Below are 70070 nucleotides of genomic sequence, written 5' to 3'. Positions count from 1 at the left end.
TTGAGGTAAACTGTGAACTCTGAGAATGGAAGGAAATTTTGCTAGTAGTGATTGCATTTTTTATTATGATTTGGTTGGCAATAATAAGATTATTGGAAGGCAATAATAAGATTACTGAGAGGCAATAAAATGTTTATTGGGGCAATAATAAGATTATTTATTTTGATAAACCTCCGAAAGCTTTCAAAATTCAAAACATTTTCAGTTTTCACTAAATTATTGATCCCCAATAAACTTGTTATTGGGGAGCAATAATATGTTTATTGGAGGGCAATAATATGATTACTGGGTATTATTGGGGGATAATAAAATCTGACGCCTGAATCTGTTCACCGGTCTGGTAGCCGGATTCAGGATTCTGGTCACCGGTCGCCTGAGTCTGCGGCCGGCCATTGGTCACCGGAGTCCGGCAAGGTCTGCGATCACTTTTCTCTCTAAGTGACAAAGAAGGAGAGGGCAAAATTGTCCCAAAAATAAATAAATAAAATACATAATTGGGTATTAGGGAAATGATCTCTTAGAGTATTTGGGTAAGTGGGCAATCTCTAAGAGTGTTTGGGTAAGTGGGCAATTTTTAAGCTAAAATTGGGTAAATGATCATTTTCCCCATATAAATTATAGACTTAGAGCACACATTTTCTCCTACAAAAGAGACCGAGTGTTATTCTTATTGAACTTCTACCAACTTAGTTCATATATTTTTGGGTAAAATCCTCAAATGGTACCCAAACAATTACGAAATGCACTTTTTGGTACCTACAAATTTTCAGAGAGTCTAGTAGTACCTGTAGTATCTCTCCGTTAACCCTTTTAGTACTTCTGTCAATTATTCCGTTAAAGTAGGGATAAAATTGTAAAAACCCTATTTTTTTTACTATTTTTTTATAAAACTAAATTAAACTTGGTTTAAAAAAAAAAAAAAAAAGAGCTAGAATTGAATTTAATTAGTGAATATCTACATTTACCATTTACTTACTACTTCCATTGGTTAATCCTATTAATTGTTTGAGAAAAAATTATCTCATTAGTTGACCAAATGAATATATATTAATTTTTATAAAAAATAACTAAACACAAACAAAATACTTAAATTAATTACCCCAAGTAACCCGAGAATAGGGAAGAACGGATTGGGTATTATTTTTATTTTTTATGTGTCAAATTACTTTTTAATTATAGACCTTCAATATATTATAATACTATAATTCTATATATGAATGAAAATACTATTTTACCCTTGTTATTTTACTCACATGAGTCTCACATGGCCGCCACGTAGGCATTTTTAACGGAATAATGGACGGAGGTACCATAGGGGCTAACGGAGGAATAGTGTAGGTACCACTAGACTCTCTAAAAATTTATAGGTACTAAAAAGTGCATTTTGTGATAATTCGGGTACCATTTGAGGATTTTACCCTATATTTTTTTAATTGAGGAACTTAGTTCATATCTATCTAGACTCAGTATGTAACTGTTAGGTCACAAACAACAATGGCAGAACTATAGGGGGCCGGAGGTCACAAACAACAATGACAAAACTATAGGGGGCCGGAGTGGGCCTCCCCACAGCCCCCAAAAAAAAAAATGGAAAATGCTATTAAGCTATTGGTTAGCTTGTATTTTTATCCTAATTAAAAGTTAATTAAACTAAAATTTACAATCATTCCCCTCGGAATGTAGCTACGGTCATGACTACTTGGGCTGTACCCCAAGGGAGATTTTGAGCCAAAAGTTGCCAAGTATAGGTATAGCCCTAAATATATATATATATATATATATATATATATATATATATATATATATATATATATATATATTATAGGACTAATTAAAAGTTAATTAAACTAAAATTTACAATCATTCCCCCCGGGATGTAGCTACGATCATGGCTACTTGGGCTGTACCCCAAGGGAGATTTTGGGCCAAAAGTTGCTAAGTATAGGTATAGCCCCAAAAAAAAAAAAAATATATATATATATATATATATATTATAGGACTAAATACTTTTTAGTCATTGAATTTTTACTCACAAAACACTTTAGTCATTGTCCTTCTAATTTCACACGTTTAGTCCTTATACTCAAAAATTTAGAATCAATAGGTCTTTGCCGTTACTCTTCATCCAAAAATTCTGTTAAAACCCTGACGTGACAGTCTTTCCGCGATAAAATAAATTTTATACCCTCATTTCATTTTTTTAATTAATTTTTTTTTTTTTGGAGAAGATTTTTTTCTCTCTGTTTTTTTTTTCCCCCTTTTTCTTTTTTCTGTTTCTCTCTTCATCTATTCAATTCAGATTTCACCTTCCTCAATTAAATCGATTGCCAGAAGAATCACTTCCCTTAATTGACTATGATTTCACCTTTCTCAACTGACCCAAATTCTTCTCAATTCCTTCATCCTTACCCAAATCATTACCACTTTTCTGCAATTCAATCCTTGGTTTCCTACTTCCAACTGGGCTTCTCTCAGCTTTATCAGAAGCAACACCATTTTGCTTCTCTCAGCTTTATCACAAGAACCCTAAACCAAAACCTCAACCATCTTCTCCAAACCCTCTCTTCCACCACCACCATGCCCCCAAAATCAAAACCCAAAAAGAGCAAAACCCCAAAACCAATAATCGAAACATCATACCATTACCCCAAACTCAAATCCCCAAACACCTTTCTTCCAAATGAGAGAGTTTCAGAAACAGAGAATCAAAAACTTATATCAATCTTCTACATCATATCTCCAATCGCACATAGAAGCAAAGAGAGTGTGGCAGACCTGACGTACTCCGATTCTTCTCCCTCGTTCGATGTATGGATAATCCAAGGCCACCGAAGATCGACGATGAAGAGAGGATTCGAACGACACCGATGCGCCGCCGAAAGGAGAAGTTACAGTCGGGTCACCATCGCGGGTTTCCGGGTCGAAGAACCAAGTCTCGCATTCTGGAATTTCTGGAACTATCGGATCGTTTCATTTGATCTCCACCATTTTATACCAACTCTAATTGCAGCGATGTGATGGAAGAAGGTGAAGGTATCGTCGTGCAGCCTAATGACTCTGTCGGCGTCTCATAAGCTAGTAATGTCCGGCTTGGTCACCAGCACCGCCTCATTGGCTTGAGTGATGGCCGTGATGAATCCAGCATCAAGGCTTTAAGGTGTTGACGACCGAGACGATGGCAATTTGGATCTGAGCTTGGAAATGCAGAGCAATTCGAAGTTAAGATCCCGGCGACGGAGGAGTAGGAGTGGAGAAGGGGACTGTGGTGATTGGGTAGAGGAGAGAAGGATTTGGGCACGAGATTCTGGTACTATTAGAAAGCTCGATGTCGACCCTAAAAAAAAAGAAAGAATAAATTAAAACAAAAAAAAAGGAGAAAAGAATTAATTAATTAATTAAAAAATGAAGTGAAGGTATAATTGTCATTTTATCGCGGAAAGACTGCATCAGTGCCTTAACGGAATTTTTGGACGAAGAGTAATGGCAAGGACCTATTGGTTCGAAATTTTGGAGTACAAGGACTAAACGTGTGAAATTAAAAGGACAGAGACTGAAGTGTTTTCTAGGTAAAAGTTCAAAGACTAAATAGTATTTAGTCCTATATTATACTAAGTCCATCAGTGATAGACTCAAGGAGACTAGGTCTCGACACTCAGTCACTGTCTGAGAAGTATGGATGGCAAAAATCCCCATCGGGTAGGGTACCCATAGGGTATTCGACCCTAACGGAGAGAAATTCATGGGAAATCGGGTAACGGGGATGGGGATCCCCAGTATTCGAATTCTGAAATCGGGTACGGGGCGGGGATGGTATTTTGATCCCCATCCTCATACCCACCCAATAAGAATTATCCGAAATATATATCTATATATTTTATTTATTATATATATTTTTGATATTATTTATAAATAAATATTTATGTAAACTTCATTTTTTTGTCAATATTTAAATTCTGTTAATAAATATGTTCAAAAAAAGAAAGATTCTTTTAATAAAATATCTTTATCAACATGTTAATTTTTCTTGATTGAAATAAGAAATTTATTTTATTTTGATATTTTATTTTAACTTCATATTTTACAATCCATAATTATTTGTATAAATTTTTATATAATAAATTAGTAATATTGTTAACGGGGATTGGGGCTTCCGCAGCCGACGCAACTCCCTCTGAGGCTTAGACGTCCCACCACGAATCCCTCAGTCCCTCGCCGCGACTCCCTCTGACTCTCTGAGGTTTAGACGCTCAATCCCGCCACTGAGCCACCTCCACCACTCCACGCAGCCATGCCTCCTGTTTCTAGAGCTCAATGTCCTCTTAAATCATAATCGATTGTTTTTCCTTCTTCGTTATTTGTGGGTTTACATTAATTGAATACCTCCTTAGTCGCTTAGAGGAATTGAATACATTAATTGAACTATAGAATACCTTCGTATGTATCCAATTGATATTATGTGTCATGATCTGTGTTTAATCTTTTTGACTACTGTGAGCCCCGGAAAAATATATCGAGCTTAGCGGAGATCGTACAAGAAATTATTCAACGATCTCGATAAATGTCAAGATGCTCGAGAATATTTGCAGACATTTTGACAAAGTGAAATCCTCAATCTAGGAGTTGGATAATAAAGTACACGACACGACGAGTTCGTGGGAATTTTTGGGGAATTTTTCGGACACCCGAAGTGTTTATAATGAATTTCCGAAGTTTGGAAATTATGGAAAATCCTTTTAAATAAATAGTATTTGTCCTGATGCGATCTGGGCCGTTAATTAACCACCGCTTGATCATGGCCGTCCACCGCTAATTGGATCAATCTATATATATATAAATCTGGATTAGTGGGAACAGCAGAAGGATCGAGAGAGGGAGAGAACCAGAGTTCTCTGACCGAGGCGAACGCGACCCGCGACTGGGTCCGATTGGAAATCGCTTCTCCGGTCACCTCTCCGCGGCGGACCACCGGCAACAGCTTCGTCTCGGTGGGGCCTACGTCCCTGTGGTCTCAGATTGTACATGCAGCGACTGTGAAGGGAGAATCGACGGTGAGAGTGTCTGACTGTTCCGGCGAATTCAAGCGATTTCCGGCCACCTTCTGGGCCGCATTCGGTATGGAAATTCCTCCTCTCGTCTTCCTCTACCCGTCTGTACAATTGGTTTTCAAATTGGATTGAGTTTTAATGGTTTGCGTTTCTGGGTTAGCTCGGGTTCGACACTGCTGCTTACGCCGGCGACATTCCTGACGGTTCTCAGTTCGTTTCTGTTTGGTTTCTGGTACGATTGCTTCTGTAGACGAGGTCTAACCCTGTTTGGAAGTCCAGTTTTCAAGATTCCTGGGTGAAACGTCAAAGCTTTGGTATCAGTTCGTCCTCGGGTTTCCAGAAAGCTGATGCGAGGGAGTTGGAACCCAGACTGCAAATCGGACTTGTTGAAGGTAAACTCGGAAGTTCTGCTCAAATCGTTATCCCTGAAAGCTAAGGGACTAAGTTGGTTATGCGATGTTGACTGCATGAACAGAATGGGTGTTTGTGTCTTGGTTTGGGTAGATGAAGTTGTATGGTTTGGTGATTTGGGATTAATTGTTTCTGGTTTTGCAAGTTAAAGTCTTGTTAGTATGGGTAAGGCAGGTTATTCGAAATGATTGTGAAAAGTTTGAGAAATGGGTAAGTTAGGATCTTGGGTGTCCTTAGTGTTTTGAGTACACCATATTTGAGATTAAAATTGTGAACTGGGTGTCCATAGTAAATTCCATCGAATTACTATGCGACAAAATGTGAATTGGAAGTAAAAGACCAAGTGTCGGATGAATTGAGATAAATCGTTGAAGAAATCGGAAACATGATCTTTGTTTGTGCATATGTTAAATTGATAGTGAGTAAAGAAAAGAAATTAATATATATACTAGACAGCTCGCCCGCGCGATGCTGCGGGTTTGTGTTTTTTCTTTCATTAATTTTATATGCAATATAGTAGTAATCATAAGCTAAGAAATATTAACCGATATGTTATGGTTTTACATAACAAACTCCAAACTTGAGACTATTTCAGCCTACATAAAAGAAGATAATCGATAAGGAAACTAATGAGGTATGTTTATTGGTTTAAAATGGTACTAACTATGGAAATAAGTTGCCCTTTTGCATCTGTGCTAGCCCTACATTTCTCACTGATGAAATTTACAAAATATTCCAAATCTCAGCCTCCACCATACACTTCACCATCCTTGTTGCCCTTTGGAAAAAAATTTCAATGTAGGATACTCACTCCATACCTACATAGGACTTTGCATCAGGCCTGCCAATCCAAACCACATATTTCATATCAAAAAATTCAAGTTAATAATCTTGGGGAGTCAAATGCTATTAGTCAACACCAAGAGGAAAATAACTCTAATTCTAATTCAGGAGCTAGTTCCTCTTTTGCTCGATTCAGTTTCAAGCAAACACATAACCACCATCGGAGAACATGAATTATCTAAAGGCTTGTTTCAACTTATGAAAGCTCTAACATTAGCAAAAGCTTAGAAACTAAGATGTACTATCAGGTCGAACTCAATGCTTCGAAAGTATCTAACAAACGCACCAAATATAACATAGAAGGAAAATTGGAGCTCATAAAATACTTGCAACGTATTCATCAGGGGTCCAACTAATTAATGAAATCCCATTTAATCGTGATATTCTCAAATGGATCAAGCACATCATAAGCTTCTGCACAAACATCCATCAAAACAAACCTTAAAACATCAATCCTCAAGATTTCCTATAACGTTGACTTCATTATATGCAATGATTATCATGTCAAAACAAAGTTTCATCCAAAACCAAAACACTTGTTGATTCAAAGACAACTTCTTTCGGTTCATTATATTAAGGCATTTATACTATTACTAAATATAAATAAATTTGGAACACCAAATACAGATCATGACTATTTGTATTCAAACCCAAAAATTAAACAAACTGTAAAGGAATATTGAGTTTAAATGAGCATAAGAAAGAGAAGAGGTTGTCAGACGCATTTCATCAAACATGTGGTGAGCAACAGTTTCAGTTTGTCTTTCGCATTCATACTCAAATCAAACTGAACTAAATGCAAGACGTTGAATTCATACTCAAATCAAACTGAACTAAATGCAAGACGTTGAATTTTTTATTGGGTTTTTCGATTTCAGATCGCACAACTCAAATCATGCTTGATTGAGTTCAACTGATTGCTCCTAAATCTCAGCTACCAACTACTTCAAAACCCACAAAGCGTTCAACTCAAACAGGAAAGAAAATTTCGAAATCCAATCCTCACCTATTCTCCACAACTTGGTGTATCGAATATTTCTTCCTCTTCCCGTCTTATGTTCTTCATCTCTCTCGGATCAGCCTTCATTCTCTCTCTCTCTCTCTCGCAGAAGACCCAGAAGAACTCTGTTATATTTCTCTCTCGCAATCTTCTTTCTATCTCTCAGCAGATCAGCAGGGCAGGGCAAGTGGGTGTAATTTGATTAGAAAGGAAGGGTAAAATCGTCGGCGGGTATTATAACAGACTGAACGGCAGGGATGTAACTTAAGAAAAAATTGAGGGCAAAAGCGTCATTTACTTCGGGCTCGAATGAACAGTAGCCACGCGAATGAACAGTTGACGCCCTTTAGATTATAGATAATTGGGTGACCTTAGTGAATCGGGTGCACTCAATATATGTTTAGTCGATATTGTAATTTCAAGTAAATGTTCGATAATTCGAGTTAATTATCGAACTTGTCGCGGTTGGTCAAACAATGGTCAAAATGGTTAACTCCTGGTCAAACCAGGAAAAGTTGGTTGGACGATTTATTAATCGTCGATATTTCATATAATTGTTCAATATGATATTAGCGGTCGAAATGTCGGAATCTAGGACTCCAGTTACCCGAGGAACGGAAGGTTCGTGACTCTCGGAGTACGTGAGAGAAAGCGTCGGAATCCAGGTAGGGATTCAAGACTCTCCTCGGTTGGTGATTTTCTTTTATATTTTATTAATGTGATGCATGATAAGTGGTATGGGTTGGTTATGTAAAATGCAATGCATAATAACCAATCCGTGAGAAAATGTGTGATGGCTTGAGAGCGAAGGGTGGCTCTGACTTCCTTGGGTTCGATCCCCTTAACCTCCGGAGGGTTAGTTACGCCGGTCGTCCGGGTATTCCGATTGTAATGACGGGCCCGGTACGTGTGTGTAGCTAGGTAGTGGACGCTCTCGCTACGCTTACCTGGTGATAAATTAATTCGAGGTAAGGTCGTGTAGTGGGTCTATGGGACCGGCCATCAGGTAATACTTGGTTTTGGCGCCGTATTTATTTAAGCATCATGCATCGGTTTTCAAGTTGAAAAACATTAAAGTTTGTCGTTTCTTTAAATATGTGGTTTAAATATGTTTTCATACTGGGCAGCCCAAATATTTGTTTATTGGTTTTAAGTCTAGTTGAGGTAGAGTTCCTGTTGAGCAGCGAGGACAAAAGCTCACCCCCTACAACAGTATGGATGCAGGTACTGTGCACTGGTAACGGGACAATGGCGGACGGAGCTGGGTGTGCAGAACAAGTTTGGTAAACCCCCTTCTGGGCTTTATTCTGATTACTATTTCCCGAACTTTGTGTCCTGAAACTTGTGTGAAACTATTCTTGGGTCAAACCTAGCTAAATTCTTATTCCTTAAATTTTGTATCTCTTGAGTGAGCTTTCATTTCAAGTCTAGACGAACAAATTGAACCTAGCGATTCAAGGATTTTCACCTCAAAAATATTGGTAGCTTCCGCTGTGTTTTGCGAAAAGTTTTTCAAATTAAATGCCTAGCGGTCCTCTAGAATGTGAACTGAGCATTCGGTTTATGTTTTAGAGACTCGTGGCACTGTGACGTGCTTAAGCTGGTGAGGTGCAGCTTGGGGCGTTACAACTACTTTGCTTGAAATTTCTCAAAAATCCCTTCTTTTATCATTATGTAGTCTCCACCCTCTGTTTTCAGTTTTCAATTTCAACACTTTAATTCCCCCAGTCTGATGTTCCGGTGAAACTCTCTTTGCCCTTTCAAGTCCATCTCCAGCAATCACACTTTACATATCTTAAGCGCTAGCTTGCTTGCTTTGCTACAACAAGTACTCTGTTTGGCAAAGTACATCTGTTCTTGTGGTTATGGACCATTATTAAGATAGGAGCCTACCTCTTGATTTCAAGTTTGGCAAACTTTAGTTGGCTAATTGAATACCTTAGGGTAATTAAAATTCGCAAAATTTTTTATGTAGCTAACAACCACCCCCCCCCCCCCCCCCCCCCCCCCAAAAAAAAAAAAACAAAAACTTTGATTCCCACAGTCTGATGTTCCGGTGAAACTCTCTTTGCTCTCTCAAGTCCATCTCCAGCAATCACACTTTACATATCTTAAGCTAGCTTGCTTGAGCCTTCTCTTGATTTCAAGTTTGGCAAACTTTAGTTGGCTAATTGAAATTCACAAAATTTATTGTACAACTCATTTTTAATTTCTGGCTACATCACCCCCCCACCCACAATTGAGAAGTTTCAGGTTTCGCCAGTACTGCTCATACAACTTAGATGCAATATCGATCAAGGCAAGAAAGAGTAATGTTTCACATCAATTCTATTCTTTGGCATGCTTGCAGATACATCGATCAAAACCGAACTAAATCCAATCGGAGTGACGTAGGAATTCAGTTACAGTCAGTGACAAGAGAAAGTCTTGGATAGGGGCTGCCACGTGGTAGGGCATTGTGGCCCACCAATTAAAACTTAAAAAAAAAAAAATTTGTTCCAAAACTGTCCTCAATCTGCAAGATAAAATACCCAAAATGAAAACCTTCTCCACTGACAATTGCTACCATGATCTGAGCTCCAAATGAAAACAAAATAGTCGTATTATTCTTTTTCAGTATAGCAACTTCACCAAATGTACCCTCATAAACTGACAACTATTGGATTGGAACACACTACTTCTACACATGCACCCATGTTGATTGTATCCCAAAATTGCAATTATTCCCATGCATGGGCTTTTCTTCCACCAGACGTCCATAAACAACTAAAATTATTGCCGACCACCGAAGAACATAAGCAAAAGGAAAATGATAAAGTACTAATTTGGAAGGTAATTGGATTAAGAAAATTGAAGGCATACTCAACCAAAGATGCTTATTTGCACATGCATGGGTTCACCACTGACCGAGCATATACAAGATCTGGATGGTTAAGGATTTCCCCAGTCTTTGATTTCGAAATTTTCTGATTGATTCTGATGTTTTTTTGTTTATCCCACGAGCTACAAGATTAAGTATATAATTAAAGAGATTGATTGATTGACTGTGATTAAATCCAAATTATTGGGGGATATGGATGGTTTCGTTTTTCCAATCTTATTTGAAGATCCAAGAAGACATTAATTATTTCCACCGCGGCCATGTGGGTTTGCATGATAAGATTCAGGGTTGGTTTGGGTTAGGTTACATATACACACAATGATCAAGATATCGGATATCCCTGTAATATTATGAGTTAAAATGTTCTAAAACAATAAATGAGAAAGATGCTGCGCATAACATTGTTATTTAAAAATAAAAAAATTCAAAAATAGTCATAGTTTTTTTTGGTCAAAAAAAAAATAGTCATAGTTTAGAGTTTGGACATTATTCAGTATCCCCCTAAATAATGTTATTATTTAAACGAATGGAGGAATTTTGCTAGAAGGAGGAGGGAGGTAGAGGCTTGAAACCGACACCGCATACTCGCATAGGCACTAGGACGAAAACACACGCATTTGGGACTTCTTGCATGTCTAGAGGATAATTACCTCCACTAGATTGATCACAAAAAAAAAAAAATTACCTCCACTAGAAGACAGTTCCTGAAAGTTCCAGTTAAGGATCAGAATTACTACTATTATTAAGAAGTAGCTAGTAATTAAGTAGTTTACTGAAACCAAGAAATTCGTAAATTCTTTGAATTTTGGATTTGACTTCGACATCCCAAAAACTACCAGAGCTCCAGAACAAGGAGAACAAATCTGACTCCTTCTGATCTGAAGACCCACCTCCGCCTTCGTCACCGGAGGTCGTTGTCGTCGTCGTCTCGCTCCTGTTGTTGGTAGGCTCTCACAAGGTTTCATTTCCATGGCTTCTGAAATCGTTTTCAGGCCCAAAGTCTGAAACTAATATATGGTTTTAAACGTGTTTCGAATTTTACAGTAAGATTCAGAGGGTTTCACGATCTGAATCCGATTCGTTTCTGGTTCTGGGCTTTTTGTGAAGTTTGTTGGAGATATTAGTAAAGCTTTTGCCAATTCTTCTGTGTTTCTTGTTCTATTTTTAAGAAGATATGTCCCATAAGTTCTTAAAGCTTGCTTTCCATTTCAGAAGAGCGTCTGCTTAAGTATCTGAACTAGCAGAAGCAAAATTAAGAAGATGATGAAACACGAAAGGCAGAGTTAAACAGCTCATGATCATGGCTTTTGTTTTGTTTTTGTGTATACAATAAAGGTTTCTGCTGCTATACTATCGATCTATTTCATCATCAAATCTAGCATTTTCATACATATATTTGTGTAATTCTTCATGGTTCTACTTGAAAATCTTCCTTGATCAATTTTCTTCTCAGCTTTGTTTTAACTGGAGACTTGGAATCAATGCCATGCACATGTCAAACCAAAAGAAAAAATGATTAAGATAACTGGCGCGTCACACACGCACCTCAGTGCTAATACTATTATATTCATATATAGTATATATCTGGTTTTCCAGGAAGCTAGCTAGCTTTACGGATATAGGGTTCGCATAGTGGCATTAGTGTAGTTCCATCGAAACTCAGTGGCTTTCTCAGGCACGAACCAGTATATAAACCACAGCTCACTCTCTCCGATCTCATCGATTCCTACCTCTCTCTCTCTCTCTCTCTCTCATCAGTTCTTCTCCATCGATTGAAGTCTGTGTCCGTGAGCCACCATGTACAAACTCACTGCGCTGTTGGTGCTACTATGCGCTGCTTGCCACACAAGTTTATCTGCTCCTACTGATGGTAATTAACCTCCTCTCTCGCTCATGCTTTTGCAAACTCCATTTTGTTCCTACTGTTCCATGCATATGGACAGCGTAGAATCTCGCATCAGAAATTTTAGGTCTCACGTGCATGATCAATTAACAATATTTCAAGTTTCTCTCCCGCTAATTGATTTTATGTTGGATGTTTTCGGTACAATTCGATATCATCTTTATCTCTTAAATCCTTGGAAAATTGGTCTTGTAGTTAGTATAGTACAGCTAGCTAGTTCCTAACACCTGGAAAATCAGATATAGCTAGATATCAAGCTGGAAATTGTCCTTGGTCTTTAACTGATCTTGCTTCATTACTTTCTGAATGGTAATTAAACAGTATATTTATGCTCCTCTTTGAATTTTAAGTCCACGAAGATATCGATCGACTTCCTTCATATTAATTTCTATATAAAATTCTAAGTAAGTTTCCAGCGAAGGCAATCTTTTCTTTCTGCACATGGAAACGGAGTCGGTGCATGAGCTGTTCTCTAGCTTTTGCATGCGCTCGATTTGTTAATGATTAAAATATCCTTTTTGTTGGCACTAATCATATGTACAAAAGAATGGCACATATGTCACTTTCTCGCCTGTTATGAGAGATTTGCCCATAGCTGGCATTAAAAGTTCATTTTAGCTCATGTGCTTGGTTGTTGAATGACTTGAATCCAAACAATATAAAAATGGGATTGCAGATTTTTGCTAGCGTACTGTAGACAAAATCAATCAAGCTATCCAATTTTCGGTATTAGATAATTTTCTTAGTAAGGATTTGTCAACCTGTAGCCGGAATGTTGAATGATTTTTACATAAGGATTTATTTGTCGGCTAGATTATTTTTTCTAACGATTATGAACTATTAACAAGTTTTAATTTCTTTTACATTGTATTCAAAGACGTTTACAATGTTGAATGTGGTAGAAATTTCAATGTCAAAACCCATTATGGGTGATAGAAGAAAGCAGACAAAAAATGACCCGATAAAATGCATGTAATGTTGTCGTTGGCAATTGCAAGAGTCCAAAAACCAAGTAACATGCAAATTTCTGTCACCTAACTCGAATTAGTCGGGGTTCTTTGTCAGCCATGTTAATGATGTTATTAAAAGTATCATCTTAAACAAAATCAGTCATCACCATCACATGGTATAGGTCGACACCACATGTGATCCTCTCGTGCCATTAACAAATGCAAAGACAATATACTACACGTACCCATTTACATATTCATTATAAAGTTGTTTTATTTATTTATTCATCTCATTCTCTTTTACTGCTAGCCAAATATTTATCGAGTTTCACTTTAGGTTTCTTATTTTAATTTCCCATCATGATTTTAATGTGTATTTTGGCTAGTGGTAAGATAAATTGTGCAAAAGTTTAATCACTAGTCCGATTCATTTCAGGTCTATTACCGAATGGCAACTTCGAGTATGGCCCTAAACCGTCACAAATGAAAGGTACGGTGGTAACAGCTCACAATGCCATTCCCAACTGGGAAACCTCAGGCTACGTTGAGTACATAAAATCCGGCCACAAGCAAGGCGACATGCTGCTGGTGGTTCCCCAGGGTGGCTTCGCCATCAGGCTAGGGAACGACGCCTCAATCAAGCAGAAGATCAAGGTGACCAAAGGCGGCTTCTACTCCATAACGTTCAGTGCGGCTCGTACATGTGCGCAGGAGGAGACATTGAACATTTCAGTCAATCCCAACCTTGAGAAACAGGACTTTGGCATATTTCCGGTTCAGACCATGTACAGCAGCAACGGGTGGGATTCATATGCTTGGGGCTTTAATGTTGATGCTGCTGAAATTGAGCTAACCATCCATAACCCGGGGGTGGAGGAGGATCCGGCTTGTGGCCCGCTTATCGATTCGGTTGCTTTGAAGGTCTTGGAGATTCCTAAACGTACTAGAGGTAATATTTAAGGATAACATATGCACAACGCCTTAAAAGATCCAAATTTTCTTTTTCATTTCTCACATGGATCATCCTATATCCTATGTTGGAGAGTCGGAAATAGAAAGTTTGAAAAATTTTGAACGATCTTGACCCACGATCAAAAAACTTAAATTTGTGATTATTAGAAATATGATCGAATATGGTATAAGTATTTTTATGATACTACTATACCATATTCATAGAACTCAATTCTAATGAATTACATAAACAACAACTAGCCAGGTCAGTCACATTATTTTTGTTTTCTATGATTCAACATTGATTTGGTATTTTACATTTTGCAGCCAACTTGTTGAAGAATGGCAACTTCGAAGAAGGACCTTATGTGTTTCCCAACACATCATGGGGTGTCCTCATCCCACCCCACATCGAAGATGACCACAGTCCACTACCAGGCTGGATCATCGAATCCCTCAAGGCCGTTAAATACATCGACTCCAAGCACTACACCGTCCCCGAAGGCCGAAGAGCCATTGAGCTCGTCGCCGGAAAAGAGAGCGCATTGGCCCAAGTGGTCCTCACCAAGCCCGGCAGGCGCTACGCCCTCACATTCTCTGTCGGCGACGGCAACAACGGCTGCGAAGGCTCCCTCGTTATCGAGGCATTTGCCGGCAAGGAGACAGTGAAGGTTCCCTACGAGTCCAAAGGCAAAGGAGGGTTCAAGAAGGCCAGGCTGCTATTCACCGCCGCGTCGCCGCGCACACGTATCATGTTTCTGAGCACGTTCTATACCATGACGAGCGATCACTCCGGCTCTCTGTGTGGTCCGGTTATCGATGATGTCAAGTTGCTCAGCATTCGCGGACGACGTGTTTGATTGATGCTTATGGAAGTTAGTTTTGTGAGATCCAGATGATAAAGACGATGAAAATGTGCTTGCTTTGCTTGAGCTAGCCTTTTCAATTAGCTGTTAATTAATATAATACTTATATTATATAGGGGTTTATTTACGTACGTTCTTGTAATAGGAGAAATTAAGATGTGTAGTTTGAGTTTGGATTATGATTGTTGGCCTCAATTAGGTCTAAAATTTGTGGCATCAATTTTAAGTGTCATGTCATGTCACCTATACACATTACATATTTGTCAAATCATGTCATGTAATACTTAAAAGAAAAATGTCATCTTATCATTTCAAAATTTAATAACTCTAAATTATTTTGGTTTTCTTTTAAAAAAAAAAAATTTTGACTGTTTTTTTTCTTTTTTTTCTTTTCAATACACTCATGCTTAGATTTAAACAACATTTTTTTTTTCTTCAATCTAGAATAGAAAATAGGGAGCTTCTATTCATACCTCAAAATTTGGCATTTGGACCTCCAACTTACTTTACAAATAACCAATTTGCTATCTACACCTCTCTAATTTTCCTATAATGCCCATCGTCCAATAAAATCAATAAAAGACTTTTTTTTTAGATTCTATTCATACTTTCAAAAATCAGTAGTTGGATCTCCTTCAGTTTTTGAAGATTTGGAATTGTAGCAATTTTTTTTTTTTTAAAGTTCATCCTCCATATACGAGTAACAGAGGTGCTAGCACTTTTTCAATGAATTGTCGACTCTTGGTTAGCGTAGGCAACAATACCATGTTTGCTCATCATCTCGTACAAATATGTTTTCCAAGTATTATTTTCATTGCATTTAGGTGTCATTGTCCCTAAACTGATTTTCTCCTACTTGTTTCCATAGCAACTTGAAATGAACATGCATGGTCCTTTTATTTTAGATATGTATGGGATAATCAACCATGAGTACTCTAGTGCATTCTCCATATATTTATATCAGATGGTCGAATTTTTCATCATATCTATAGAATAGTTCCACATAAAAATTGCTCTGCACTGATGATGTGCGAGAAGATCTTGTGGACAACTACCCATTGCTGTGTTTGTCATATAAATGTGCTGGAGTACTGCTTTTTGTTGCCGCTCGTTCACATGTTTGATTGCATTCAGAATGAGTAGGGCTTCATCAACTGAGGTGTTTGTATTTCCCATTTTCTCTCCTTTTATTTTTTTATAGCGCAATGATAGATCTTGTAAATTGTCAGCTATGTGAGCAAAGAAGTCTATCACTTTACGAAGACAAAGTCAAATTCAGAAAATTTTTGACTTCAACGTTAAATAACATTTGGCGATATATATTTTAAGGTTTACATTAAAGGAGAAAATTTTTCCCAAGTTGAAGACTATTACTGTTCGTAGAGATAAGAAGAGATTTTTTTTTTCTTTATTTGTGTCTTTATTGGTAATTTGACATGAGTTGACAAAGTCAACTATTACTTGGAAAAAGTGAGAGGTCCAAATACCAATTTTGGAGGTATCAATAGAAGCTCCCTAGAAAATATTGTATATAATTTGATCAATAGATATGCACATACATTTGATTAATTTTTTTTTTTTTTGAATGAAGCCATAGCCAATATATTGATCAAAAGCCAGAATGGCTCATACATACTTTTTCGTTGTCATCTAGACAAACAGGAAGATGTGTTAGTACCCACAGTGGTACATAGAACTAGGTCACTCATTTGACATTAAATATATCGAAATAGCAGGATTCCTCCATTGGTACTACTCCGGAAGATTCGCTAGAGGTACAAAAATGCATAGCTCCCTAAAACACTTAGGAAATTATTGAAAGTAAACTAAATTACAAACCTAGCTAGAGTTCCCTAAACAAAGGGGAATAAAAGAAAGAAAAACTAATTGTTACTATAGGCCTAAGGCAAAAACCCCAACCCAAATTACCAAGCCAAAAGATAGATAAGCCCTAGGCCCAATAGGCAAGGCCCAAATTCACCTCGATCCCACATCCTGCATTGCATACCCACAAAACAGCCACCACAATCCGCCGTGCGCTACCGTCCCGCTTCAGGAAAGACCACCCTCACGCTGCCATCAGAGGACAAAGAAACGTCCTGGAACCAGGCATATCCAAACCCAAAAGGTGGGATTCTTTGCTTCCAAGTCGCCGCAATCCCCATCAATGGTGCCCTCCCAACTGCCAGTCTCGTCTAGGCCAAAACCCAGTCCGCTGCCAGCGTGCTTTCCTTGAAAGGATGCACAAAGAATGCAAGCTGCTTCGACCTGAATAAAGATCAAACCTCCATTAATGTCAAAACCTCAAGCCAAAGCCATCTCAGGGGTCAAAAGACCATAGTCCAAGCATCACCCATCCGGCGGCAGCGTCTACGTCAGAACACCACCAGACGAGAAGAGAATCGGAGAAGACAACCTTGGTTTGGTGGTGGCGGCGTCCTTGGGCTCTTTCGAAGAAAAGGTTTTTCTCTTTTTTACTTACATACATTCAATAGATTTGCATAACACGTGTATATGAATTCGAAGTTTGTTGGGATATATATATATATATATATAGATCCTATCCAGAGCGAGGCCTCACTCTGAAATTAAAGTGCGAGGTTGGAGTTTAGGGTCACTTTTCGGTCTCATATCCACATCTCGACCGTTCAGCTTTTAGGTACTAATGTATAGATCGTCTCTGCAAAATTTTAGCCAAATTGATGGTCGTTAAGGCATTGATAACTGCTTTAAAGCTAATCATCCTTACACTAGTAACTAATGTATATATTGTTAGTGTTGTGGTGTAAAAAGTTGTTTGTAAATAAACTTAATAAAATTAATGGATAGTAACTAATCATCCTTACACTAGCAAGTTAATCAGAAGAGTCAAAAATTAAATTGGAAACAGAATATACTGAAATTGTAAATTTAACCCATAAAACCTGGTAATTGAATTAATATTAAACTCTCCTAATAAATTATGGAAAAACATGGTAAGAAAGATATTAAACTCCTTGTTCAAGTAAATTCTAATTTGTGTTTGGCCCAAACTCTAGGTTACTTGACCTAGTGGTAATATGGTTAAATTAGAAGGATCTAGATTCCTATTCAATGTAAGATTACTTTCCTTGTATGATTGAGATTCTATACATTGTAATCCTCTATATAAAGAGGCCCCTATTATCAATGAGAAGACACTGCGAATTTCTCTCAATTTCAGTTTCTATACAACACGTTATCAGCACGAAGCCCTAACCCTGAAAACTAATATTCGTAGCCTTCAAATCCCAGAAACCTCCGCCGCCCACCTTGAAGGTCTCACCTCCAGAAGCCCAGAATCGGCGGCGCTGCCCCTAGAACCGGCCGGCAAATACCCGAACCGGCCCCCGGAAATACCGAAAACCTCTTTGCCCGGTTTGAAGCTCTCCTCCCTGCCTACTGCTGCCATACTCCACCAGAAGCTGAAGCCTGATCCCAGATTCCGGGAACCGGAAAACTCACCACCGGAACCGGCCTAGAATCACCCGAATCGGCCGCCTGAAGAGACTGCACCACCGAACCGCCGCCTGCATCCTCAAACTGCTCCAGTCAACGCAGCCCAGCAGACGAAGCCCATAAGCACAGAAACCCTAAGCCCTGTGAAGCCCAGCCCAGAAGGAAGCAGATCGGCCCAGTTCCAGAAGGAGAAGACCCGACCCAGAAAAGCAGCCCACTGACGTCAGCGCCCACGCAAGTGTCCAGTCAGCAGCCCACGTCAGCGTCAGAGTGCCACGTCAGCAACCGACTGCCACGTCAGCACCTCCGGTCAACGGCAGTCAACCCTTCGGTCAACGACCGGTCAACCTTTTTCCGGCCACTTTTCCTGTGACTTTTCCGGTCAAGATTTCCGACAACTTTTCAAGGTAAACTTTTCTAAAAGTTCCCGTTTTTGAAGTTTTTATTACTTTTCTCTTCTTTTTCTCGGGGACTTCCAACATCCCTTCTTCTACCCCCCCTTTCTTCTTTATAGGGGAGACCAATAGCCGAACTGTGGGGGTTCGTGCTCACTCCAAGCTTGGAGCTTGTAAAGTCCTCCAAACTTAGAGTTTGTTGAGAAGAAAACGATCGACCACATACATCGTTGTTTCGATCTAATCCAAAACCCCTCTTGGAATCGGATTTTCTTGGAAGCGACTACGCTCAGAAAATCCCTAATTTCTTGGAAGCGACTACGCTCAGAAATTTTATAGTTTTTCGTGGTAGCCTTCTTCGCTCCGAAACTAACCCTATTTTCTTGTTGTTTTTCAGGATGAGTAACCTGAACAAGTTGAGCTTCGCTCCACTAGAGACAACAAGCGCAGGATACCACAAGTGGGTCCGTGATGTGCGCCAGCATCTTAAGGCTGATGGGATCCTGAGTACGATCCAAGAGCCAAGTCAGGACGTGCTTACTCCTCAACAAGCTGCTGCTTTTGAAGCAAATAGAGCTACGAGAGAGGCGAATGAAGCTAAAGCCATCATTCTCATGACAAGGCACATGAATGACGCGCTCCAAAATGAGTACCTCAATGAGGAAGACCCAAGAAAACTATGGGTAGAACTCAAGCAGCGTTTTGGCAACGTCTGTGATTCCCTGCTTCCAGACTTAGAAGTGAGATGGCATAGCCTCCGCTTCTGTGATTGCAAGTCTGTAATTGACTACAATTCAGAAGCACTTCGTATCAAGTCTATGATGGAATTCTGTGGACAAAACATCACTGATACGATGTTGATCGAGAAGACTCTCTCCACCTTCCCCGTCTCTGCATTGATGATAGCCAAAAACTATCGGATTGATGTCAATGCTAGACGCATCACAAGATTTCATGAGCTAATTGGTGCTTTGAACGTAGCTGAAAAGCACGACAACATACTTGTGAAGAACTATAACTCTAGACCCGTGGGAACCAAGTCAAATCCGGAGTCTAATTATAGTCGCGCCTCCAAGGGAGGACGCAAGGAGCGAAACCCTAAGAGTAGGGATAATTTTGGACGTTCTGGTTCATATTCTCGCCCTAAAGAGGAAGGAAATCGCCAAGATAGGCGTGCACGGAACCGTAGAGGTAAACATGTGAAGAGAGAGAGATGCCAAACCTTCGGTTATGGTGGTAACGCCACCAAAGGCAATAACCGTCTTCAAAACGCTCCGAGAGCGCCTCGATCAAGGGTACCTGACCATAATGATGCTTGTCTCAGATGTGGATCAAGTGGACATTGGGCAAAGAAGTGTATTGCATCCCAGAACGTTGCAAACGCATACAAGATGTATCGTGAAGCAAGGGAGGAAAATTACATGGAACAAGAAGATCAAGATGGAGATCTCGATCTAAGGGTAGAAGACTACAAGGATCAAGACCCAGAAACTGGCGATTTTGATTAAGTCTTTTTATTTTCCAAGAGATGTAGGCAATTGCCATAATATTTTTGTAGTAGATGCCAATGATATTAGTCTTTCTTCAAAGTAGGCGTATTCAATGAAAGTGTGATGTCTAGGAAGGTTTTGAGATAAGTGGTACTTAAGCGAGCCTTGCTCCACCGACATCTGTCTACTCACCTGGTCACATTTGCATTGGAATTACCGAAAGGAGTTAGACGACTACCATTGTTTTGCATTAGCTAGTTTATTGGATTAGATTTTCTTTGGTTAAAGAAACGATGATGTAATTCTGTTTGGCTTATTAATAAAAGTTGAGTTCTTTTCTTTATGACTCATTTTTAATTACGCACTTTTCTTTTAGGAATGGATGAACTTCAATGTCTTGCGGATAGTGCGACTACGCACACCATTCTACGACATAGGCAATTATTCTTGGAGATGTTGCCTACATATTCATCTGTGACTACGATGGCTGGGCCATCAGGTTTAGTTCAAGGACATGGAATGACCCAATTCCTTTTGCCCAATGGCACCTTGATTAAAGTCACTGAAGCTCTCTACGCTCCTAAGGCAAATCGAACCTTATTGAGCTTTAAAGATATTAGAGCCAACGTATTCCATGCGGAAACGCATAGTGAGAACGTAATAGAATTCCTTTGCATTACCTCTAATGATTGCGGAAGAAAGCACATCTTAGAGAAGCTTATGTGTCAATCTAGTGGACTTTATGTCACTACAATTCGACCTATTGAATCCAACAATGTCATAAGAGAAGATCTCTTGGATTCAGACACATTTTGGCTTTGGCATGACCGACTAGGACATCCTGGTCGTGATATGATGCTCCGTATACTAAAGAATTCACACGGACATCCATTCTTCAGAGTGAGAAGAAGCAAGAATGAAAAATTAATTCCTGGACTCAGCAAGACCGCAACAATTGCAACATCTGGCGCTGCAGCCGTCTTGGGGCGCCATAGGGCAGCCCAAGTCCCATGTGATAACGCCATCAATGGCGCCAACCATGAGCATGACGCCATGGTTGTTCCTCCCAATGGCCATGACACCATAAACGGCAATTCCCATGGCTCCAACGCCATGATGGGAGATGTAGTCACACATTTTGCTTCTAATAGGGCTACAAACGCTCAGGCCCAACCAAAATCCTCATTGGTTGCTTCTAAGGCCCCTCGCTCTTTCTGCAAAGCCTGTTCATTCGGAAAATTAGGACCGAGACCGTCCTACGCAAAGGATCCCAAAATACTCATTCCGTTCTTACAGAGAATCCAAGGGGATATTTGTGGACCAATTCAACCATCATGCGGACCTTTTAAATACTTTATGATATTGGTTGATGCGTCGACACGCTGGTCACATGTCGCGCTGTTGTCCACTCGAAATGCTGGTTATGCTAAACTCCTCGCCCAGATTATCCGTCTACGGGCTCACTACCCTGACCATCATATTCAGTCAATTCGACTTGATAATGCTGGGGAGTTTACATCGAAAACATTCGATTACTATTGCATGTCACTGGGGATTGATGTAGAGCATCCAGTTCCCCATGTCCATACCCAAAATGGTCTCACAGAAGCCGCTATCAAACGACTACAAATGATAGCACAGACATTGGTTATGCTCACCAATCTCCTTGTTTCTGCTTGGGGATATGCAATACTGCATGCAGCGACGCTAATTCGTCTACGACCCACTGCAACCCAATCTTACTCTGCGTTACAGCTAGTGACTGGGTACGAGCCTGATATCTCGCACTTACGCATTTTTGGGTGTGCCATTTATGTGCCTATTACGCCGCCACAGCGTACTAAGATGGGTCCACAACGACAAATGGGCATTTATGTTGGATATGAATCTCCAACGATCGTCCGCTACCTTGAACCCTTGACATGCGATCTCTTTACCGCTAGATTTGCGGATTGTCACTTTGATGAGACAGTCTTCCCATCGTTAGGGGGAGATAAGAACACAGATGTTCAACAGGAACGACAGGAATTGTCGTGGTCTGTCCCCACTATGTCTCATCTCGATCCCCATACCGCACAGTCCGAACTTGAAGTGCGAAGAATAATCGAGCTCCAGAACGTAGCAGACACTCTGCCTGATGTGTTTTCTGATGTTGCCAAAGTGACGAGATCACACATACATGCTGCAAACGTGCCTGCAAGGATCGATGTCCCGAATACTGGACATCACGCCACTCCTGTGACACCAGGAGATGGCGCCATTGCCCAGCATGGCAATGATGTGGCATCTATGGCCGCAGGTCCCGCAAGAAAGCGCGGTAGACCGATTGGTTCGAAGGATACTCGCCCTAGAAAGAGAGCGAATGAGGTACAAACAAATCCTTTGATCATCGATACTCAAAATCCGTCCCATAAGAATGTTCCGGATTATGGTTATGTCCAAGAGACATCATTGGGGGACGCCCCAATGTCAGAACCTATCCCTGAGAACGTAGAGATCTTTGTAAATTACACTAGTGTACATGGGATGTGGCAAAGAAACTCCATCATCATTGATGATGTGTTCGCGTATTCAGTGGCGCGTGAGATTATTGAGACCGATGACATCGAACCACGCTCCGTTGATGAATGCCAACGTAGAGCTGATTGGCCAAAATGGAAAGATGCGATCCAGGCAGAACTTGATTCTCTAGCGAAAAGAAAGGAATTCGAACCAGTTGTGCCAATACCGCCCAACACCAAACCAGTTGGTCACAAATGGGTATTCGTTAGAAAGCGTAATGAAAAAAACGAGATTGTAAGGTACAAATCTCGCCTTGTGGCGCAAGGTTTCTCACAACGCCCTGGAATCGACTACGAGGAGACCTATTCTCCCGTAATGAACGTCATAACGTTCCGCTACCTTGTCAGTTTGGTAGTTTCTGAAAAACTGAACATGCAGCTTATGGATGTGGTTACTGCGTATCTATATGGGGATCTAGATACAGAGATATACATGAAGATTCCAGACGGAATTCAGTTACCCAAATCAAGTGGCTCTAAACCACGGAGCGCGTTTGCGATTAGATTGAAACGCTCACTATATGGATTGAAACAATCCGGACGGATGTGGTATAACCGTCTGAGTGACTACTTGATTGGAAAGGGATATGTCAACAATGAACTATGCCCATGTGTGTTCATAAAAAAGACAAGTTCCGGATTTGCAATAGTAGCGGTTTATGTTGATGACATGAACATAATTGTCACCCTTAAAGAGTTAAGGGAAACCACTGAACACTTGAAATTCGAGTTTGAGATGAAAGATCTTGGGAAAACACTGTTTTGCCTCGGTTTAGAACTTGAGCACCGTAGAGATGGTATCCTGATTCATCAATCAGCTTATACCCAAAAGATGCTTAGGCGTTTCAACACTGACAAGATTAAGCCTTCAAACACCCCAATGGTCGTCCGTAGTCATGATCCAAAGAATGATCCATTTCGTCCAAAAGATGATGATGAAGAAGTGCTAGAGGCAAAAGTGCCCTACCTAAGTGCAATAGGCGCATTATTGTACTTAGCACAATGCACAAGACTGGATATCTCATTCGCTGTGAACTTGTTAGCTAGATATAGCTCTACGCCTACACGACGCCATTGGACTGGTGTTAAAGATATATTTCGATACCTAAGTAGTATGATCGATATGGGTTTGTTCTATCCCTACAGAGAGAAGATGGATTCGGACCCATCAAGTGCCAGGGACGCCACACATGGTGGACTGCGTTCCCTCTCCCCATCCCAAAACGATATAAGTGTTTTGGAAGGTTTTGCTGATGCTGGGTACCTCTCTGACCCACACAAAGGTCGCTCCCAAACTGATTATGTTTTCACCATGGGAAAGACCGCGATATCTTGGAGGTCTACAAAGCAGACCTTAGTCGCTACCTCTTCGAATCATGTAGAGATTATTGCTCTTCACGAAACAGTTCGTGAATGTATATGACTTCGATCCATAGTTACGCATGTTCGAAGCAATTGTGGCTTGAAGTCTACCACAGATGAGCCAACAAGCATTTATGAGGATAATGCTGCTTGCATTGAACAAATGGAACAAGACTACATCAAAGGCGACAACACCAAGCACATATCGCCTAAATTCTTCTACAATCAGCAACAACAGAAGCTCCTCAAGATCAAAGTGAACCAGGTTCGATCTGAGGACAATGTGGCAGACTTGTTTACTAAGTCATTACCCAAATCCACGTTCGAGAAACATGTGGCAAGAATTGGCTTGCGGAAATTATCTGAACTCCCATGATCGTAGTCATCAGGGGGAGGCGCAGACATCAGGGGGAGATGTCTACATGTTCGTCTCGAAGCGTGAAGGCTGTGTTGTGCTATTTTTTCCCTTCGACCGAGGTTATTTTTGTCCCACTGGGTTTTTTTTACTCGGCAAGGTTTTTAACGAGGCAACGAGAGAAGCACCGCGTTTGGGCAACACAAGGGGGAGTGTTCAAGTAAACCCTAATTTGTGTTTGGCCCAAACTCTAGGTTACTTGACCTAGTGGTAATAGAGTTAAATTAGAAGGATCTAGATTCCTATTCAATGTAAGATTACTTTCCTTGTATGATTGAGATTCTATGCATTGTAATCCTCTATATAAAGAGGCCCCTATTATCAATGAGAAGACACAGCGAATTTCTCTCAATTTCAGTTTCTCTACAACACTCCTAAATAAATTCATTAATATCATTGATTCACCTCCTAAAATCTAAAAGGAAATATAAAAGAGTAAAATTGGTATTGCAAGATTATAATTTGACAAGATATATTATGTGGAAAGCTGTGCGTATGGTAATTATGCTACGTTGTAATCGGGTTACATATCGAGTTATCTTTCTGTTATGTCACCGCTATGTCAAAGCAAATAGAGCCGTCAGTAGTGTGCTCTTTGCTAGTTGGTGCGTAGTTGAATACAGTTATTCAGTAGAGACGCATGATATTATTTCAGGACGTTCTCTAGATGCTTATTGTAATAAGAGGTTTAGGCTCAATGTCCCCCCATTGTATTTGACAGTTTCATTAATCAAGGCTTGAGGGCAGCTGCACCAGCCCTTTATTAAAAAAAAAAAAAAAGATATATTATGTGGAATTGAAAATAGAAATTTGTATTTACTTACATGGCATGACAACTAACATTAAGGCCACAAATCTTAGTCCTCATTGAAGCCTCCTATCATTGCCCTTCATCTTATACGTTACATATCTCATAGCTAGGTATTACTAATGGTGGTTCTAGTTGGACCTCCAAATTTGATATTTGGACCTCCAACTTTTTTCAATTATTAATAGACTTTGTCAAATTATATGAAAAGACAAATAAAGACAGAGAGAAAAATGAAAAAAAAAAAAAAAAAAAACAACAACAACAAATACTCTTCTTACCTCCCCAAATATAACATTCAATTAATTTTTTTTCCCGGAATTTCCTTATATTGCCTCTGTAGTTTTATAATTTACCAAAAATAATTAAGTAAAAATAATAATTATCATTTAATACAAAAGTAAATTCAAAACAATCTGATATGAAATTTCCTTAAACTAAATTCATTCAATATTATGATATAGTTATTACTTGATCTTCCAACCCAAAACCTTGAAATCCTTCTTTTAACAAATTCAAAGGGATTCCAGCAACATATCAAGATCGAGAACCAACCATCTGATTAATTTTGGTGGAGGAGAGACCTATTCATAAGAGAGCAATATCATATGATTTTGATTCATTCTTCTTCTCGTGGTTGAAGATACAGATAAAAAGTAGAGTAATAAATTGTTGTATCTCATGTTCAAGGGTGTTTTGGTAAAGATAAGGAGGTCTACTTAGCGTTTCAAGTATTCTAAAAAGCAAATTAGAGGTGTAATAAGTATGAGAAGTCCAAATAACAAATTTGGAGGTCAAACTAGAATTACCACCCTATTACTAATCACTGTATACATTATACAAATAAATTAGTAGAAGTATTTGATTTTTGCATATCACGATTTTATCCACGAGCTACAAGATTAAATATATAACAAATTACATTTAAGTTATTGACAAAAGATGACTTTACAAATAAATCATCTAAAGATTGAATTAAACATATAAGGACTAAATCTTACAAATAAGGACAATGTGCTCTCCACTTGCCACATGTCATGAGTTAATTTACTTTTTTATCCTTAACTACTTCTTTTAACTTCTAATCATTTTATAAAGATCAAATCTTACAAGTAAGGACAATCTACTCTCCACATGCCTCATGCCATGAGTTAATTTACTTTTTTACCCTTAACTACTTCTTTTGACTTCTAATTCCCTTATATTACTTTTTTTTTTTTCTGAGAATAATTCTTTATGTTACTTTTATTTCCTTGATAATAATCCATTTATGTTACTTCACAAAATCTCACTCTCTTACTACTCTCATCTCATCATCTAATCCTGCTACTGCACTCATACTCGTCCAGTTCTGCTACTTGTTTTCTGCTACTGCACTCGTCATCGCCCAATCCTGCTACTGTATTCGTCCAATCCTGCTACTGCACTCATACTCGTCCAGTTCTGCTACTGCACTCGTCATCGCCCAATCTTGCTACTGTACTCGTCCAGTTCTGCTACTTGTTTTCTGCTACTGCACTCGTCATCGCCCAATCCTGCTACTGTACTCGTCCAATCCTGCTACTGCACTCATACTCGTCCAGTTCTGCTACTTGTTTTCTGCTACTGCACTCATACTCGTCCAGTTCTGCTACTGCACTTGTCCAATCCTGCTACTGCCCTCGCTGCACTCATACTCGTTCAGTTCTACTACTACACAGTAGCACATAATAACAATAAACTGCAGAAAGAAACTTCAATTAAACACAGTAGCAGGTACATAACAATAATAAACTACACAAATAAACTTCAAATAAAATGCACACAAATAAACATCAAATAAACTGCACACAGTAGCACATAACAAAAATAAACTGCAGAAAGAAACTTCAAATAAACTGCACACAGTAGCACATAACAATAATAAACTGCACAAATAAACATCAAATAAACTGCACACAGAAGCACATAACAATAATAAACTGCAGAAAGAAACTTCAAATAAACTGCACACAGTAGCACATAACAATAATAAACTGCACACAGTAGCACATAACAACAATAAACTGAACACAGTAGCACATAACAACAATAAACTGCAGAAAGAAATTTCAATTGAACACAGTAGCACATAACAACAATAACACAGTAGCACAGTAGCACAAATGCAAGAATAACACAGTAGCACATAACAACAATAAACTGAACACAGTAGCACAACTACTGCACTACTTTTGTCTGAGAACAACAAGTCTTTCAAAAAAAATCTGAAATGCAACTATAATACCACCATCACAAGCAAAAGCACAACTACTCCAAACCAACAGCTATTATCTGAAGTCCCAACAAGTGACACCACATTTTAAGTATAACCCCACCACAAGCAAAAGCAAACTCAAGTAAGCATCAGAAAAAAACCGACTTATCTACAAACCAAACAAACCCAAATATCATTTCCAGCTTCTCTGCACAAACGAGATGCTGAAGACTATAATTTATGCTGCTACTGTATGTGCCAAAGTTAGTGTGTCAAAGTCTCAAATTACAAGACTCAGTAAACATATAACAAGACCTTTGATCAACCACAGCTGACTCCAATAATTACTCCTAAAACTTGAACATGAGATCACACCACAGACTCGAGTTCAACCCATATTTAGCAGATTACGTGCTTAACCGAAATTAAAAAAAAAAAAAAAACACAAGCAGCTAAACTATTTAGGACAAACTATCATCCAAAACTAAATTGATGCAGCAAACTAAACTGCTTTCAGAAATCATATTCCTTCATCTACAAATCTAAACTACAGTTCGTTTTGTAACAAAAAAAAACTACAGTTCATTCAACTTTTCTTTTTCTTATTAAAAACAGAACTCTTTGAATCCCAGAAAATAGCCAAACTAACAATTAAACTCTCATTCTCATAAATCCCATATCCCATCTCATAAAACCTCTCAATTCATCCTTAACAACAAGTTGCAACCACAAACTAAACATTAGTGATAGCCCAAAATCAACAGCAACTGACCAATTCCTCATCGGATTTCAGAAATTTGATGTTCCTGGCCGTCGATTCAGTTGATCTTCACTGATCGAAACCAATCAGAGCTTCTCGCAGATCACAACCAAGTCGGAATCATCCGAAACGAGGCGATCATCATCAGCAGCGACGCCGCCATCCCTCTGTTCCTGTCGCCGGCGTAAGAGCGCTTGGACGAGGCGGACTTCTTTGATGCCTTGAGGAGACGATGCGGGAGCTCATCGCCAGCTTACGGTACTTTGCACATCAGACCTCTGTTTTGGGGTTATTCTATCCTACAGTGGCGTCATTGTAATATTAACAAAAAATTGTTCAAATTTGTAATTGCGGATGAAACACCAGGAATTAAGCCTGCTTTATTTTCTTTGGGCCCGGGCTCCTTGTCCTTATTTGTATAAAACTTACAAAAGGTGGGTTTTCTGTTTTTCAATCTTTGGTCTGTTACTTATATGTAATTTTCTATTAAATATATAATTAAAGAGATTGATTGATTGAATGTGATTAAATTCAAATTATTGGGGGATGGGTGGTTTCGTTTTTCCAATCTTATTTGAAGATCCAAGAAGACATTAATTATGTCCACCGCAGCCATGTGGGTTTGCATGATAAGATTTAGGGTTGGTTTATATATATACACAATGATCAAGATATTGGATATTGCTGTAATAATAAAAATATTATGAGTTAAAAAGTTTTAAAATATTATATCGAAAAGATGTTGCGTCGTTTCTTAAAAGATTAAAAAAAAAAAAAACAAATTCATATAGTATCATAGTTTACAGTTTAGACATTATTTTAGTATCCTCTAAATAATGTTATTAACTTATTATTTAAACGAATGGAGGACTTTTGCTAGAAGGAGGAGGGAGGTAGAAGTAGAACGACCAAAATAGGAGGGAGGTAGAGGCTTGAAACCGACACCGCATAAGCATACCCGACCTTATATTGGACGAAAACACATGCAATTGGAACTTCTTGTCTAGAGGATAATTACCTCCACTAGAAGACAGTTCCTAAAAGTTCAAGTTAAGGATCAGAATTAGTACTATTATTAAGAACTAGCTAGTAATTAAGTGTCAGTTGTTTACTGAAACCAAGAAATTCCTAAATACTTTGAATTTTGGAAAAATTCCTTTATATGAGAATTATTACGTAGAGCAAACGTACCACGTGGTGGTGGGGCAGTCCAATCAAAATTCAGAAAATTTTAAGTGTGTTATGAATTTATCCTTATTTATTAAAATAAAATACTCAAAACACCCCATTGCATGTTCACTGATTGAACAGTTTTACTAGCCATGTGGTACGTTTGCCCTACCTAAGAATCTGTGTGTGTGTGTGGGGGTTGTCTCCGCATGGAATTGTTAATCTGTTTGGACAAAAAGTATTAATTCTTGAGACTTCAAAATTAATTTTCACAACTAATCATCCTATGTTTTAGACAGTGAAGCAAAACTTAATCTAATATGAAGATGCTGTTTTAATGATAATGTAAGTTTTTTTTTTGACGAAATGATAATGTAAGTTTGAACAATCAATTAACCAAAGTTGTTAACCTAAATGGTACGTAATAGATGGTGAGAGACGGTAGAGAATTAAATCTGAATTTAGACTATATCCCAGATTTGATCATTTCAATAATTTAACCATTTAATCATAGATGATATTGAAAATATAGTCAACTTAATTGCTTTCAATTTGCAGCAACCGTTTCTTAATAATATGCACATATATAGTATATATGTATCTGATTTTCCAGGAAGCTGGCTTTAAGGATATAGGGTTCCAATGGTGGCATTATTGTAGTTCCTTGAAACTCAGTGGCTTTCTCAGGGCATGAACCAGCATATAAACCACAGCTCACTCTTTGCGACCTCATCGATTCCTACTTCTCTCTCTCTCTTTCATCAGTTCTTCTCCATCGAATTGAAGTCTTTGTGTCTGTCTGAGCCACCATGTACAAACTCACTGCGCTATTGGTGCTACTATGCGCTGGTTGCCACACAAGTTTATCTGCTCCTACTGATGGTAATTAATTAACCTCCTCGCTCGCTCATGCTTTTGCAAACTCCATTTTGTTCCTAGTATTCCATATTGATAACGTAGAATCTCGCATAAGAAATTTCAAGTCTCACGTGCATGATCAGTTAACCATATTTCTAGTCTCTCCACACTAATTGATTTTGTGTTGGATGCTTTCGGTACAATTCGATATCATCTCTTAGCTCTTTAATTCTTGTAAAATTGGTCTTGTACGTAATTAGTATAGTAAAGCTAGCCAGTTCCTAACACGGTAATACCTACAAAATTAGAGATAGAAATCAAGCTGGACATTGTCTTTGGTCTTTAACTGATCTTGCTTTCATTACTTTCTGAATGATAATTAAACAGTATATTTCTGCTCCTCTTTATATTTTAAGTCCACGAAGATATCGACCGACTTCTTTCATAATAATTCCCATATATTAAGTTAGTTTCCAGCGAGGGCGATCTTTTCTTTCTGCACATGGAAACGGCTCATGCTTTTGCATGCGCTAGATTTGTTAATGACTAAAATATCCTTTTTGTTGGCATTAATCATAAATATCATATGTACAAAGGAATGGCATATATGTCACTTTCTCGCCTGTTATGAGATTTGCTTATAGCTGGCATTAAAAGTTCATTTTAGCTCATGTGCTTGGTTGTTCAATCCAAACAGTATAAAAATGGGATTGCATGCGCAGATTTTTCCTAGAGTAAACTGCAGACAAAATCAATCAAGCTATCCAATTTTCGATACTAAATAATTTTTAAATAAAGATCTGTTAGCATGTAGCTGGAATATTGCAGTCAGATCGAACGAGTATGAATCATCGATTACTTTTAATTTCTTTTACATTGTATTCAAATACGTCTACAATGTTAAATGTTGTAAAATTTTCGACGTCAAAACCCATTATGGGTGATAGAAGAAAGCAAACAAAAAATGTCCCGATAAAATGCCTGTAATGTTATCTTTTTTTTTTTTTTCGTTAACTGTAATGTTATCTTTTTGATGGTATAATAAGTTGGCAATTCCAATTTCCAAGAGTCCAAAAACCAAGTAACCTTCCAATTTCTGTCACCAAACTCGAATTAGTCGGGGTTCTTTGTCAGCCATGTTATGAAAAGTATGTTCTTAAACAAAATCAGTCATCACCATCACTGCATCCCCACATGTGATCTTCGCGTGGCATTAACAAAGGCAAAGACAATAATACACCCATTTATATATTCATTATAAAGTTTTTTTTTTTTTTTTAAATTTATTTATCACATTTTCTTTTACTGCTAGCCAAATATTTATTGAGTTTCAGTTTAGGTATCTTATTTTAATTTCCCATCATCATTTTAATGTGTATGTTGGCTAGGGTAAGAGAAATTGTGCATGAGGTTAATTGTTAGCCCGATCGATTTCAGGTCTATTACCGAATGGCAACTTCGAGTATGGCCCTAAACCGTCACAAATATTGAAAGGCACGGTGGTAACAGCCCACAATGCCATTCCCAACTGGGAAACCTCAGGCCATATTGAATACATAAAATCCGGCCACAAGCAAGGCGACATGTTGCTGGTGGTTCCCGAGGGTGGCTTCGCCATCAGGCTTGGAAACGACGCCTCGATCAAGCAGAAGATCAAGGTGACCAATGGCGGCTTCTACTCCATAACGTTCAGTGCGGCCCATACGTGTGCACAAGAGGAGACAGTGAACATTTCAGTCAATCCCAACATTGAGAAACAAGACTTTGGCATAATTCCGGTTCAGACCACGTACAGCAACACTGGGTGGGATTCATATTCTTGGGGCTTTAACGCTTTTGCTGATGAGATTGAGGTAACCATCCATAACCCGGTGGTGGAGGAGGATCCGGCTTGTGGCCCGCTAATCGATTCGGTTGCTTTGAAGGTCATGGAGATTCCTCAACCTACTAGAGGTAATACCTAAGGTTAACTATAAAATATGCAAGTTGCCATAAAAAATCTAAATTTTCTTTTTCATTTCTCACGTGGATTGTCTAATACTATGTTGGAGAGTCAGAAATAAAAAGTTTGAAAAATTTTGAACGATCTTGATCCACGATGAAAAAACTTAAATTTGCGATATAATCAGAATTATGATTGTATATGATATAAATAGTTTCATCACATTATCATACCATATCAATAGAACTCAATTCTAATGAATTACATAAACAACGACTAGCTAGATCCGTCACATTATTTTTGTTTTTCTATGATTAAACATTGATTTGGTAATTTACATTTTGCAGCCAACTTGTTGAAGAATGGCGACTTCGAAGAAGGACCTTATTTGTTTCCCAACACATCATGGGGTGTCCTCATCCCACCCCACATCGAAGATGACCACAGTCCACTACCAGGCTGGATCATCGAATCCCTCAAGGCCGTTAAATACATCGACTCCAATCACTACACCGTCCCCGAAGGTCGAAGGGCCATAGAGCTCGTCGCCGGAAAAGAGAGCGAATTGACCCAAGTGGTCTTCACCAAGCCCGGCAGGCGCTACGCCCTCACATTCTTAGTTGGCGACAGCAACAACGGCTGCCAAGGCTCCCTAGTTGTCGAGGCATTTGCCGGCAAGGACACGGTGAAGGTTCCTTACGAGTCCAAAGGTAAAGGAGGGTTCAAGAAGGCCAGGCTCCTCTTCACCGCCGTGTCGCCGCGCACACGTATCATGTTTCTGAGCACGTTCTATACCATGTCGAGCGATCACTCCGGCTCTCTGTGTGGTCCGGTGATCGATGATATCAAGTTGCTCGGCATTCGCGGACGACGTGTTTGATTGATGCTTATGGAAGTTAGTTGTGTGAGACCGAGATGATGAAGATGATGAAATTGTGCTTGCTTTGCTTGAGCCTTTTTAAGTAGCTGTTAATTAATTAATCATATAATATAATACTTATATTATATAGGGGTTTATTTAATTATTTACGTACGTTTTTGTAATAGGAGAAATTAAGATGTGTAATATGAGTTTACAAGAGTTTTTATCTATATATCTATGCATCCTTTACTATCAAATGAAACGAGGTTCACCAATTAGCAAAAACTTGTTGTTTTTGTAGACATTAATGTCTAGTTGCTTGTTTCATCTTATACGTTACATATCTCATAGTATCACTAATCACTGTATACATTACACAAATAAACTAGGGGCCTAGTATAGAACAACGTTTATGAGAGTATAATGTCTTATTACTTCCAAGATTTGTTTCGGGAAGAAAAAGTTGAATCGAAATTTAATCAACATATACAATGACTTTAGTCTTATTTGACAAATGATTTTTTAATCTCGATGTACACATAATGAATAAAGGAATCACATGCATACGTACTTTGTTACACTAGCATTCCCAAACATTGATAGGGAAACTAGTGAAAAATTTATTTCTCATGCTCATGAAAAAGGCCAAGAAACTAATTTCATTTCTGCGAACCAAATAAGGTCTTAGCTAGGTGGCCGGAAAGAATAATCTTACTCAGGTGGTTAGTTGATTATGAACTTAGTTATATTTCTAGAAAAATAACAGTATAATCGAAATGCTCTATCATTCTCCATAATTAAATTTTAAATCCAACGACAGTCATGTACAAGGCACAAATGAATTAACTACCACAATCCACAAAAAAAAAAAAAAAAAAAAAAAAAATATATATATATATATATATATATATATATATATATATCTATACTATTATTAAGAGAAGAGGTTTTGTTAGCCAAAATCAAAATTTTTGACCGAAATGACCCTAAAACATTAAAATACTTTGAGAATTAATTAAATCACAAGGGCCATTATGACAATTGCAAATTATATTTTTATTAATAAAAATAAACAAAATAAATCCCACAAATTCCACTTTTCTCTCCCTCTATCCTCTCTATGCAATAACTGTTTTCATCCATTATTTTTTTTCTTTTTTTTTTGAAAAGAAAAATACTTACACATGCAGAGCATGTGTAGAGAAATGTTAGTATATCTATACTATTATCTATACTATTATTAAGAGAAGATGTTTTGTTAGCCAAAATCAAAATTTTGGACCGAAATGACCCTAAAACATTAAAATACTTTGAGAATTAATTAAATCACAAGGGCCATTATGACAATTGCAAATTATATTTTTATTAATAAAAATAAACAAAATAAATCCCACAAATTCCACTTTTCTCTCCCTCTATCCTCTCTATGCAATAACTGTTTTCATCCATTATTTTTTTTCTTTTTTTTTGAAAAGAAAAATACTTACACATGCAGAGCATGTGTAGAGAAATGTTAGTATATCTATACTATTATTAAGAGAAGAGGGTTTGTTAGCCAAAATTGAAAATTTTGACAGATTTAACCCTGAAAGATTTAAAAACTTTGAGAATAAATTAAATCACAAGGATAAATAGGACAATTATAAAATAGATTTTTATTAAGAAAATTATAAAAAAAAAATAATTCCACAACCCCCATTTTTCTCTCCCACTATTTTCTCTCTGCGATAACTACCAGTGAATCTGTTTCTTCTCAATAACTACCCACATTTTTTTTTCAACGAAAATTTTTTGTACACATGCAGAGCATGTGATTGCAGACTAGTATATATATATATCAGAGATGTCCCCCTGGTCAGCAGCTGACCAGGGATTTTATGGTCAATCACCGTCCGATTTCAATCGGACGGTTGACAACTCTCTAACTTTTTAAAAGATGAAAGCTGTCAACCGTCCGATTTCAATCGGACGGTGATTGATCATGAAATCCCTGGTCAGCTGCTGACCAGGGGAACATGACTCATATATATATAGGCGTAAAAATTGAAATGCTAACACTAATCACGTGGCGCTATATAACACGAACAACGTGGCGCCCTCATCACCGGTTCTAACATTTGCCCTGGAGCAAAACACCCATTAATAAAGCGCGCGAACAGAGCAAACGGTTCAAACTCTCTCTTCCTTTTCAGAAGCGCTCTCCGTCCCAACCCGATAATGTCATCCGGGTCGGGTTCTCTGATGTGGTTCCGCAAGGGCCTGAGGATCCACGACAACCCTGCTCTCGAGCACGCCTCCAAGGCCTCCAATTTCCTCTACCCGGTCTTCGTCATCGACCCGCACTACATGAAGCCCGACCTGACCGCACCCTCCTCCGGGTCCTCCAAGGCCGGCCTGAACCGGATCCGGTTCCTGCTCCAGAGTCTGGTCGATTTGGATTTGAGCCTCAAGAAGCTCGGGTCCAGATTGTTGGTGCTTAAAGGCGACCCCAGCGAGGTCATCGTTCGTTGCCTTAAGGAGGTTAATTAACTTTCTCTTTTTTTATTTTTTTATTTATTTATTATTCACTATATAATTTTAATTATCAAGAATTTAATTGAAATTTAGAGTTTGGGGTTTTGGTTTGTTGTTTGTTTGAGCAGTGGGATGTGAAAAAGCTTTGCTTTGAGTATGATACTGAACCATATTACCAAGCTCTAGATGTTAAAGTCAAGGTATGCAGCTTTATGTTTTTCATTTCTGTGATTACAAGTGATATCATGTAAAATGTTATATTATTGATTATCAAATCGATATATGTACTTAGTTTCAACGTAACACTAATACTTAAATCTTGAATGGGTTGTATAGGGTACTATTTAGGATGTGCTTAGATATTGGGTAACAGCAAGAGGGTTTTGTTTGTTTTGGCAGGGTTTCGCATCCGCGGCTGGGATTGAGGTTTTCAGTCCTGTAAGTCATACGCTGTTCAATCCTGCGGAGATTATACAGAAGGTGAGGTTTTTGAAGTAATATGTTAATTGTCAGTGATTTTGTGATGGAGGGTTTTGTTATATGCTTGTTTGATTGATGGATGAATTTATTTGATGGCATAAAAGAATGGGGGAAGGCCACCTTTGAGTTATCAATCATTTGTAAAGCTTGCTGGGGAACCCTCGTGGATATCCACGCCTCTTGCTATGACGCTTTCTTCACTTCCTCCGGTTGGGAATGTTGCGAATTGTGAGGTTTCAGAAGTTCCGACTGTTGAAGAACTTGGTTATGAAGAGGCTCAACAGGTTTGGTCGAACGCTTTTTTCATGGCCCGTATGGTTCAAGTTTGTTATTATAACAAAAGACATTGTGCAGGATGAATTTTCTCCTTTTAGAGGTGGTGAGTCAGAAGCCTTGAAGAGGTTAAGACAATCAATCGAAAAAAAGGTGCAATGCAGCATTTCATTGTGAAGCTTTATTTCGCTTTTGCTCCAATGGCTAGTAGTCTGTGATTTTTTCTTTGTCATTAACAATGGAAGCTTGCACATTTATGATTCAACAAACAATGTACTCAAATGTGTCGCAGAAGACACTTATGTATTGCAGAAGATGTACTTCATGGTTCTTATTCATTATGATTTTGGCTGAACCATTTTTACCCTCTTCTACTAGAAATACACTGAATAGCCCCTGGTTAATGAAACTGAGGTAGTTGGTTGGTGAATCAAGTGTTTTAGAGTAAGAATTGCAATGTGAAATTTGTGTTTCGACTGTGGGAATTTGTTTTCAAGTATTTAGTTTGTTTGACTTGAACTTTTTCATTTTGAATGCCAGTTTATTTAGCCAATTCAAGGATATGTGCATGTATGGCATTGTGCTGTCTCTTTCTATTATAAATTAGCACTGTTCCATCTGGTTTTGATTCTTGTTACCTGGTTCCAATGATACGTATCTATTTGTGTCTTTTTATTGTTAATTACCATGGTTTGTGCTTTACTTCAAATGTAGTAGGATGTCGTCTTGGCTTTTACATCAACCTGTTCTTTCATTGGTGGTGCAGGAGTGGGTGGCAAACTTCGAGAAACCTAAGGGTGATCCATCTGCATTTCTAAAGCCAGCAACAACTGTTTTATCACCTTATTTGAAAGTGAGTTGTAAATAAAGAAGAGCTTAATTATTTAACATAAATCATCTTCTTTGAAATAACCACACTTTATGGCATGCATTTCTTTAATGTTTGTTACTTTGTTTTCGCCATCTTTTTGTAGTTTGGTTGTCTCTCTTCTAGATACTTTTACACATGCCTTCGAGATGTACAGAAAAATGTCAAAAGGCATACATTACCCCCAGTATCTCTTGCTGGACAGGTTAGTCAGCCTAAACTAGTTCTATCATATCTTGAATTTCTTACTCTAAATTTAGAAATATAAAAGATCATCTCAATCTTCAGTTATTATGGCGAGAGTTTTTCTACACAGTGGCATTTGGCACTCCTAATTTTGACCAGATGCGGGGAAACAAAATATGCAAGCAGGTAAAACTTATGGCTGAAGTTAAGTTGGCGTTCTATTAGCTTCTATGACTTTACTTCTATATTTTGATATTTCTGAGAACTTGTTCTTACCATAGGATGCTTTTTTTAGACAATTGAAAGTTGTACACTAAAGTGCATGATACATTTTGTTGAGTGAGACTGCAACTTTAAAAGATAGGGTGCCTGTTAGCAGTACTCTAGTTTATTCCTGTGTGGCAAAACTTTAAAATTCTGATTACCTGTGGGAAGCACTGTAGTTTTCAGCAATAAGTTAAATTAAATATCCTTGAATGTTAATTAATAAAGATAATCTCTATTTCTACCGTGACATACTGTCAGGTTCCATATCTGTAATAAATCTTTGGTAACTGCACATTGTTGTAGATACCTTGGAATGATGATGATAAATTGCTGGCAGCATGGAGGGAGGCTAGAACAGGATACCCTTGGATCGATGCTATCATGACCCAGGTAGGTCCGTGGCATTACCGCATCCTTCTTCTACATGGATATGATTATATTGGATGTTATTCAAACTAATCTGCATCTTTATATTAATATCTTCTTATTTCGGCACTCTATTTGAAGCTCATACTGTACATGTTTGCTGTTTTAGCTCCGCAAGTGGGGATGGATGCATCATCTAGCACGACATTCTGTTGCATGTTTTTTAACTCGTGGTGATTTGGTAAGGATTTCAAATTTTCAATACTCTTCTGAGCTGGTAATATTTTCCTTTAGTTCCCCAACTCTTTTCTTACGCTAATTGTTTTTGTTGATAGTTTGTTCACTGGGAAAAAGGGCGTGATGTTTTTGAGAGGCTGCTGATTGATTCAGATTGGGCAATCAATAATGGAAACTGGCTATGGCTATCATGCTCATCATTTTTCTACCAGGTGTGAAGATTTACCACCCATTCTTAAAGTTATAAATTAGTTGTTTAGATTTAGCACTAGATTGATAGGTGATTGTCTTTGATCTGAAGATTCTGAACATTGGGCTTTTTCCATAGGCTATAATACCAAGTCATGATTAGGTTTCAGATATCTCATCTAGGACATTATGGTAAACTTTCATAGTTTGGAATTGTGTGATAGATGTTTCTAATCCTGGTGACTTGGCGTAGATTACAGTTTACAATTTGTTTCTTCTTAAAGCATAATGAAGTAGGCTTCTCTGTGATTTGAGAATTTTTAATCTTGACTATTGATGCTTTCATGGTTAATTTTACTGATTACTTTGATGCAATACTTTACATATGAATGACTTTCATTATGGCCAGTATAACCGTATCTATTCCCCAATCTCGTTTGGAAAGAAGTATGACCCAAATGGTGATTACATTAGACAGTTTCTCCCTGTACTTAAAGGTATGCTTTACTTTCTTCCATTTCCATCATATTCTTTCTGCTGAATCGATGTTCTTGTATGAAATGTATAACCAAATTTCATTGGCCAGATATGCCAAAGGAGTACATTTATGAGCCATGGACAGCTCCTCTGAGCATTCAGAACAAAGCAAAGTGCATAATTGGAAGAGATTATCCAAAGCCAGGTCAGTTCTGTCAGTATTTATTAAATCAGCTTAAACTGGAGGGCAGCGTTTGTGTGCCTAATACTCTATTGCAGTATAAATAACTCTGTCATCTTCATTCTCGGGATAATACAAAGTATTATAGATTTTGGGGATGAAAGGTGAAATTTTGGTCTTGTGGGAAATCAACCAAAGATGCAATGCTATGGTGTTACTTTTACTGTGATTTTTGTTCTTTTAGTTGTGGGGACTGGGGAAATGGCATTTTATAGGGCTAACACAGCGTGTCTGCCTGACTTCACTGATTATGTCATTTTAGTACTTTGCTTACTTTCTTCCTATAATATTTCAGTGGTTTATCATGATTCTGCAAGCAAAGAGTGCAAGAAGAAAATGGCTGAAGCATATGCATTGAACAAGAAGTTGACTGGCTTGGTGAGCGAAGCAGATCTAATAAACTTGCGAAGAAAACTGGAGGAAGACCAAAAGCCAGAGGTAAAGAACAAACGGCAAAGAAAGCTGACGGGCTAATGGTATTGCATAGTGACAAACTAGCTAGTTGCAGAAATAGATGAACTAGTTGTAGCTGCCTGCCCTCCTCTCATTTCGGAAAGATTTAGTAGTATTATCTTCTGATGACCTGGTCTTGATAGTGTCCATAACTCACTATGCGCAGATCTAACAGCCGCTGCCTGACCTAACCTTTGAACTCAGCTTGGTCACCCAATGCTAGGAAAACCTTCTAACCCTTCTCTCTTCGCTTCATTTAGTTATGCTCTGTAATTGTGCATTCCAGTCTTTCATTATTCATGTACGGTATAACATTGCTTTGCAGCTTGTGCACCATAATTACTGCAAACTCAGGATGCAGGATATGTAAAATGGTGCTCTACTATTAATTGTAGTTGATTGCATACTAAATTTGTTCATCTTTCAGCTGGATCAATTTCAATGTCTCCTTTTGGTTAGTATTATGATTCTTGTTCAACATCAAGAGTCGTTAGATTAGTAATCTACTCAAAATTAAAGGATAAAATTCTAAATTGCACAGTTTAGTCATTTAACTTGAGTATGGTTCAACATTTCAACATAAATAGTGTAATTTTACTTGACAAAATTTTTACTAAATTGCACAGTTTCTCCAAAATCAGAAAATCTCCTATTTCTTTTCTTTGTGCATTATCAAATAATTCTTTTTCCCAATATCATAATTTTTTTTTTCTTTCCCTTAATGGGTAATATTCCCAAATCCCAACACTTCATTGGCCTCCTGGAGTCCTGGTCCTCCTTTACGCCAGTAAGTGGGACCTGAGATAGCGAATCATCATTGGAAATTTAACCACTTACCACAAAATGATTGTTCATCGGAATATATGCTCCTCAATGGGTAATTCCAGAAAAGAAAATGTCCGTAACTCCATTCTAATAGGACCAAAAAAAAAAAAAAACAGATAATTAGTAGGAAAATCAACTATGCACTAATAAAAATAGAAGATTGGATAGCATTAATATATTTTTTGTTATTAAAAAAAATTATCTATAAATATTAACGGCTGAGATCTGTTGATTTGCACTGTAAAAGAATTTTCCAATGTATGATTCTATTTTTCCATCTAAATTTGACAAATCAGGACACGTGCGACCCCCCTACATGTCACGTGCGAGGTGAAACCCCTAGCTCGCCACCATCCCCAAGACCCTGAGACACTCTTGACTCTCCCATACCCATTTCCTCCCACATTTTGTCGAGATCAAGATATCGACCATCAATCTCTCTCTCTATATATCTCCATCAACAACCGGAGGTGACCTGAAATCACAAGGAGAGAGAATCATCACCATCACCACCACCACCACCACCAAACCATGTGGCGGAGAATCCTCTCTTCGGCTCAGCTCAGAACCCTAACCCTAGCCGCCGCCGCCCCATGCCGATCCGCCGCCGCATCCTCTCCCGCACGCTTCTTCATCCCCAAGCCCCTTCCTCGCTACTTCAGCACCACTCCTTCTGGTACAATCCCCCCCCCCCCCCCAAATCCCTGATTCCGTCTCTGTTCTTGAAAATTTCCTGATTTGAGTTTTCTCTGTGTGTGTTTGTTGTAGCGGACACTTCTGTGAAGAAGAAGGTTGAGGAGATAATGCCCATTGCCACCGGCCACGAGCTAGAGGAGCTTGCAGCTGAAGTTCAGGTGACATTTCCGTTTTCCCCAACTTCATTTTTCGTGTTCTTCCAACTTTTTGTCTATGTTTGTTTAGAAATTGATTTGATATCCTGTGTTTGTTGGAATCGAAAATGTTGGGTAAGAAATTGATATTGTGAGTGAATGTGGAATCTTGCTTTATTTTGTTAGTTGTTAATGTAGCTCAGTTGAATCCTAAATCACTGTTTATATTTCATTTCCGATGCCGGTTTAGAAGCTAAAGGAGTATTCAATAATATGCTGGTTTTAATGGTTGAATGCCTTTTTTTATTTATTTACATTTTTCAACTTTCTCAGGGAAAGGATATCCTGGAAATCGACCATCCCGAAGGTCCTTTCGGCACAAAGGTCAGTCTGATATGAAATTTTAGTAAAAATAGACTCTAGTTTATTATTGCAGAATGGTTTAAAAGTCAGTTTATCTAGCTTTTTGCTATGCAATCTGAGGGTGAGTTAGGATTGTGATCATTGTATAATGTGAAGAGCTGATCAATTTTGGTAATGAATTTTTCTCAGATATTAAGGGGTATTGTTCTTCTTAAGTTTATGGTGTTATAATTTGCACATTTGTTGTACAGTGTACTTGATACTCGCTTAAAACAAATGATGTTCTGAAAAATGGGACAGAAAAATCATGGTAGCAATTCATCAAAATTTAAGATAAAGAGGGTGAAGGCATGATCTAGTCAATCAATTGTGCCATTATATTGAGCAAGCTGTAGGACCTTTTTCATAGTGCTGGGTGATCAAACTGCCATTCACTTTGATTCTGGTTTCATGGTTGAACCAGACCCACCGGCTGCCAGGTGTTCTGGTTAATAGGGGTGGACTGGCTGGTCCATTGTGGTTTTAAATTTTCTTTTCAAATGAGTAGACAATTGGGTTGCCCTGATATAGGTTGATTTTAGTTATATACTAGTGTTTCTTTGCAAGTAAATGTTGTGATTATAAGTTGATAGTATAGGGACACTGTTGTATTATGTAATAGTTGGTTAGAAAGGAAAATCTGAGCAAGGAATAGGTTTTGGGTGTTAGGTTTCATTTTTGGACATCTGTAGCCTTCGGTTTCTTCAGAATACTGAGAAATTCTTTTCTTTTCTATTTATTTCAGCTGGGACTGCCTCTAGTTAGGTGAGCTGGTTTCATTTTTTCTGTCGCTCTCTTTTTGATAAGTGTTAAGCGCAGCTGTCTGAGTGGACAATGGACTCCTTGTCCTCTTCGTAATTTAGGTTGTTTTCATATATTACCTTTAATAAAATCTGTTTCTTTCTGGAATGGATGGAACCATTTCAAATTTGTATTGGAATGTACAAAATCCACACCACCCCTTGCAGTTTGATGTGCTACTTAAATGGTTGCAAGGTTGTTGAATTAGTATATGGTCGATTTTAATGTTCTATTGATTTCCTAATTTAATGCGTAGAATCAGACGTCTTTCCATCAAACTGTTTTCTTTGTGGGACTTTTTCAAGAACTGTTTGAAAAATATGAGTCATATTATTTCTCATCAAATACTATCAAGTTTAAGACTCCATATGAGTTTCATGGCTGATCCTTTGGTTATATTTCTATACAATCATAACATGAGTAATATTGGTAGTTAATAACTCTGACAATTATTGTAAATCTCCCAGTAATTCATCCCACTCTGGCTCTTTATATCACTTAGCAGCTATTGGCACCCATTATACAAAAAGTATATTTTCTGTCTCCACAAAAGTACAGTCATCTGTTATGCATCCAAGGAGACAGGAATTAAAATACTGTTGAGTTTGTTGCATGGCCGTTCTGTTCTCTAAGTTGACATTTGTGTTACTATTAATCTGATGCAACTTCACCATTTGCGGATCATTTCTCCACTGCTCTGATTCTTTATCGTGGTAGTAGTTGTTAAGGAAGATTGGAGCATGTTGGTTTATTCCAAAGGGTTGTTCTGAGCTCTTAAAGTACTTGGTTCCAGGGTTGAGGAAAAGTAAAGAAAGTAAAACCCTATGGGGCTACTTGATTTGTAGTTTTTGCCTTTTTGGGTTCTATAGATGGAATGTAACATAATCATCTTCTAGGGTTATAAATGGGTGGGCGTGGGAGAGATTTGGGATGTTTGCGATTGTGTTCTGCTTTATGGACATCGGTTACTGTTGTGAACTGATGCTTAACCTGGTTGCCACTGTCTATGAGTTTTGTAGAGTCTCTCTTATCTCTGAGGACTTCGTAAGCAAACCTTTTAATGTAACTCTTTCATCATAATCAAACCTTTGTTTCTTCTAAAAAATCAACATGTTTTTAGTCTACTTGGTGGGAGGAAGAAGTTATTTTCTTTTGGTTTTCTGAAAGTCCATAATCATTTTATACGTCTACCTTTTCCTTTAATGTTGTTATTAAGAGATAAAAGATGTGAAATTCTTATTATATATGTGATTTGGCCTATAGGAAGCACCTGCAGTTGTGAAGTCCTATTACGACAAGAGAATAGTTGGATGCCCTGGTGGTGAAGGCGGTGGGTATTTCTTGTCTTTATAGTTTCTCTTCATGTATGCTTGTTCACTAATTTATATGATACGGAAAAAAAATTCTTGTAATTTGATGTCCATATGATTTGTTACCCCCGATATTTTATTGCAGAGGATGAACATGATGTTGTGTGGTTTTGGCTGGAGAAGGGCAAGCCACATGAATGCCCGGTCTGTTCACAGTATTTTGCGGTAAGTGCGGTCTAACTCGATGCCATGATTTATTACAGTTCCCTGATGGAGTTGGATGTTATTGAATCCCTCCCTCCGGAATGAAATTTTTTGTCATTTTGTGTCTTAAATTTGGTTTAGATTCAATTAGATGTGGTTTTTCATGAAGCACATACATGGATGTGTGAGACTGGTCAGAGGACTGTGATTTCAATTAACTGCTCACCACATTGATATGGCAGCCATAGTTATAGAAGAGTTATTGAGCCCACCGGTATTCATAACCTGAGCCCCATATGCCCATGGTTGACACTAAATTAGCTGTTCCAGTACTTTGGTTCATAACCTTCATTATCTAAATTCTAAAGATGGTAGGGGTCATGCAATAGGTTATTTACACATGCTTTTAGTCATACCTTGTAGGGTAGATTCAGACAACATCCATTTGGCCTTTGTATACTACCATGTTAAAATCACAGTGTTTGATCAGTTTGATCATTTGGTGGTTTACATGCTATGCTTGTTCCACCTAATGTATTTCATTTGATACCTCACAGCTTGAAGTGGTTGGACCCGGCGGATCTCCAGACCACTCTGATGATCATCACTAATTGCAGCCTGATATTATTCGGATGGAATAAAGTCAGGGGAGGAGACAATATCCAGTATACGCTGCAACATTGACGTTCAAAAATGAAAAAGCCTTTTATTTTGTTTTGTTGGTTTGTCCTAGTTTTTTGTGGCTGTTGCTTTTGCAACATTTGAGATAGAACCTCTGTGATAATTTAGACACAGGGTGGTTACCTTTCGGAACTATGGATCTTGTAAGGACATCCTTCTATGCTTGCCAAATAATCGATAGGTACTACTTGATTCTTTTCCTTAAATGGAATGGTGGAACCCTTGTGTATTTCACTTGCTTAATCTCAGGAAAGTACTACTTTCACCATCATCAAATAAAAGAGTTTTGGTTGTACAAACAGCTGCGTTGGTGCTATTAAACGTAGTAAAGTGCTGTTTTTTATGGCCGTATGACCTTATTGTCTCAACTAGTTAGTCCCATAATACTAATCAGTGCTTATAGGAGCTGAATAATACGCTTATAGTAGATGTTGCTGTCGCTCTTTACATGTAGGCCATTGCTGTCACACTTCGACCTCGCTCAAGGGAAGCCCCAATTGCCAACGTGCAATCCCCACGCCTGGCGACCTCCGCTGACTAACTGATGTTCACCCCGGATGCAACTCCATCACTGCTCCAATTGCGACTCCCACAGCCAACCAACCACTCGCACTGCCTGAGCTTGACCAACAACACCCATTAGACAATTGTTAACCAACAATCTTAATGATTGATGACTGCCAGCAACTCAACATGCCGGTCGATTTTGCCCCCTCTTATTCTTACCGTCATCTCGATCACTAGCGACTCTACCAAGTTACCAGCAGCCTACATTAATTAGATAAGGTAAGCCAGTTAGAATTCTCTTCACTAATAGTCTAATACCATCTCCCTATAGGAGCCCTTGCCACCTAACAATAACATGTTGTCTAGTGACGGACAATTAGGAATAACAAAAATCCCAATCGAGAATCCCAACCTGATGAAAGATAAATTCGAGGGAAACTGAGTGATAGAGAAGTTTATTTTTGATATTTGATTTCTCATATCTGGCCCTTCATGAGTCTGAATTCTACTTCAAGTGGGGCCTTTCACATAATCGCATTGTTTTTCATCATAGAGAATAGAGAGAAATAATGTGTTTCTATTTTGGTAGACATTTTCTTTTGGAATATTTATTCAAATTATAGAAGATTTAGCCATTTGTTTTAGGGAAACGATATTTGAGAGAGAATTAAATCGTGCTTTCATTGATAATAGGGGTCTCTTTATATAGAGGATTACAAGCATAGAGATAGAGTTGTACATGGAAACATAATCGTACATTGATTGGATATCTCCTAAGATTCTCCGAGAATATCTCTAATATAAACCCTATTTCAACTAAAGCAAGTAATCTCGAGTTTGGGCCAGATACATATTCTGGATTTACTTGAACACTCCCTCTTGTGTCGCCCAAACGTGGTGCTCATCTCGTTGCCTCATTAAAAACCTTGCCGAGTAACAAAAACCCTGTGGGACAAAAATAACCTCGATCGAAGGGGAAAAAGAGCACAACACACCCTTCATGTTTCGAGACCATACATGTAGACATCTCTCCATGATGTCTGCATCTCCCCCTGATGACAACGGTCATGGGAGTTCGGATAACTTCCGCAAACGATGCTACCAACATGTTTCTCGAAAGTGGAATTTAGGCAATGACTTAGAGAGCAAGTCTGCCACACTGTCCTCAGATTGAACCTAGTTCACTTTGATCTTAAGGAGAGTCTGTTGTTGCTGATTATGCTTGGCATTGTCGCTTTTGATGTAGCCTTGCTTCATTTGTTCAAAAAAGGCAGCATTATCCTAAATGCTCGTAGGCTCATCTGTGGTAAACTTCAAACCACAATTGTTCGAACATGCGTAATTATGGGTCCAATCCATATACATTCACGAACCACTTCGTGAAGAGCAATGATCTCTGCATTGTTCGAAGATATAGCGACTAGGGTTTGTTCTATAGACCTCTAAGATATCACGGTCTTTTACCCATGGTGAACACTTAACCAGTTTGGGAATGACCTTTGTGTGGGTCAGAGAGATACCCAACATCAGCAAAACCTTCCAAAACACATGTCGTTTTGGGATGGGGATAGTGGACGCAGGCCAGTGTTGGCGGCGTTTCTGGTGTGTGGTGGGTCCGAATCTATCATCTCTCTATAGGGATAAAACATGCCCATATCAATCGTACATCTCAAGTACCGAAAGATATCTTTTACACCAATTCAATGGCGTTGCGTTGGCCCAAAGCTATACCTTAGCTAACAAGTTCACTACAAATGAGATGTCCGGTCTTGTGCATTGAGCTAAGTATAATAATGCGCCTATTGTACTCAAGTAAGGCACTCTTGCCTCTAGCACATCTTCGTCATCATCCTTTGGACGAAGAGGATCATTTTCAGGATCAATACTACGAACGATCATGGGGGTGCTTGAAGGCTTGACCTTGTCAAAATTCCTAAGCATCTATCAACACGGTGCTCAAGTTCCAAACCGAGGCATAATCGTGTTCTCCCAAAATCCTTCATCTCAAACTCGGATTTCAAGTGTTCAGCGGTTTCCCTTAACTCTTTAAGGGCTTCCAATGAAGATCATGTCCAACAAGATCCGCAATAGAATCCGAAACTTGTTAAGGAAACGAGCGGGCATATCCCTTCCCAATCAAGTAATCACTTTAGTGTGCGTTTCAACCTCTTTGTAAACGTGCTCCGTGGTCTAGAGCCACTTGACTTGGGTAAATGGAGTCCACCATGAACCTTCATGTATATTCCGTATCTAGATCCCCATAAAGATACGTAGCGACCACATTTGTAAGCTGCATGTTCAGTTATTCGGAAACTACGTACCAAACTGACAGGGTAGTGGAGTGCAATGACATCCATTAGGAGAGAATATGTCTCATCGTAGTCGATTCCAGGGTGTTTTGTGAGAAGCCTTGCGCCATAAGGCGAGATTGCCATCTCTTTTTCTCGTCACGCTTTCTAACGAAGACCCATTAGTCAATAGGTTTTATGTGAGGAGGTGTTGGCTTCCCTGGCTCGAAAACCTTCCTCTTTGTTAGAGAATCCAACTTAACCCGGATCGCATATTTCCATTTAGGCCAAATTTCTCTACGTTGACATTCATTCATCAATGGAGCGTGGTTCGATATCATCGGACTCAACAAACTCATGCGCATGCGCAACTACATCATCATTATGATGGAGTTTCTATCCCACGTTTCATGCACACTAGTGTAATTTTCATTGTTAACGTTAGTGACCGAGGGGGTCTCTAGTTAGCTTTAGAGAGAGAGAGAGAGTGACACGAGATGTATAGTGGTTCGCCTCCGCCTGAGCGGGAGACTACGTCCACTTGAATGTTTAACTATGTGTGTTTGGGCCTTGCGGCCCAAGTGGATTACAAAGTGTGTAATGGAATGAATGTTTAAGTGGGAGGAGGCATTCCTTTTATAGGTGAAGGAAGCCATCTCCTTTACATTTTCTTAGATGTGGGACAAGAACCCACTATTCTAGTCTAGGAATGCCTATTATGGAGGCAACTTGGCAAGGCCGGAAAGGTGGCTTCCCGGTGACGGATTTGTGACTTCCGGATACCGTAGCGTAGCTTGGACATAGGGCTACAAGATGCAAGTAGCGGTTGGGCCTCCCCATGGCTTGTGGGTGTCCCAAAGAGGGTGTTAATGATGCTTGGTGAGATAGCAAACTAGCCTTGCTAGTAGAGGATTTCCAACCAAAAAGAATGTTAGTTACACATTGTTTTGAAAACCAAAATAAAACAAATAGAGAAAAAGAAGAAAAAGATGATGGCGGATGAATAAGAAAGAGAGATAGAAGAGAAGGTGAAAGGCGTGGTTGTCCTCTGCAGCATGTGCAGAAGCTCAATATATATAGGAGCTAGAAGTGCAGCCCTAGTTTCCTTCTTCAACAATGATTTGAAAACCTTTCCTAGTTGCTTGAGGATTCCTTTAATTGGTGCTCAATTAAATGATTTTCAAACCTTGGTAATCTTGTAGAATTATTCTAGGACTCTCCTTAATATTTGCAGCAGCAATAACCTTCCAAAAATGCACCCAAAATCCGTCCAAAGAAGATTTCTTCCAAACGGTCCTGTTTTGACTAGGATTCAATTTCTGTCTCTGAAGCTTCCTTCTTGAACAAGGAACGACTTTGTCTTGGCAAGTTTCTGGATGGTTCTAGACTTCCACGTGTTCTATGACATCATATATTCTAGAATGATCAATAACCTTCTGGAGAAACGCCAAGAAAGTTGCCGGAAAAAATCTCCCAAAAAGCTTCGTGAAAAGTTGACAGTTTCTGCCTTATCAGGAAGCCTTCTTTGAGCTTGATTTCCTACTGCCTCATTGACAATTCTGACCAGTTCTTTGGTTCTTGTTGAATTATAACATCATGTATTTAAGGTTCACTGGTCCTTTATGCAAATTTACAGTTGGAAGAATGCAATAATTGCTCCTCAAAACCGTTCCCAGAAAGCTGATTCTGAAGCTGCAGTTTTCTGCTTTGCAGCAACTGTTTTGCACAATGATTTCCGTGGACTTCCCTTGTAATTTCCAACCAAAAGGTTGATCAATCTTGGTCCTTTGCATCAGTACTTCATGATCCATGGCTTCGTTACTCTCTTTAAGCTCTTATTTCTCTTGAACTGCTTCACGAACTATCTACAAAGAAAATAGAGTTAAAACTGACTTTATAAAGGAAATAGCTAAGAAAAGTGTAAAGGATTGCACACTATATTTGTCGCATTTTATGCTCCTATCATTACCTTCCCAAGTAGAGCGATTATATGGACCAAAACGTCCAGAAGTATCCCTAAGATTAGGGTTTCGCTCTTGGCGTCCTCTCTTAGGGCGCGCAACTATAATTGGATTCCGGAATATACTCTGTTTCCACGGATCTCGAATTATAGTTTTTCACAAGGATTCATGCTTTTCAGCGACATTCATGCTCCAATGAGCTCATGAAACCTTGTGATTCGTCCTGCAGCAACATCGATTCGATAGTTCTTAGTAACCATCAATGCAGAGACGGGGAAGGTAGAGAGAGTCTTCTCAATCAACATCGCATCTGTGATCTCTTTACCACAGAATTGCATTAAGGATTTAATGCGAAGTGCTTCCAAGTTGTAGTCAAGAACTGACTTGAAATCACAGAAGCGGAGGCTATGCCATCTCACTTCTAGGTCAGGAAGCAGGGAGTCACGGAAGTTGCCAAATCTTTCTTCGAGTGAGACCCACAGTCTTCTAGGGTCTTCTTCATTCATACACTCGTACTGGAGCGAATCATCCATATGACGAGTTATTAGGATGATGGCTTTCGCCTTATTTGCCTCTAAGGCTGCTCTATTTGCTTCCAAAGCTTGAGCTTGCTCAACAGTTAGCACGTCCTGGCTAGGCTCAAGAATCATATCTAAGATTTCATTAGCCTTGAGATGCTGGTGGACATCACGAAACCACCTGTGATATCCAGAGCCAGTTATTCCCAATGGAGCAAAGTTCAATTTGTTCAGGTTACTCATCTTGAAAGAGAACAAGAAAAAGGGTTAGTTTCGGAGCGGAAAAAGCTACCATGAAAACATATAAAATTCCTGAGCGTAATCGCTTCCAAGGAATTAAGAATTTCTGAGCGTAATCGCTTCCAAGAATTTAAATTCCAAAAGGTATTGGATTAGATCGAAACAATGACGTAAGTTGTCGATCATAAATTCTCTACAAACTCTAAGTTTGGAGATCTCAACAAGCTCTAAGCTTGGAGTAAGCACGAACCCCCACAGTTCGGCTTAATTTGGTCTCCCCTATGATGAAGAAAGGGGGGTAGAAGAAGGGAGTTTGCAAGTCCCCGATAAAAACAAGAGAAATTGAATTAAAAAACTCTAAAAAAACGGGAACTTTTAGAAAAAAAAACCTTGAAATAGGTGGCCGGGAAAAGCTGCCGGAAAGTCGTTGATCGGAGGTTGACCGATGTTGACCGTGCTGACGTGGCGCTGGGTCCGCTGCTGACGTGACAGTGGGGTCTGTTGTTGACGTGGCTGTGGGGTCCGATTGTTGACGTGGCTGTGGGACCTTGTGCTGATGTGGCCGTGCTGACGTGGATGATGATGTGTCGGGTTCTGCTGGGCTAACGTCAACGGGCTTCTGGGCTTGGGTTAGTGGGCCTCTGGGCCGAGAGCTTTCTTCTTTTGGGCCGAATGCTTTCTTCTTCTGGGCTCTGATGTTGGGCTCAGTGGATGGGCTGCGTCAGTCTCTGGCCTTTTTTTTTTTTTTTCCTCTCTTTTCTTCTCTTTTCTGCAGAATTTTCAGTCGGCCGGTTCACTCACTTTTAGGCCGGATTTTGTGCTTTTTCTTCTGGTTCCTGAATCGTCAGATTGAGAGGTGTCTGCTGACAAAATTTGGTTGAAATTGGATGCCCGGAAGATGGTGAACCGGTGTAATATTTGCTGCGGGTTGTATGGAGCTTTCAGTGGCAGGTTCGGTAGGTTTCCGGCCGGTTCTTGGGGTGGCGCCGCCGGTTCTGGACTACTGGGATCGAGTGCTTCAAGGTGTGAGGTGGAGGCAGAAAAGGCTTCAAGGTTTTGTATTCGGATTCAAGGTTTTTAGCTTCTTGAATCAGGGTTTGGCTATTTGTTTCAGGGTTAGAACTTCGTGTTGATAACGTGTTTTAGGGAAACGATATTTGACAGAGAATTGAATCGTGCTTTCATTGATAATAGGGGCATCTTTATATAGAGGATTACAAGCATAGAAATAGAGTTGTACATGGAAACATAATCGTACATTGATTGGATATCTCCTAAGATTCTCCGAGAATATCTCTAATATAAACCCTATTTCAACTAGAGCAAGTAACCTCGAGTTTGGGCCAGACACATATTCTGGATTTACTTGAACACCCTTAAAATAAGGAATAGCTTTCAAGAAGGAAATTAAACTAACTAATTTATGATAGATTATTAATTTTTCCTTTTAAGTTCATGGAGAAAATTAAAGAAATTGTTGTAAATATTATTATTTATGTGGCTGTCCACGTAAATACTTATTAGTTATGTACTTTGATGTAAACTCTATCTCTATATACTTGAACACCCTTAAAATAAGGAATAGCTTTCAAGAAGGAAATTAAACTAACTAAATTATGATAGATTATTAATTTTTCCATTTAAGTTCATGGAGAAAATTAAAGAAATTGTTGTAAATATTATTATTTATGTGGCTGTCCACGTAAATACTTATTAGTTATGTATTTTGATGTAAACTCTATCTCTATATAAAGAAGACTAATGAGATTGTAACAAAAAAAAAAGAAAAAAAAAGAAGGCTAATGAGATTGAAGGAGAACACTTCCTCCCAACGATTCTCTCTCTATCTTCTCCATACTTTATAACATGTTATCAGCACGCTTACTCTATTTTTTTAGACTCCATGATGATCTTAAAGTTTTGGTGCAACCTTGTTGCTTTTGACCTTAACTTTGATTTATGAGTTTATTATCTTCATTCATTGTGCGATGTGGAAGTTAATCCCCCAATTTTGTTCTTGACATGATTGCGTATTTTCTACTGCCCATACCGCCTGCATCGTCTCTTTATTGAATCTGTTTTCACATCGGTGCGCATTTTTCAAATTTGTAGGCTTCATCTTCTTCTTTTGTTAGCTATAGTGTACTGGGTTCATTATAGTAGACAAGATGTCTATGCCTATTAACTAGTAAATTGATCAGTATCGTTGAGAGACCAATATTAATTGGGCTTCATCAGTATGTTAAAGATTCATGGTGGTCTTTGGTTTCGTACTGGTGGACGGAATGGGTGGTCTCCATTTATTAAATTACTTTGACTATTTTGTTGCTTCTTAATCTTATACTAGGTAGAAAGGCCGCGCGATGCTGCGGGTCTTTTAGTAGCAGTAATAATTGGTGCATTGTTGCAAAAAAAGGGAATGAGAAAACAAAGAAGAATAGCCAAAAAGCTTTTATGTACATTGATTGTTAGATGTACAAAATGTATGCTATTTTGGTTGATTGGTTTTCAGGCATTACAGAAAACATAGAGAATGGTCCTGACAACCAGTGCTTATATGTACATAGCATGACATTGTTTTTTAAGCACCGTTAGCATGACCAAAAAACCATAGAGATTGGTCCTTATCACAAAGAGTTACACAGCATAACAAAAAGCATAACATTGCAGAGCAGAAGTGGCTAGGTAAGGTCTTTTGTGTCAGATTGAATCGATGTATTTGTTCTGGTCTGATCTGATGGTTCAAAGTTGTCACTGAAATATACAGAGCACATAAAGGTTATATATAAAAGATTGGGCCATTAATTAAGGGATGTCTAAATTGAAAGGACAGAGTAGATAAAATGCTAAAAATAAGTGGAAAGGGAATTACAGAGTAAAAAAGAAAATTAACAGAACAATTCATGAACTCCATTTACAACTCAGTGAAATCTGCAACAAAATTCAAAAAAAAAAAAAAAAAGGTGCAGAATCAAACTATGCTCATTCCCTTATTTCCTTCTCTTGGTCTCAGTATCTTAAGAAAAAACAGGCAGTTCTAGTATGTACAGAATGGCACAGATTAATTATGTGTTTATGAACTTATTTTAGTTCAATCTGTAATTCTGTGTATAACCCTGGAATGAAGTAGACTGTAGAATAGGGAAAGCAGATATGATGGAAAAGGCTTCAACTTCAACTTTACCTGAATCGGTTCTTTCTCAGAAGGCTCTATGGTTCAAAGAGTGTCCAAATTGTAGGAAGCTCTAGCATTTTCTTCAAGAGCACGAACTGTCACTTTCCATGAAAAAGTGAAGATGACTACTACAAACGCAAAAACCTACAAAAAGAAAATGTATCCTCCCACATCAATGAGGGGCTTTTCATAATTGTTCACACACTGTGAACATTGTAATATATCAAAGATTTGAAAGTAGTTTCAAAAATTTACAACAGGAAGTACAAAAATAGAATTCATTATCTCTGCCCCCTCAGATACCATGGATTCCTCCCCCTCTGGTGAATTTATATTGTTATCGCTTTCTCATTTGTTTAATTATAATATGCAATCATATAACAAAAACAGAAGAAGAGAAATCTTAATTAAATTTGGAAACAAAAAGAAAACAATCCAAACACTGCAATAATTAACTTAAGTCCTTATATGTTAAGGACAATGAGTCCTTAATCCAGACTAAGAGAAAAGAAGGGGTGTGACCTCATTGCATTCTGTATATAAAACTCTCTCCTTTATCTCATACTGCAATTGCACTAATCTGAAAACAGCTTAGGAAATTTGGGGATTTTTCTTGAAGTTGAGGAGCTCTTCAAATGACCATTAATAGAGGATGCAAATTCTTTAAGGCAAACATGAAAATTTTGGTTACTGGAGAAGCTGGGTTCATTGGCTCTCACCTAACTCTTAATTTTAAAATACCCTAAACATTGGCTGAGATACTTTATACAGAGAGAGACAATACAATGTAATTGATCAAGACACTTGAGATATATATACATATGGAGGAAATATGGATGTAGATCATTTACCTTTGCAGCTATCAGATACATTAAAGGACCAAGCTTTTACTCTATCACACAATTACCTGCAAACAAAAATGGAAGGAAATAGTGAACTTAAGTGTGAGCCAGGTATGTAAATGGGGGATGATATATTCCTCTGGTTTCTTTTTTTTTTATGCAAGTGGTAGTTAAAGTTGCACTCCAACGGGTGGTATTTGTGAAGCAACAATGTTGGGAACAATTCTTCAATTTATTCAAAGTTCAACGTCTACCTTCAGGGTTCAGAAGAAAAAAAATTGAAAAACAAAAAAATATGCAATTCCAGACTAATAGTCAAAATAGTGGAGAGCAATTATAACTCTCACATATGGATCAACTGATAATTTAATTGGAAAACCTATATATAAGGACCACTTTTATTCACTTGAACTTACAAATACAAATACAAAAACATATACAACTTCCACCAAATCGTTTCTTGAAAAGCAAACAAAAACAAAAGAAATCATAAATTGCACCACACAGGCACACATGACATGCATATTAACCCCAAAAAACAGGCTCTTGCCTATGACTTGATCCATGCCATGCAACACAAAGTTAAACTAAGATCAATGCATCTAACTATAAGTCCCGCCAGTCCATACCCAGGGGCTTAAATCACACTACACTGTATCTGTTCAAAGTAAAGCCCCAAACAACCTATAACACCCCAAAGCTAGAAAGTAAAATTTGCAGAATCGAAATATCGATAAAAGCATTAGGCACACAACAATATCAAAAGAAAATAAGTTTAAGTGAATTCAATGCTAATCCCAAGTCTATGTGACAACAATGTCATTTACAAAGGAGTTGTGATAATCTGAAATGTGAGTGTCATTATTTCCATTCATTCATAATGAAATGTGCGAGCTAGGCATTTCATCGTACACCTAATGTGCAATTGTTAAGCTCATGGATGAACCTCTAGCTTGTCTAACCCTTTCAGTGGGGACAATCATTAAGTTCAAATTCTAACATAACGCTGTACCTAAAACCAATTTGCTATGAGAACTACAAAACCAATTTGCTATGACAACTGTACAGTGTTCAGTGATCATACCAATATTTCCCAGAGATTAACAATTAAAACAGAAACACTTACTTGTTTCTTGTTATAAACTTCCATGTTGTTCTATTCAACCTTTCTCTTCTCTGCCTTGGCCGGGTAGGGAGCTCTCTCCTGTATAATTTTTATCCAAAAAGCGACAATCAAAAAACTATTGGAGAATATTCCAGCAATTAACAAATTATTAACAAAAAGAAAAGCCTAAAAACCCATCACCAGTTTTACCAACCTGGTCAATACCGTAAAAGAAGATATATATAACAATTAAAATCATTCAAAATTTGACTAAAATAATCACAGCAAGGAGAAGTCGAGAGAATTGAGCATGTAGATCTGGGAAATGAGATTCACTTATAGTACTGACCGATTTGTTGCTGGTATGTTCCTTCTTGTACTTCTCTCTAAACTCCACCTATTCATAATCGAAATAAAAGTGAGCGAAATAAATTCACACCAAAAAAAAAACAAAAATTTTCACAGATCCAAAAAATTCATGAACATGCTCAAAGGTCACTTTTTCCTCTACTCAATCAAATGAATCCCACAACCCCAGCTGAAATGTAAATAAATAAAGGGAGACAGGACCTTGAACATGGCATCAAATCTGACTTGAAAAAATTGTTGGGGGACTAACGATCAAAATGGAGGAGCTGTAGTTTACCAAAAATAAATAAAAAAGACAAAATAAAACAGTGTAAAAGCTACAAAAAATAAAGAGAACTGCATAGACTAAAAGTGACAGAGCTAAAAGTGAGTGGAAGGCCTTCAAACAATCAGTCCAATTTCCTTGTCTAGAAAGGCTTGGAAACTGGACCTGTAAGAGGTCCAGCAGCGTTTTCGGCCCAACCACTATATGAAAAGGTCTGAAAATTTATTTGGGTGATCTACACTCATAGTGGAACATTTCTTATGAAGAAGTCATGGTCAGAAAATGAGTTCTTGATGGAGATAATATTGAAGGAATTTCCTTGTCTAGAAAGGCTTGGAAACTGGACCTGTAAGAGGTACAGCAGTGTTTTTGGCCCAACCACTATATGAAAAGCTCTGAAAATTTATCTGGGTGATCTACACTCATAGTGGAAAATTTCATATGAAGAAGTCACAGTCAACAATTGAGTGCTTGATGGAGATAAAATTGAAGGAATAAAGGAGCAGAAAGTGGTTCCTTATCTCCAAAATTCATCATTCCTTATCTTCAATTATGCCTTCTTATCTCCTTATCTCCAAAATTCATCATTTCTTATCTCCAATTAATGCTCCACTATCATTTGTTTAATGCTAAACACCTTGGCATGGTAGCCTATAAATAGAGGTTACAATTCACTCTTCAAAATACACAATTCACAACAACAATCTCTAAGATTATCAAAGCCTCTCTAGAGCAGCCCTCTCCTTCTCTTACCGGTAGTCATACTTCAGTCCTAGTCTACTCATGAGCCGATTGTTAGTGCTACCAAACCTTCCAGCCAAGCTAAAGTCACGCTTTAGCAAGTTCTCCTCACTTCCTAGTAGTTCTCGCTCTGCTCGATCTACAAACATTTAGTATCGATTGTGATTTTGAAAAAGCTCAGCAAAAGTCCTCGCCACGAGGCACAAAGAATCCCACGACGAGGTTGGTGCTCTCCTCGTCCACAATCGCTTGAAAGAAGTCAGGTCAAAGGACACCCCCGACGACCGCACCCGAACGGTGCTGGCACGCCCGCGCAGAAAAGAGACTGTTGACCAGCTGCAGCAAAATTGGAGCCAAACATTTTGGCACGCCCAGTGGGACCTTCTGTGAGCTGTAAATCACACCACTATTAAGAAGTTGAGGTTAGTAAGGGGTTGTGAATCATAACGGAATAGGTGAAGTCTCTTTTGTTAATATTGACCTAAACTCCTTATTGGTGCCTAGTTCAGGTCCCTTAAGGTTAAGGGCGGTTTTTATTAACACTTGTTGAACTGTCTTCACACTTATGATCTTTCTCATCTTAGTAAGTATAGCCTATGTGAAATGGTGTCTAGAAAGGGGACAACGTTCATAACAGGTTATTGAATCCAGAAGTGCGTACAAATGGACCTAAACCACTATGTGGGAGTAGTTCATGCCAAAATGGATTCTGCCTCTTTTGTTCGCCCTCCCCTACCTGGCCATTTCAGTAAGGTTGCCCAAAGGATTTGAAAGAAAGTTTGTGTCTAGGCGATTATACTTGAGCCGCACGTCTAAACATTGATTCACAGTGTCTTATTGAATTTAGCTACTTTCAATTCAGACTTCCAGAAGCCATTGGGAAGTCAAGCGCAAACCCTTATCAAAAGGTTTACGTTAACTGCCCGAAACATAAGACCTCCAGTTACAGACCGTACTCGCGTGCAGACTGTCGTGGTCTTTCCAAAGAACAAGTAATCCAAAGATTTTCTCCCCACCCTCCATCGACAGAGATGTCAACTGAACGAGGAGGAAATCAACTTCCTACTGCTGAAGGCGAGAAAGTTTCCGCCGCCCAGCCTAATCAGGCTGGCGATACGTCTAGCATCACCCAGGTAGCCGCGAGCGCAGTTACAGCTATTGACTTTGTGCCTATTCTCGTTCCAGAAAATGCGACCATAGAAGAGCGGCTTAATATCCTTCAACAGAATTCTGCTGCATACCATGAGAAGATGGAAAAAGCCCTTGCGCAGGATCGTCGACGGCTTGATGAGTTCACGATCTCGGTCAAGAGGCTTGAGCTAGGGGCATGACAAACACAAGGTCAATTGGATGGCATGAACCAAAAAATGCAGAAGAACCACGAAGAGCTGTTGGTCGCAAGCAAACAAATCGTTTCAGAAGTCGCGACGATTCGCAAAGAAGGATCCAACGTCGCGACCCAGATGGCCATGCAGAAGACTGACCTCGATCAGGCCAGAGAGGTTCTACATAAAACACTGGGAGATCCTAGCGCCATTCTGGGCTCTCTAGGTCAGTCCCCCATATCTGGCAAGTACATACCACCAAATGCTCGAGAAAAAGCAAGCGGCGGCAGTACGACCACATCCGCTGCTGCCTTATCAGTCAAAGGTAAAGAGACTACTCTGGCAACGGGTGGGAAGAACAATGCCGCGTCATCAGTCACACAAGGGGCCAGGACTTTGAAAATCAATGAAGGGGCCCTTTCATATAATAACCTGTTTCCCCAATACGATAGCGACGGAGTTGAATACGTGCACCACGATCAACCTCCAGCAAGCCATTATGGTATCGACCAGGTTGAAAGTCCAGCGAAGGTCACAAAGGGTCGGCCAGCAGTGGGTTTTACGTCACAGATGTCAACCCGACACAAAATGACCCAAGGAGGCGGCATATCTTTGGTTAATCAGGCTTCACAGGCGCCATTGTTGAGCTGGCCAGTTGATGATACAGTGGCTCACTCACCTCCTCCTGATCCAAGATACATAAGGAGAGAGGAGGTAGAAGCAATGATCAGGGCCGCGAACCAGAGGCCTACCAGGGGCCCTTCCCACCGCATATTACACAGACACCTTATCCTAGGGGATATAAGAACATTACGTTCTCTACTTTCTCGGGAGAGGAAGTCGAAAATGCCACGGCCCATTTGGTTAGGTTTCGAGTACAGTGTGGCCAGTACCAAAACGACGACAATCTGAAGTGTAACATCTTCGCTACTTCTTTATCGGGGTCTGCCTTCACCTGGTTCAATAAGCTGCAACCGGGATCAGTTGCGAGTTGGCCCGCGATGGAAAAGCTGTTCAAGGAAACCTTCGCGACTATCGAGCCTGAAGTAGATCTGGCTTCACTCACTCAGATGGCTCAGCAGCCAACTGAATCCGCTGTCATGTACCTCCAGAAAGGAAAGTTGAACGTGATTCTGCCGGAGAAAGAACTTGTGAAGTTGGCAATCAAAGGCTTAGAGCCCCGTCAACGCAAAAAACAGCATGGAAGCATGTTCAATTCCATGGGGGAACTGATCACAGAAGTAGGAAGTTTCGAGCACTTGCTCAGGGAGATGGACGCTATGAAAAATGCCTAAGGGGACATACATCCCAGGGAAACGCCGAATAGTGGCTGCGCTCAGCCATCAATCCAGTTCCTTTGATCCTTACTACAAGAGTGAGGAATCTAGTACAGCAGAGGCTGATGAGTCTGAAGAAGACGAGATAGCTGCCCTGGAACTCACCGGAAAAAAGGCTTCAACGCTAAAGCAACTGAAGCTGTGCAAAGAGCCGGTGAAGCTCAAGTCGGTGGTTTTCACCAAACCAGAGTTCGCAAGTTATACTTACGACGCGAACAAAGCGCATGAAATCTTGGATGAAATGATAGCCGCGAAGATGGTGAAAACCGACTTCGGCCCATTCCCCAAACCAGAGCAGCTAAGGGGGAAGAAATACTGCAAACTCCATAATATGTGGAATCATAATACAGTCGATTGTATTAAGCTGAAGGATCAGATCTAAATCTGGTTAAATAACGGTAGTTTGCAAGTAGAGGCGCCAACAACAGCAGCAGCGTTGGTGGACCTAGATCCCTTCCCAGATACCGGCATCAACATGGTCGACGTGGCATGAGGTGAAAAAGATCAGCAGAATCAAAGTCCAGACCATGCGGCTAAGGATTTGATAAGGGCTGGAGACAAAGCCGTGAATCGGGAATCCAAGACTCGTTTACCCATCGTCCTATGCTCGCGGTGCAAGGAAGAATGTGACACTCAAGCCTTGCATGAGGAAACATCCCAGATTGTCCGCTTTGGATCTCTGCCACCAATACGGTTAGTATCATCCTCTAGAAACTTCCAACCATGCAGCCCAAGAGTACACAGTGGTTCAGAAACTTCTTCTCCAAAGGACTCAAACTTATTCAAAAAGTTGAAGACCGCGAGGGAAGAAGGGCAAGCAAATAAGCGGCAAGGGGTTTTTACCAGACCTTACATTCCGCCGGTGTCAACGTCCTCCGTCAAAGAAGGGATATGGTACACACAGAAGAAGGGCAAGGCGGTGGAGATGAGCTCTTCAAGGAAGAGAAAACTCCAGCGGAGGTTTGGAGAAGCAAAGCGAACCTTGGAAGCACTAGATCAAGGACTGATCAAACCGTCGCAATTACTGAAACCTCCAGGAGAGTATCAGAGACAATTGGACGCACTGGCCTCCAAGAGATTCGTTTCCCCGCAAGTTCAGAAACAGCAGCCCAAAGTATCGCACAAAGAGCAAAAGCCACGTGCCCCCAAGAGCAGCGCTCAGGAGAAGTCCCTTGTTCCTGCGAGGCAAGAACCGCCGCCAGCTCGTAAAGTCAATGTTTGGCGGAGAGTATCTCGCGAAGGAAGAAATATCGAGCCTTCCATCTTTGACAGGCTGGGGGGCAAAGACAATCGGTCCGCAATTGTGCAGAAAGTTCAAAGCTTGGTAGTCGCTCTCCCAGAGGAAGTGCCAGCGGAAAAACAAATTTTAGAGTCACTGAACCAGGTTCCCATGGTACAGGAGCACGAACAAGCCAAGGCGGTGATCCCCGCAGAGGAATCATTGGTTGCTTTCATGGTTAAACGGTTCAACGCCGATATCCCAGCAGATGAACCCAAGCTCAATCTTGATGATGACATGGACGAAACAGAAATGGTGGATACCTCTTGCAATATGGTTTATGTGCTCCCTGCTAAGTATGCCTTACCAGTCGCTGCGCAGGAATGCGTAGAAGCTGACGCGATTGGAGAACAGCAGTTGCAGATCACTTCAGCCGCAACAACGCCGGTGAAAAAAGCAGTGTTCCTTGAGACTGAAGATGCTAACAGCAAGGGTTTCTTCATGAGCTTCACAAGGCCCACACCCGCCATGGTGCAACACATGTGACCTTTGTATATCACAACAGAAATTAATGGGACTAAGGTCAGCAAGATAATGGTTGATACCGGCGCAGCTGTGAATGTCATTACTACCAGAACCATGCATCTGCTAGGGATCAAGAAGGAGAAGATCCAATCCACGTCCCTTACGCTAAAGAACTTCGCGGGAACTGTGACCAAAACATTGGGTTTACTTTTCCTACGAGTCAAGGTGGGTCCAGCAAATCACGCTTTCTTTGTTACAGATTGCTATGCGGCATATAGCGCAATTCTGGGCCGCGATTGGATCCACAAGAGTTATTGTGTCCCATCCACCCTTCATCAGGAGCTGATCATATGGGACAGAGTCGCGGACAAGGCAGAAATTGTCAAAGCAGACCCGCGACCTTTTTCGGTGTCCGCCAGCTATGTGGACGCAAGGTATTACCTAGAATCAATCTCTCCTTTACAAGTCATTGGTATTGATGATAAGGGCCGCCCCTCAGGGGTGACGACCTCTGAATTGGCACAATGGGGGCTCGCGGTCGCAAAAAACGACCTCGAAAGGCCTGGATATGCGGTGCCATCTCCAAGTGTTAATTAATGGATCACGACCTCATGGAGGAAGAGGTAGCGGCCTTTCGTTCTTTGTATGATAAATTGTCTTCATATTTGATCGAAAAAGAGGCCTATGCACAAGTAGCGACATTGGAATACATCGACGAAGAAATCTTCGATCAGGAGGAGGAAGAAGAGCCTATCCGATTGGCTCCAGCAGCATTGGATGATACACCGCCAAAGGTTAGAGATCCTACAGACAAGGTAAATTTGGGCAGTGAGGTGAAGCCAATAGAAGTGGCAATAAGCTCAAAATTAGAGCCTGATGAAAAACAGGGGCTCATCAATTTATTGCGGGAATATAAGGATTGTTTCGCGGAGAAATATGAAGATATGCCCTGATTATCTCCTGACTTGGTCTGCCATAAACTGCCGACTATCCCAGATCAAAATCCGGTGAAGCAGGAGTCCAGGCGAATGAACTCAGAAACCCAGGTGTTGGTTAAGGAGGAGGTCGAGAAGATGCATAAGTCAGGAATCATCAGGGTAGCCAAGTATAATCTGTGGCTATCCAATGTTGTTCCAGTTCGAAAGAAGAATGGCAAAATGAGGGTGTGCGTCGACTACCGCGATCTCAATAAGGCCACTCCCAAAGACATTTACCCCATGCCTCTTGCGGACATGTTAGTAGACGCAGTTGCAAGGCACGAATTATTGTCTTTCATGGACGGCACAGCGGGATATCACCAAATTCCGGTCGCGGAAGAAGATAGACACAAGACCGCATTCCGCTGCCCTGGGTTCACGGGAGTTTTTGAATATGTGGTCATGCCTTTTGGACTGAAGAATGCCGGAGCAACATATCAGAGAGCCATGAACCTGATCTTCCACGACATACTTGGGAAGATCTTAGAGGTTTACATTGATGACGTCGTCGTGAAGTCTACGAAGAGTGGAGATCACTTCATGGATCTCAGAAAAGTTTTCGAGCGCATGCGGCTACACAAGCTCAAGATGAATCCTGCCAAGTGCGTTTTTGGAGTTCAGGCAGGCGATTTCCGGGGATTCATTGTCCATCAAAGGGGCATTGAGGTCCCTGAGGATAAGGCAAACGCAGTCATCAACGCATCTCCCCCGCGAACGAAGAAAGAATTACAGCGACTACTGGGAAAGATCAATTTTTTGCGACGATTCATTTCTAACTCTGCGGGCAAAATCCAGCCATTTTCCCCACTGCTGAAGTTGCAAGGACAGAACGAGTTTGTGTGGGAACCTAAACATCAAGAGGCTTTCGACAAAATCAAGGCCTATCTGGCGAGCCCGCCAGTGCTTGTTCCTCCCAGAGCTGGATTTCCATTAAAGTTGTATGTTTCAGCAACTGAGGCTTCCATTGGCAGCCTCCTCGCTCAGGATGATGAAGAGGGTGTCGAACATGTCATCTTTTACCTCAGTAGGACACTCACAGATTGCGAAACAAGGTACACTCCAATGGAAAAGTTGTGTCTTACATTATACTTCTCAGCATGCAAGTTGCGGCATTACATGTTGTCCTTTACTACTTGCATCATTGCTCAAACCGATCTAGTCAAGTATATGCTATCACGACCTATCCTGAGAGGCCGTATTGGAAAGTGGGTGCTCGCCTTATCAGAATTCTCACTACAGTATGTCCCACAGAAAGCAGTAAAGGGGCAAGCCATCGCGGATTTTCTGGCACATCACCCTATGCTGGATGTCCCCATGGTTAGAGATTTAGAGGTCGCTACCACAACTTTAGATCGCCCAGATTTGGCGTGCTTACCAGAGTACGCAGCGCTGTATCAAGCTACAGTCTCACTCCAGCCCTGGGTGTTATATTTTGACGGGTCAAGAACGGATACGCTAGCAGGAGCAGGAATTGCACTGGAGAATCCGGTTGGAGATCACTTTTCGTACTCATTCCAGTTGGAGTTTCAATGTACCAACAACCAGGCAGAATATGAGGCCTTAATCATAGGCCTAGAAGTACTGCTGGAAATGGGAATTAGAGATGTACAAATACTTGGCGATTCTCTCTTGGTTATCAATCAGTTGTGCAATGAGTTCAAATGCAATAGCTTCACGTTGGTCCCTTATTGGAACAGGACATTAGAACTATTGGACCAATTTGATAACGTACATCTTGAGCACATTCCTCGCGAGCGAAATTTTGCCGCGAACGAGTTGGCCCAGCTGGCAACAGGGGTAACATTGAGATATGGCGTACGGGAGAGAATCCTTAAAGTCGAGCGTCGCACGCTTCCTTCATGGATGGCGAGAAGAGATCCTCCAGACGATACCTCAATCGCGACCCTGGAATCCATTGACGTGGATTGGCGCATCCCTTTGATCAATTATCTCAAGCATCCTGATCAGACCACAGATAGAAGGATTCGCTATCTTGCCCTCAACTACTTCCTCAGAGGTGATGAACTTCGTAGACGAGGAGAAGCGAAACAACTCATGCGCGAAGTTCATTCTGGCATTTGTGGAGCTCACCAAGCAGGTCCAAAGATGCGATGGTTGCTCAGACGATATGGATATTTTTGGCCCAGTATCTTGAAGGATTGTATCGCGTTCGCTAAAGGTTGTTTGGATTGCCAAGCTCATGGGCCGGTCCAGCATGTTCCTAATATTCCAATGCAGCCCATTATACAGCCTTGGCCCGCAAGAGGATGGGCGCTGGATTTAATTGGGATGATTCACCCACATTCATCACTTCAACACAAGTTCATCATCGTCGCGACTGATTTCTTTACAAAGTGGGTTGAAGCAGAACCTTTGAAGGAAGCATCTGGTGGCACGTTGCGACAATTCCTCTTCAGAAACATCATCTGCAGATTTGGGATCCCAGAAGTTTTTGTTTCGGACCGGGGGGCATCTTTCATGGGTGGTGAAGTTTATAAACTGGCAAGAGAATGGGGAATACAGTTCATCCATTCCAGTCCATATTATGCTCAGTCTAACGGTCAAGCGGAGGCCAGCAACAAGATCATTATCAATTTGCTGAAGAAAATGTTGGAAGCTAATCCACGACAGTGGCATGAGACACTTTATGAAACTCTTTGGGCCTACCGCACCTCTAAGCGGAATCCCACCGCGACAACACCTTATGCTTTGATGTTTGGCCATGATGCAGTCCTGCCGTTGGAAGTCAACGTCCAATCATTACGAGTTCGAGAGCAACATCATCTCATTGGAGAAGACTACGTTCAGGCTATGTGGCAGGAACATGAAGACCTAAGCGAAAAGCGCTTGGAGGCCTTAGATAATTTGGTCATGGAAAAGCAACGAGTCGCTCGCGCCTATGACAAGCGGACGCGGGGAAGGAGTTACAGCGAAGGAGAGTTGGTTTGGAAAGCAGTTCTTCCGCTTGGCGAAAAATTAGATGGTCGCGGCAAATGGACTCCAAGATGGGAAGGCCCGTACATCATCTATAAAATCTTAGAGAAAGGAGCTTTTCATCTCAAGGATCTGGATGGAGATGTCCATCATAACCCTATCAATGGGAGATACTTGAAGAAATACTTTCCCAATGTCTGGGACTCGGAGGAGTCGTAGACAGTTTATTCGCATAAGACATGGGGGCAATTCTAGTGTTCCTACACTCGCAAAGCCCATTCATGAAGACCTGTTTTTGAGGCCCAAAATCATTTCTTTGCTGTGCCTAGCAACACTAAGGGGGCAACACTATACAATACTAAGCCCATTTAGCCTAGCGACACTTCAATAGAAATTGTTTGTTTGTTTATATTCATATTTCGGTTTTTTTTATGTGTTGTTCTTTATTTCGTTGGTTGTTATTATTATAGTCAAAATGAATTTTGGGTAAATATCTTCTTCATAGTAGGCGCATCCAATGGGATGTAATGTCGAAGGTCTAGTTTGGATACGAGAAGTGCTGACAAAGGGTCTCGTCCCCTGTCAATCAAGTGAGCTGAGCTCCGCCAAAATCGTTCCTCTCTTCACCTGGTCATATTCCAAAGGAGTTACCAAACGGAGAAGAGAAATATCCCTAAGTCCAAAACGTTTTTTCTTGTTTGTTGCGTCACTTTATTTGTTGTTCTTATTTTTGTTTTGTTTTGAGTTTTAGGATGCCCGTTCAACTGTCTATGTTGAGTTTTGTCTCCAAAATTATGACTTAATATATATATATATATATATATATATATATATATATATATATATATATATATATATATATATTAAAAAAAAAAAGAGTCATAAATACAACTCTTAGGGGGCAATTCTAAGTGTTCCTACACTCGCAAAGCTACTAAGCCGAGTCAGCGGCTCCGGAAACTTTTTCCAGCTTTGCCCTCGCAGGAAAGGCTGAGCTCAAGGGAAATGTGAGAGCCACCACCGTGACCGCCACCTCCATCGGAAGTAGTCTTCATGTTGCCAAAGATGTCCTCACCATGCATGGGGAACAGAGGAAGGGTTTCAATCTCCATGTTCATAGATCTATAACCACCATAGTTCCCCATCTGCCCGTTAACAGCAATCATCACACCAGCAGAAGAAGCAGAAGCAGGTGCAGATGAATTGGCAACATTGTCATCACCAACAAGCCCTGATCTTTGCATGGGCACATGAACATCCGAAGTGGACTTCTTCTTCTGCTTCTCCCGAGCCCTTTGGTTCACGAACCAAAAATAGACGTTCTTGAACTCGATCTTGCCGTACCATTTCAGCTGGAGATAGATCCTCTAAACCTGCTCTACAGTTGGGGACCTAACTCCCTTATTGTAGAAAAGCTCCTTGAGGATTCTTATCTAATCTGTAGTGGGAGTCCACCTGCTCCGCTTACAAAGCATGTTAGCACTACTCCCGGCTGCTTTGTTGCTTCCTCCATCCTCGGTTGGTTGCTGGGTTTGTGGTTCTATTGGTGATGGATTGAGAGAATGCGAGAATTGAAGAGTGATGATGATGAGTAATTAAGAAAGATTGTTGTTAGAAATATTCGAATTGATGAAATGATTTTGGGATTGGAAATTTGGGTTTATAATGTGGAGGAAGATATAGGCATGCAAATATCCACCATTGGATGGACGGTCAAAGTGGAGTCAAATCGATGTCAGTAAATCGAGATTAGTGATTCCAAATGTCTAGAAAAAAGGGACTAGCAGAATGTGAGGAGCGGTTTTTGAGGAGTTAGCTATTATTAAAGGATTAATAGCATGTGGGGAAACCGAACGGTTTTCGAGGAGGTAACTGTTCTTTTCACGAGATTATTTTTCACGACTGTTGTTTTTCAACGAGTGATTAGTGCCTTAAATCTCGGAAAAGAATGAGTTATTGACGCTAAGAGTTTTGAGTTGGGAGCCAGCAAGTGGATCCAAAAGATACATATTTTCTCAAAACCCTCGCCGCGAGGCTCTTTTTGACGCTGAGCATATTTTAAAAGTTCATATTATTTTCAATATACAACTATAGGGGCCTATATTTGGGGCGTTGCGAGACACAATTATTGGCTTCTCACGGATATTTGGATATCATGATAAGAAAATATTATTGTATTCATAAAGTGGCTTTGCGGCCAAAAGCAGTACATTCATTACAAAGCCAAAAGTGGCTAGAATACAAAACAGGAATCTACGGATATTTTCTGAATCTTTTCTTAAGTGGAAGCAGCTATGGAATCCAACGTCGGGTTGAGCCGCACCATTATCTCAAGGAGGAGCAGACTTCAGGGAAGGAAAAAGAGGAGTAACGGAGCCCCCGCGCCCATTTACATGGAAGCGGTAGAGGAGTACAACATAGGCTTGGCCAACGCCATTATCCATGAGAAGGGGAGACTCCAGTGAAAGAAAATGGAGCCGCCGAGCCCCCTCAATTGGAAGCAGCTATGGAATCCAACGCCGAGTTGAGCCGCGCCATTATCTCCTGGAGGGGTAGAGAGTGAAGGAACTGAATATCAGCTTGAGTCTCTGCACCCCCTCTAGCCATGGTAACCACCATTAGTTGGACGTGAAGTATAGGAACAGCCATTCTGTTGCTTGAACCCATTCCTTCAAAGAGTCCATCCCTTCTCATCCCTCCAAGATTCTATCAAGAAGAGAAAGGGGGAGAAGGAGGTGAGAACCAAAGCCCCTTCCATCTGGAGGGCACAACACGGGTCGGGTCCAGAAGGAAGAAAACAGAGGAGGAAAGACGAACCTCAGAGTGGCCGTCCTCCCTTTCTCCGTTTCGCTCCGCGTGTAGGATTATGACAAAGATGATCTCGCATGATCGTGGATCCCACACTCGGAGCCCCCTCGCGTTTCTAAACCAATCTAAAGCCTGGCATTGTTGTTGCAGGATTCCAGAAGGAGAAACAAGGGGTTGCCTAAGATTACGCCATAAGGCCTAACCCAGGCTTAAGATTACGCCATAAAGCCTAAAATTTAGAGGCTAAAGGTCATTTCATGAGGGGAAGATTTGTGAAGAAGGAGAAAAAGAAGCGAGGACTGAAAGGCCATTTCTTGAATATTCCAGAAAAGTTGTTGTGAGTATTCCCTTCCCTAAATACAACTATTTATAGGGACTTCAGGCAAATCCCTACCCTTGGATGAAGCTCAATTTCAAAACCGATGTCAGTAAATCGAGAACGGTTTCCAAGAAGGTAACTATTCTATTCACGAGATTATTTTTTCACGACCGTTGTTTTTCAACGAGTGATTAATGCCTTAAATCTCGGAAAAGAGAGATAGCATGTGTACATACATGTACATTTGCAAGCATAATTAGCTATAATGGGCCACGCTCATTGTACCGCCAAAGGTACTAATTCCAACCAAAGGAGTGACATGCAAACACACCGCCAGGCGGGCTACAACCTCAGCGTCGGATCACCTCCAGATCACCGCCGACGCGCCGCCACGCGCCGTGCCAAGATAGCATCAGAAGCTTCTGAAACTGGGAACTGAAGCACATCAGTCCCACATCGAAAACAAGGAGGAGGTCAGCCTCCTCCTCACCTATAAAAGGTTCTCTCCTCTCTCCTCATTAATGACGCATTCAATACTTACCTACTGTTACTTTGTCAACATAAATACATTGACTAACTTAGGCATCGGAGAGTTGACGACCGCCCAACGCGGTCTCCCTCTGATGCCCTTTGTATTTTACTTGACAGGTGGCGGAAGCTTTGAGAGCACCACAAATATCGATCCGCCCACCGGATCAGCGTTAACAAAGGTTCAGCTACCGCCAGACTTTAGACATTAACATTGGCGCCGTCTGTGGGAACCCTTGAACAAAAGGTCATCCCACCACATCCATCATGACTAACGGTAGCGGAGGAAACGCTGAGGAACAGGCGGACCAGTCCGCCATCCCCCAACCCTCCGACCCAGCGGTAGGCGTTAACCGCGCACTATTCACAACCCTGGCCAACCCCGGCGGTGAGGCAAACCCAAGCAGCAGCCGCCCGCCGGGCCAAGATCTCGTCACTATGTACGAGATAGCACTGGCGGATCTTCATAAGGCAAACAGAGAACGTGAGGAGGAGCGCAGGGAAAAGGCTGAGGCCCAAAGGCAGGTGGCCACGCTCATGGCACGTTTTGAGGAACTTAAAAGGACGCTGGAGGCCACCGCCCGCCCAGCACAGAGCGAGCAGTCGCATAGCACCAGGCGTAGTCGACCGGTCACTGGCACATTATTACCAGGGCCAGTCATACAGATGCAGGTACCGCTGGACCCACCTGAACTTTTGGGGATGGGACCACCGCCCATCTCCCAGCTAATGATAGAGCAGGAGGCGGAATCACTGCCGCACACCAACCGCTCGGAGGCTAGGGCGAGGACTGAAGGCAATCCGCCTGCGCCAAGGCACAGGCCGACCCAGCGGACTATTCGGGCTGATTCCGCCGGCGACGCAACCGCCCAGATATTGGAAAGGATGCACCAACTGGAGCAAAGGTTGATCCGGGCGGAGTCGGGCGCCCCAGCGCCAACTCAGAATCCACTTTTCGCTTCCAGACCTGGGCCATTCATCGCTGCGATTCTGCAAGCTATCAGGCCAGCGTCTGCAAAAACCCCAAAGATGTCGCATTACGGCGGAATGTCTGATCCCTTCGTCCACATGGACACCTTCAAGAAAGTCACCAACAACAAGGGATTCGACGACGCCACCTTGTGCCACTTGTTCAGCGAAACGTTGGATGGCGAGGCAATGAACTGGTTCTTTGAGTGTCCGCCGGGGTCTGTCAGCTCATTCCATGCACTATCACACGCTTTCCTCTCCCGGTTCATCTTATTGTCAGCGGGGCATCACAACACAAGTCAGCTGTTCAGCGTCAAGCAGGGGGAGG

The 70070-nt window shown here is 40.1% G+C and overlaps 4 protein-coding genes and 3 long non-coding RNA genes across 7 annotated transcripts; 5 read left to right on the top strand and 2 right to left on the bottom strand.

Annotated features, from left to right (window-relative positions):
• Positions 1 to 4867: 4867 nt before the first annotated feature.
• LOC133739253 (uncharacterized) lies at positions 4868 to 5845 on the top strand. Its single transcript, XR_009860501.1, has 2 exons — positions 4868 to 5112; positions 5206 to 5845. It is a non-coding gene; the product is annotated as an uncharacterized LOC133739253 (long non-coding RNA).
• Positions 5846 to 5956: 111 nt separating this feature from the next.
• On the bottom strand, positions 5957 to 7518 carry LOC133739245 (uncharacterized). Its single transcript, XR_009860500.1, has 2 exons — positions 7306 to 7518; positions 5957 to 6297 (listed from the first exon to the last, which is right to left on the bottom strand). It is a non-coding gene; the product is annotated as an uncharacterized LOC133739245 (long non-coding RNA).
• A 4371-nt stretch (positions 7519 to 11889) lies between these two features.
• On the top strand, positions 11890 to 15118 carry LOC133725142 (BIIDXI-like protein At5g11420). Its single transcript, XM_062152275.1, has 3 exons — positions 11890 to 12050; positions 13470 to 13982; positions 14312 to 15118. Exons 1-3 carry the CDS (start codon positions 11978 to 11980, stop codon positions 14842 to 14844), a joined length of 1119 nt encoding a protein of 372 aa, XP_062008259.1. The 5' UTR covers positions 11890 to 11977; the 3' UTR covers positions 14845 to 15118.
• Positions 15119 to 30293: 15175 nt separating this feature from the next.
• On the top strand, positions 30294 to 33443 carry LOC133739238 (BIIDXI-like protein At5g11420). The gene is made up of 3 exons (XM_062166985.1): positions 30294 to 30406; positions 31820 to 32335; positions 32672 to 33443. The coding sequence occupies exons 1-3, from the start codon at positions 30334 to 30336 to the stop codon at positions 33202 to 33204; spliced, it is 1122 nt and encodes a 373-aa protein (XP_062022969.1). The 5' UTR covers positions 30294 to 30333; the 3' UTR covers positions 33205 to 33443.
• Positions 33444 to 35351: 1908 nt separating this feature from the next.
• LOC133739232 ((6-4)DNA photolyase) lies at positions 35352 to 40179 on the top strand. Its single transcript, XM_062166973.1, has 14 exons — positions 35352 to 35706; positions 35829 to 35900; positions 36100 to 36180; positions 36285 to 36464; positions 36535 to 36606; positions 37220 to 37306; positions 37428 to 37526; positions 37610 to 37693; positions 38078 to 38164; positions 38310 to 38381; positions 38476 to 38589; positions 38976 to 39063; positions 39153 to 39248; positions 39580 to 40179. Exons 1-14 carry the CDS (start codon positions 35404 to 35406, stop codon positions 39756 to 39758), a joined length of 1614 nt encoding a protein of 537 aa, XP_062022957.1. The 5' UTR covers positions 35352 to 35403; the 3' UTR covers positions 39759 to 40179.
• A 746-nt stretch (positions 40180 to 40925) lies between these two features.
• Positions 40926 to 44996, top strand: LOC133725141 (cytochrome c oxidase subunit 5b-1, mitochondrial). The gene is made up of 6 exons (XM_062152274.1): positions 40926 to 41238; positions 41331 to 41416; positions 41726 to 41776; positions 43859 to 43925; positions 44051 to 44130; positions 44667 to 44996. The coding sequence occupies exons 1-6, from the start codon at positions 41094 to 41096 to the stop codon at positions 44718 to 44720; spliced, it is 483 nt and encodes a 160-aa protein (XP_062008258.1). The 5' UTR covers positions 40926 to 41093; the 3' UTR covers positions 44721 to 44996.
• A 7746-nt stretch (positions 44997 to 52742) lies between these two features.
• LOC133739225 (uncharacterized) lies at positions 52743 to 56112 on the bottom strand. Its single transcript, XR_009860488.1, has 5 exons — positions 55776 to 56112; positions 55448 to 55525; positions 54331 to 54386; positions 53489 to 53623; positions 52743 to 53058 (listed from the first exon to the last, which is right to left on the bottom strand). It is a non-coding gene; the product is annotated as an uncharacterized LOC133739225 (long non-coding RNA).
• Between the last annotated feature and the right edge of the window lie 13958 nt (positions 56113 to 70070).

This window comes from Rosa rugosa, chromosome 1 (genome assembly GCF_958449725.1).
Source record: "Rosa rugosa chromosome 1, drRosRugo1.1, whole genome shotgun sequence".
NCBI lineage: Eukaryota > Viridiplantae > Streptophyta > Magnoliopsida > Rosales > Rosaceae > Rosa > Rosa rugosa.
This window is presented reverse-complemented; position numbering and strand designations above follow the sequence as displayed.

What these genes read in the sequence shown, in the direction of transcription:
- LOC133739232 (XM_062166973.1), top strand. Translation starts at nt 35,404, where the DNA reads ATGTCATCCGGGTCGGGTTCTCTGATGTGGTTCCGCAAGGGCCTGAGG. An exon ending in CTGCGGAGATTATACAGAAG is followed by an intron (nt 36,181 to 36,284) that starts GTGAGGTTTTTG and finishes ATGGCATAAAAG; the next exon opens with AATGGGGGAAGGCCACCTTT. An exon ending in TTTTATCACCTTATTTGAAA is followed by an intron (nt 37,307 to 37,427) that starts GTGAGTTGTAAA and finishes ATCTTTTTGTAG; the next exon opens with TTTGGTTGTCTCTCTTCTAG.
- LOC133725141 (XM_062152274.1), top strand. Translation starts at nt 41,094, where the DNA reads ATGTGGCGGAGAATCCTCTCTTCGGCTCAGCTCAGAACCCTAACCCTA. An exon ending in CTTCAGCACCACTCCTTCTG is followed by an intron (nt 41,239 to 41,330) that starts GTACAATCCCCC and finishes TGTTTGTTGTAG; the next exon opens with CGGACACTTCTGTGAAGAAG. An exon ending in ATGCCCTGGTGGTGAAGGCG is followed by an intron (nt 43,926 to 44,050) that starts GTGGGTATTTCT and finishes ATTTTATTGCAG; the next exon opens with AGGATGAACATGATGTTGTG.
- LOC133739238 (XM_062166985.1), top strand. Translation starts at nt 30,334, where the DNA reads ATGTACAAACTCACTGCGCTATTGGTGCTACTATGCGCTGGTTGCCAC. An exon ending in TTTATCTGCTCCTACTGATG is followed by an intron (nt 30,407 to 31,819) that starts GTAATTAATTAA and finishes GATCGATTTCAG; the next exon opens with GTCTATTACCGAATGGCAAC. An exon ending in GATTCCTCAACCTACTAGAG is followed by an intron (nt 32,336 to 32,671) that starts GTAATACCTAAG and finishes TACATTTTGCAG; the next exon opens with CCAACTTGTTGAAGAATGGC.
- LOC133725142 (XM_062152275.1), top strand. Translation starts at nt 11,978, where the DNA reads ATGTACAAACTCACTGCGCTGTTGGTGCTACTATGCGCTGCTTGCCAC. An exon ending in TTTATCTGCTCCTACTGATG is followed by an intron (nt 12,051 to 13,469) that starts GTAATTAACCTC and finishes GATTCATTTCAG; the next exon opens with GTCTATTACCGAATGGCAAC. An exon ending in GATTCCTAAACGTACTAGAG is followed by an intron (nt 13,983 to 14,311) that starts GTAATATTTAAG and finishes TACATTTTGCAG; the next exon opens with CCAACTTGTTGAAGAATGGC.